The sequence below is a fragment of the Cajanus cajan genome, chromosome 10 (assembly GCF_000230855.2).
Source record: "Cajanus cajan strain Asha chromosome 10, NIPB_CcT2T_4, whole genome shotgun sequence".
In the NCBI taxonomy this organism is placed as follows: Eukaryota; Viridiplantae; Streptophyta; class Magnoliopsida; order Fabales; family Fabaceae; genus Cajanus; species Cajanus cajan.
Genome location: NC_138526.1, coordinates 9,599,760 through 9,671,848, shown reverse-complemented (window position 1 = coordinate 9,671,848; position 72,089 = coordinate 9,599,760). Strand labels below are relative to the sequence as shown.

Sequence of the window (72,089 nt, the reverse complement as noted above, 5' to 3'; positions counted from 1 at the left end):
GATGGAGATGAATATGCATGCATAGTGTTTATTTAACTAAGCATTATCATGTTTTTGGGATTTTCCTAACATGATGCATGATATTGCTTGGTTTGGGTAAATATCATTATTTTTTGATATTTTGTATCTTTTTGTATTTTTGGGTGAAAAGGGAAACTACCTATATGAATGCAATGAAGGTAGATGTTAACACCATGTACTTAGAAGATCCTTATTCCTATTTATTATTTTTTATTTAAAAAGAATGTTGTATGTTTAAAAGGTGCAATGTATGCTCATACAATGTCACATAAAAATGCACACACAATTCACTCATCCACGAACAGTCACGAGCGAATCACGAGGTAGGGGTCTCCTGCAGAAAAGTGCATATTCAAGGAGGATCTAACTGTTCTCACTTGGTCAAAGGCCCCCAAGGTGCCCCCATTATAGGGACCCAATTCCTCTCGTCGTAAGTCGATGGAAAGCTCCAACGCACTGTCGGACTCGAGTTCATGGTTATCACCTTGAGTGATGTTTTTCCGACAACGGTCTCGTAGGCTCCTATAGACCCATTCAACCGGCCGTACTAACATCCACTCCCTATGGATTACCACTCATGCCCCCGGGTATAGAGGGAACTGTTGTGTGCAAAGGTTTGTGTGCAATTTATTTCAAACAATTGCGGAAATTTAAACAAACAACAGTTATTTAAAGCCAAATATATAAAGCATGTTATCATACAAGCAAGGGGTAATGAAGTAATTTTAACTATTATTTGTTAAAAATAATCTGTCACTAAATGGGACTGACTCTCGAAGCTTCCCCAGTGAAGTCGCCATCTGTCGCCACCGGCCCGAAACGGGCTTTCGGCATTCGCGAAGGATGGTTGGACTCGTTTATTTGTTTAAAAATATGGATTGCTAGAATGACGTATTCTCAAACTGAGACCTTGTCAAACGAGCAATTTTATTAAATGTTTCACCAATCCATATTAATCCCAAGCGGGACCCTCCATGGATTAGTGGTTTTCGCAAAAGGAGGGGTTCGTGGAGTCGCCACCAATGTTTTACTCAAAACATTGGAAAAAGGGATAAGGCAATTGATTTTATAAATCAACTTTGGCCATTACAACCAGAGTTGGGTAAGGGAGTCGGTTACGCGTGGGGAAGGTGTTAGCACCCCACAGCGCCCCTTTCGGGTTCCCTATGACAGATTATTTTCTAAAATAACAGCGTAAAATTACTAAATTACCCCTATTTATTCTAAGCAATTATAAATTAACTATCTACATGATGACAGTTTAAATATGCACACAGAAAGCAGTAAAAGGAAGGATTTAAGAAGAAAACCTCTTGAAGCGTGCTTTTATATATTGAGTAAAACTGGGAAGCTTTTTGGCGTTCCCTCGCTCTACAAGCTCGCTCGCTCCTTCCTAAAAACTTTTAACTATGGAAATCTGGAGGATTTCCCTTCGACTAGGTTCGATCCTCAAGCAAAATGGCTCGGGGCTCAAGAACTTTGTCGGATCAACTCTCCGAGTGATTTCTAGGGCAGAACACTGCTCAAAAACCCCAGAATACTCAAGGAGAGGGTTAAAACTATCTCCCAAAAGTCTGGAATGACGTCCAATTGACGTCATATTTATAGGGAATAGGCGCAATACGGCCTACAGAAGCAATACGGCCGTATTGAAATTTTTGAACTTCAATACGGCCGTATTGAGTTCAATACGGCTGTATTGAAGCTTCAATACGGCCGTATTGATTTCAGTACGGCCGTATTGAAGTTTCTGAAACTTCAATACGCCGTATTGAGTTCACTGCGGCCGTATTGAAGCTTCAATACGGCCGTATTAAGTTCAGTACGGCCGTATTGGGCTTCATTCCCTCCACTTCCTTATTTTGAGCTATTCTAAGACCTCTAGACCTACAGAGAACCCTCCTAGGGCCTTCCAGGAGTCCTTCTGGCTGATCTTCCTTCAGTCTTCGAGAGTCTTCAAGCTTTATTTCCGACCCGGACAATTTTAGGGGTCTACAGTCTTAATTTAGAGATAAGAGACCAAGTGGAGCTACTACCCTACATGGACCTAAATGACTTGGTCCAACTTTGTGTAAGGGTAAAACAACAAAGAATGAGAAAATCTTCTTATAAAAGAGATAGCTCCCATTCTTCATCTCTAAAGAAAGATTTCAAGAGGGAGGGAAAACCTTTTGAGAAAAAGAAAAATTTTGAACCCTCCAAGAGTCTAGCTATAGAAAAAGACAAGGGAAAGGGAAAGGTCACTTCACACACTAGTTCTAGAACTAGTGATATAAAATGCTTTAAGTGTCTAGGAAGAGGCCACATTGCCTCCCAATGTCCCACCAAGAAAGTGATGATCATGAGGAGACATGACATTTATAGTAGTCAAGATGAGGCTACTACTTTCTCTAGTAATAGTGAGGAAGAAGCAAGTGAACAAGAAGGTGTGGAGTCTACTTTTCCTTATGAAGGGGAGCTCTTAATGATTAGGAGACTCCTCAACAACCAACCTAGTGGTAATCTATCACAAAGGGAGAACATTTTTCATACTAGATGCAAAGTTTTAAACAATGCATGTTCTCTCATTGTTGATAGTGGTTCATGGTGCAACTGTTGTAGCACTAGGCTGGTTGAAAAGTTGGGCTTAACTACTAGTCACCATCCTAAACCTTATCAACTACATTGGCTTAATGAGGATGGTGACTTGGTAGTTGACCAACAAGTAAAGGTCAAGCTTTCCATTGGAAACTATGATGATGAGGCTCTATGTGATGTAGTACCTATGGAAGCTTGTCATATTTTGTTAGGAAGACCATGACAATATGATAAGAAAACCATGCACAATGGTCTTACTAATGAAATAACCTTTACACATAAAGAAAAGAAATTTGTGCTTTATCCTCTTTCTTCTCAACAAGTAATTAAGGATCAAGCACAAATGAAACTCAAAAGAGAGAATGAAAGGAAATTACAAAAAAAAGAAGAAAAAAAAAGTCCATGAAAAATAAGGACAAAGAGAATTCTAGGGAGAAAGGAGTCCTCTCCCTAGAAGTTGTTAATCAAGAGCAAGAAATTTCAAAACCCACTCTTTTGATTAAACAACCCTCTTTTATCCTTCCATGTATAGGGACTCTAACTTGCACTGCCACAACTAGTGGACATGAAACTCTACCAAAAGGGGTTAAAATTCTTTTAAAGGAATTTGATGATCTATTTCCTCCCGAGGGTCCAATGGGCCTTCCTCCTTTGAGAGGTATAGAACATCAAATTGATTTGGTGCCTGGGGGCTAGCCTACCTAATAGGCCTGCCTATAGGACCAACCCCCAAGAGACTAAAGAAATAGAGTCTCAAGTCCAAGAGTTGTTGGAGAAGGGCTGGGTTCGAAAGAGCTTAAGTCCTTGTGTTGTTCCAGTGTTGTTGGTTCCCAAGAAAGATGGCAAGTGGAGAATGTGTTGTGACAGTAGAGCCATCAACAACATCACTGTGAAATATAGACATCCTATCCCTAGACTTGATGACATGTTAGATGAGCTTCATGGAGCCATTATATTTTCTAAGGTTGATCTTAAAAGTGGTTATAATCAAATAAGAATTAAAGAAGGTGATGAATGAAAAATCGCTTTCAAGACCAAGTTTGGATTGTATGAATGGTTGGTGATGCCTTTTGGACTCACCAATGCTCCTAGTACTTTTATGTGTCTCATGAATCATGTTCTAAGGGATTGTATAGGAAAGTTTGTTGTAGTTTATTTTGATGACATTCTTATATATAGTAGGTGCCTAAGTGATCACATAGGACACTTAAGGCAAGTTTTTAATATTCTTAGGAAAAATCATCTTTTTGGTAATCTAGAGAAATGTACATTTTGTGTTGATAGTGTTGTGTTCTTAGGTTTTATAATTAGTAAAAAAGGGGTTCATGTGGACCCCGAGAAAATCAAGGCCATCCAAGAATGGTCCACTCCTAAAAGTGTTGGAGATATTAGGAGCTTCCATGGTTTGGCAAGCTTCTATAGGAGATTTGTTCCTAATTTCTCCACACTTGCTTCCCCATTAAATGAGTTGGTCAAGAAAAATGTGGAGTTTATATGGGGAGAAAAACAAGAAAAAGCCTTTCTAACCTTAAAGGATAAGTTTACCCATGCACCACTTCTAGCTCTACCTGATTTTTCAAGAACTTTTGAGCTAGAATGTGATGCCTCTGGAGTTGGCATAGGGGCGGTTTTGTTACAGGGTGGGCACCCAATTGCTTATTTTAGTGAAAAACTCAAAGGTGCCTCCCTTAACTACCCTACCTATGACAAAGAGCTTTATGCTTTGGTTAGGGCCCTTCAAACTTGGGAACACTATCTTATTCCCAAAGAGTTTGTCATTCATAGTTGTCGCCACCGGCCCAAACGGGCCTCGGCGGTCGCGAAGACGGTCGAGCTCGCTTTTATTTTAGTTTTGAAAATGTATTGGATTATTAGAATGACTTGTTCTCAAACTGAGACCTTGTCGATCTTATCCAATTTATTTATTAAATGTCTCACCAATCCATGTTAATCCCAAGCGGGACCCTCCATGGATTAGTGGTTTTCGTAGTAAAAGGGTTCGTGGAGTCGCCACCAATGTTTTACTCAAAACATTGGAAAAAGGAATAAGGCAATTGATTTTATAAATCAACTTTGGCCATTACAACCAGAGTTGGGTAAGGGAGTCGGTTACGCGTGGGGAAGGTGTTAGCACCCCACAGCGCCCCTTTCGGGTTCCCTATGACAGATTATTTTCTAAAATAACAGCGTAAAATTACTAAATTACCCCTATTTATTATAAGCGATTATAAATTAACTATCTACATGATGACAGTTTAAATATGCACACAGAAAGCAGTAAAAGGAAGGATTTGAGAAGAAACCTTTGAAGCGTGCTTTTATATATTTCGTAAAACTGGGAAGTTTTTTGGCGTTCCCTCGCTCTACAAGCCCGCTCGCTCCCTCCTATAAAGTTTTGACTACGGAAATCCGGAGGATTTCCCTTCGACTAGGTTCGATCCTCAAGCAAAATGGCTCGGGGCTCAAGAACTTCGTCGGATCAACTCTTCGAGTGATTTCTAGGGCAGAACACTGCTCAAAAACCCCAGAATACTCAAGAAGAGGGTTAAAACTGTGTAAAAAAAAGTGTGGAATGACGTCCAATTGACGTCATATTTATAGGGAATAGGCGCAATACGGCCTACAGAAGCAATACGGCCGTATTGAAATTTTTGAACTTCAATACGGTCGTATTGAGTTCAATACGGCCGTATTGAAATTCAGAAATTTCAATGCGCCCGTATTGAGTTCACTACGGCTGTATTGAAGCTTCAATACGGCCGTATTAAGTTCAGTACGGCCGTATTGAAGTTTCAGAAACTTCAATACGCCGTATTGAGTTCACTGCGGCCGTATTGAAGCTTCAATACGGCCGTATTAAGTTCAGTACGGCCGTATTGGGCTTCATTCCCTCCACTTCCTTATTTTGAGCTATTCTAAGACCTCTAGACCTACAGAGAACCCTCCTAGGGCCTTCCAGGAGTCCTTCTGGCTGATCTTCCTTCAGTCTTCGAGAGTCTTCAAGCTTTATTTCCGACCCGGATAATTTTAGGGGTCTACAGCTGCCCCCCCTTTACTTAGTCGGACGGCCTTTTGGTGTACCGGCTGACAAGTAAAGGAGTTGACCCAATTGTCCGGGTGATGCGCCGACCTTCTGACTTGTAGCGTCTTCCGGTGGAAAATTGTCGAGTAGCCTCTCCAGGTTTTGCTTTGCTTGCTGCCCAGGCTGGAAGCTGTGAGTACCGCCTCTCCAGGCTTAGCTTCACTCTTTGTTCGAGCCGGAAGCTAAGTACCCTTGTGACAACGGTAGCAGTGTAAGTTTCGCCTCTCCAGGCTTAGTCTCGCTCTTTGTTCGAGCCGGAAACTAAGCACCTTTGTGACGACGGTGAGCAGTGTGAGTTTCGCCTCTCCAGGCTTAGTCTCGCTCTTTGTTCGAGCCGGAAACTAAGCACCTTTGTGACGACGGTGAGCAGTGTGAGTTTCGCCTCTCCAGGCTTTGCTTTGCTTGCTGCCCAAGCTGGAAGCTGTGAGTACCGCCTCTCCAGGCTTAGCTTCACTCTTTGTTCGAGCCGGAAGCTAAGTACCCTTGTGACAACGGTAAGCAGTGAGTACCTCCTTTCCAGAGATAGCTTCGCTCATTGCTCGAGCCGGAAGCTGCATACCTCCGTGTTTGTGACGACGGGGTAGCGTGAATATCTCCTTTCCAGGGATTTGTGATGATTTTGTCTCCACAGTCCACGATGCTGCTTCGACGGTTGTTTTTTAATTTTTGTGCCACTGAGGGCTGGATAACGCAGGGATCCGTCTAGGGGATGTGCAGTTACTCATAGGTTCTTGTGTCCCAACTTTCCATTGCGTAGTTGGTGCCCACTGGGGAATTTCTGATTCCTTTGGGGTGTAGACACAAAGATGCTCTTTCTGATGTGAGCGGTGCCTTATGATTGGCTGACGTCCTTTCGACGTTGGTGGAGTATCCCGGTTATCCTTGTTCGGGTGTCTCTTTTGGTTTTCTGATTTTACTGCCTCTGTGTAGGCTGTTATCCACTGGGGGATTTTGTCGTTGATTTTGATTAGCCTCTTCTGTTAGGCATATCAGCTTGACGTTCAATGATTGGCTGAGAGCCGGATTCCGCTTGGGGAATGATTATTGATTTTTTTTTTATGATTTTTCCTTTTGAAGGAGTGCCTCTTATGTAGGCGACTGGGGAATGGGGTTCAGTGTTCGGCTGAGTGCCGGATTCCGCTTGGGGAATATTTATTGATATTTTTTGATTTTTCTCCTTTTGCAGGGATGCCTCTTGAGTAGGCGACTGGGGATTTGGGGATCTTATGTATCCCAGAGTATTTTTTAGGAAGCCTCTGCAGGCTTAGCCTCACTCAACGCCTGAGTTGAAGAGCTATCTTCACTGAGGAAGTCTTAAAGTCCTTTGACTTGGATATTCTTCTTGGGCGATCGTGTTTCCATTAGGGACCTTGACGATCTTGATAGCTCTTGCTGGGGATTTTGAGTCCGTGAGCGTGAGTTGAGGTTTCTCTGGGGAGTATTATTTCTGCGAGCCTCTCCAGGCTCAATTATTCTGCATACTGTGGAGGATGTGGAGTATTATTTTGGTAAGCCTCTCCAGGCTTAGTTATTCTGTACAAACTGTTTGTTGGATTTTCTGTATCCTTGCCTTTTTTCATTTTCGGCTTTTCCTGTATTTTGCCTTTTCTTCTGATTTGGCTTTTTCTGTATTTTGCCTTTTTTTATGTTTTTGGCTTTTGTTGTACAGAATTTAAATTGCTAGAGAATTTAAAATTCAGTTATTATGAGAGAGTATTATTTCGGCAAGCCTCTCCAGACTCAGTTATTCTGAAGGAGTATTATTTCGACAAGCCTCTCCAGGCTCAGTTATTCTGAGAGTATTCTTTCGGCAAGCCTCTCCAGGCTCAGTTATTCTGAGAGTATTCTTTCGGCAAGCCTCTCCAGGCTCAGTTATTCTGTATGATGCTGTTGATTTTCTGAATCTTTGCATTTTGCTTGCTGCTGTCATACACAAGCAATTTTCTATTTTTCTATTTTATGCGGTTGCCTCATGATAAGGTCTTTGAATGTGCAACTAATGTGTGTGTGATGCACAAATGCAATAAATTTTTTTTTTTTTTTTTTTTTTTGAAGATAAACAGAGAATAAGTGATCTTCCAGTACACCTATCATCTGTATGCATGTATGCAGTATATGATGCACCTAATTCTATTTGATTCATTTTTTCAAAAGAATTAATCGATGCGTTCTTCTGTTTGGATTTTCGCCATTCCTCTAGACGGGCTGTGTGCTGCCGAATTTTGTAACCGAGGAATGATGCGTGTTATATTGGGATTTGGTGTCATCAACCAAATGATCCTTCCCTTCCTTTAAAAGATATGTCAACCCTCCTATTGACCACTATATCTCCATGTTTCCACTAGATTATTCAAAAACCGTTGGGACAAGAGAGAAAAGAAGGAAAGGATATATTTTCAAAAGTTTGTGTTTTAGAGGGGATTATTTATTTATTATTATTTTTTTTATTTTTTATTTTTTTTTTTTGAAAAATGGATTTTGTAAGAATGGCTGGCCAATGGTAGGCTTATTGTGTTTAGGTTTGTTCGATTAAACACTTATGAGATTAAGCACATCTTTGTTATTAATGATTGTGCTTTGACAACTTGGATAGCTTTTCTTGAGCCCCTTGTTGAATTCAATTGATGGTACCATCATGGATTTATTTTGTTTTTCGATTGCCCTAACTTTTGCCTAAAACACCCATTTGTGATGCTTTAGCGGGCTTTTGTCTTTGTTCATTATTTTGTAACCCTAATTTTTGCCTAGGTCACCCTTTTTGTGGGATTCCTAGCGGGTTTTTGTCTTCATTTTGTAACCCTAACTTTTGCCTAGGTCACCCTTTTATGGGATTCCTAGCGGGTCTTTTGCTCTTATTTTTGCGCAGCCCCCTTTTTGGGTTTCCTGCCGAGCTTATTATCTTTAGGATTTCTTTATCCATGATGGCACTTATTGAGGCCAAGAAAAGGTGCTCCAAGCTGTCATGCACATTTCCACATAAAAATGATGCGGGTTTATTGATTATTAAGACGATTTTAACCTCACTTATGTTTATTCAAACAGGGTTAAATAACGTGGTTTAGAATTTTATTGCAAGCAAGAAAAGAAGCAATAAAGAATTAATGAAGAATGATTTTATTATAATCATAATGGAAACATGTGCCCTATCGAGGCTCGGGGGTCGGGCTGTCCCCGAGGAGTGATCTCTAATAGTCACTGAATTTACACATCCCTATTAGAAGGAAAAGGACACTTGATGACGAGAGCTGGCCTTGACGTTTGTGAACCAACCTTCCTAAAGATCTGGCTTAAAGAACGTCGAGAAGGATCTTGATTCCTCTTCGTTCTTTGATCTTTAACAGGGTGTATCCTAACCCTTGTTTCCCCGGATTGTCCTTGATAATGGGTAGCTCCGGGATTCCTTGGGAGTTCTTGCCTAATCCTTGTCCTGGCAAGTATCCGTTCTTTGTGAGCATATGGGCTACCTTCTTCATTTCTCGGGGAAACGTTTCAACATTGGCGATTTCCAATGCTTGGAAGGCGGTTTCCAAAGCTTCCTCTGCTGCATCCACATAAGGTATGTTGGATGGCTTACTGATGAGTATGTCATCTTCAGCTTGCACGGTCACCAGTTTGTCACCCACGATGAACTTGATTTTCTGGTGGAGCGTAGAGGGTACAGCTTTCGCATCATGAATCCAAGGTCGGCCGAGGAGACAGCTGTATGCAGGAGTAATGTCCATTATTTGAAATTCGACGTTAAAGATAGTGGGTCCGATTTGGATTGGAAGACTGACTTCTCCCACCACTTCTCTTTTAGAGCCGTCGAAAGCTCGAACGATCATGTTGCTTGGGCGCATTTGGACTCCCTTGATTGCCATCTGATCGAACGTTCTTTTTGGCATCACGTTCAAGGAAGATCCATTATCCACCAAGACCTTCGCGATGTGATACTCCTTGCACTTTACAGAGATGTGCAAGGGCTTGTTATGGTGCGGTCCCTCGGTGGGGATCTCTTTATCTGTGAAGGTGAGGTGATCATTAGCCGTGATGTGACTAACAATCCCCTCAAATTTGTCTTGGGATATGGTGTGTGATACATACGCCTCGTTCAAGACTTTCAACAGAGCTTGCCGATGCGGTTCGGAGCTTAGGATCAACGACAACAAAGTGATCTTCGCTGGTGTCTTGTGAAGTTGATCCACAATGGAGTACTCGCTCTGTCTGATGAATTTTAACAGCTCATCAGTCTCCTCCTCGGATTCTTTTTCCTCGGTTTTATCTTTTCCTTTTTCTTTATTCTTGGGAGCTTTATCATGAAAATCTTCGGGAGTGTAGATCCTGCCACTCCTAGTCATGCCCCCAAGTCCAGCGATATTGGAGATATCACTGTCGGCAGAAGTATGGATGTCGTATATCCATGGCACAGCCTTATTCGATTCGTAAGGGAAAGGTCTTGGAGCGACAATCCTTAACGGCGAGGGACCTTCCCCTTTTTCTGTCTTGATTACCAACAACGGCGTCGTCGTGTGTTCGCTTTGCGCAGTTGTTGGTTTGCATTTTATCACAAATGGCGTGCGATCCATTCTGAACATACGCATCGATTAATTCTTTCTTTTTATTAATCTTTATTATTAATTACTAGGAGAGATAAATGCAAAATGAATGACTAATGAGATGCAAAGGCAATAAATCTCAAAAATACGATTTTATTCATTAAAGAAAGTGTACAACTTTTATACAATGCTTTGAAGCAATTTTTTACAATAAGAGAAAAGCCGGTAAAAACCCACAGGCGGGTTCATACTTCTTTGCCATTCATCTTCGGCTTCCTCGACATGACGACCCATTGCTTCAATCTGCGTATGGACCGCTTGGCTCATATCGTTACTGATTTTCTGAGCCTCCTTCGCTTTCTGAGTATAGTAGTTGATCATGGCCTGTAGCTCATTAAGCTCGTCTTCGGCTCGATCCTTCTCCTCTTGGAGTTTGGCCATTTGTGCCAATCCTTCCCTTTCTTTTCTGCGGAAATCGGAAAGGTTTGCGGCTTGTCGTTGAGCGACTTCCCGCCATTGCTGTGCATCGGATCGAGTCAGAAACAAATCATCTTGCATGTCCTTGATCAACTGTGCCTGCTTTGCATGCTCGGCTTCAAGGCGTGCTATCTTCACATTGACTTCTTGGAGTTGACTACTCGGTTCGACCTTTGGCATTTTGGGTGCCCGAGTAGTCTCCTCGTTGAGGTTAGCACACTCATCCTTGAGCCGCTCTATCTCATGGTCCTTCTTCTTGCATTGCCTTTGAAGACCATCAATGGTGAAACTGGATTCTTCGTTTTTCTCTTCAAGAACTCTCATCTGAGCTCCCATGATTTCCAGTTTCTTGGTCAAGGCGTCGACCTGTTCTTGCAACACCCTCCTTGTAGTCGTGGTTGGACAAGAGGTGGATGGTTGTGACACCCCCCTCTCATTCCTCCATTTCTCGTAATCAATGGAAACGGACACCCGAGGCTTTTCAAGCTCGAGATCTCCCTCATAGGTTGGTCTCTCCCACGCTCTTATAACAGTGTGCATATCTCTCTGATGATCGGGATCGAAAGAGAAACACAACCCTCCCAGCTCCTCTATGGTAGGAATGATTTGGGTCCTCATTAGTTGCCTCATAACCAATTTAGGTGAGTAGGTTATGCAACCTCTGAGGCCCATCAATGGTATGTTCGAATAACTGCCGCATCTTGTCAATACATGGCTCGGACGGAACCAAGGGCAAACCCACGTGAAGTGCTCGATACTCCACTGTTCCATCTCATCCTTCCACTCGGAAGCATATCGGCGGCAGACGGGGATCTTTGAGAAGCTTCTCAACGGATCGGGCAAAGTCCCCATGTGACTAGAGGCGTAGAAATGTGTGATGCCCCACACATATAACAAGGAGGTGCAGCATCGGATGATCTTCCCTTGCTTCTGTTGGGATAGATGAACAGATAGCAAGGTGTCAGCAAGAATAGCGGGCACGGGACTCTTCATATGTACGTCCCAAGCAAAGAAAGCGTCCATCGCAGCATGGTCCACTGTGTTAGCGTGAAAGGGGAATAGGATCGTCCCAAACACGGCTAACGCAAGAGTCTTGTTGAAAGCTAACCAATCTCCCTCACCAGCCAAGGAAGAAAGGTGGTCTTCGATCATAGCAAGCTTCCAACCCTTGATACTGCCGTTCCCTACTAAGGCAGCTGATCGTAGTGGTAGTTTGACCTGAGTGGCTACTCTCTCTACGGCCACATGGTTCCCCTGAAAAAGGTAGACCCCAGCTGATTTAGGCCACCGTAACATGAGCTCGTACTCCTCTAGAGTAGGAACCAGGTCAAACTGGGGGAACTCGAAACAGTGCAGATCGGGACTCCAGAAGTGAACCAATGCCCTCAGAAAAGCTGGATCCACACAAATCCTCATCAAATCGAGAACTCGCCCATAAGATTTCTCAAACTCGACGCGAGCCTCTCTTGGCATCAAGGTACAGAGGTGATCCAACCTCTCAGCACGGTATAATAGGAAGTCCACTTTCTTTAATGGCCTTTGCACCTCCCTAGACCTCTCCATAATCTACAATACAATGCATGATATGAGATGATGGCGATGAATATGCATGCATAGTGTTTATTCAACTAAGCATTATCATGTTTTCGGGATATTCCTAAGATGATGCATGATATTGCTTGGTTTGGATAAATACGTATTTTTTCTTTTTGTATATTTTGGGTGAAAAGGGAAACTACCTATATGAATGCAATGGAGGTAGATGTTAACACCATGTACTAGAAAATCTTTATTTCTATTTATTCTTATTTTTTTATTGTAAACAAGAATGTTGTATGTTTAAAAGGTGCAAATATATGCTCATACAATGTCACATAAAAAATGCACACACAATTCACTCATCCACGAACAGTCACGAGCGAATCACGAGGTAGGGGTATCCTGCAAAAATGGTGCATATTCAAGGTGGGTTCTAACTGTTCTCACCAGTCCAAGGCCCCCAAGGTGCCCCCATTATAGGGACCCAATTCCTCTCATCGTAGGTCGATGGAAAGCTCCAACGCACCGTCGGACTCAAGTTCATGGTTATCACCTTGAGTGATGTTTTCCGACAACGGTCTACGGGCACCTATAGACCCATTCGACAACCGGCCGTACTAACATCCACTCCCTATGGTTAATCACTCATGCCCCCGGGTATAGAGGGAACTGTTGTGTGCAAAGGTTTGTGTGCAGTTTTTATTTCAAACAATTGCGGAAATTTAAAAATACAACAGTTATTAAAAGCCATATAATAAATCATGTTATCATACAAGCAAGGGGTAACGAAGTAATTTTTAACTATTATTTGTTAAAAATAATCTGTCACTAAATGGGACTGACTCTCGAGGCTTCCCCAGTGAAGTCGCCATCTGTCGCCACCGGCCCAAACGGGCCTCGGCGGTCGCGAAGACGGTCGAGCTCGCTTTTATTTTAGTTTTGAAAATGTATTGGATTATTAGAATGACTTGTTCTCAAACTGAGACCTTGTCGATCTTATCCAATTTATTTATTAAATGTCTCACCAATCCATGTTAATCCCAAGCGGGACCCTCCATGGATTAGTGGTTTTCGTAGTAAAAGGGTTCGTGGAGTCGCCACCAATGTTTTACTCAAAACATTGGAAAAAGGGATAAGGCAATTGATTTTATAAATCAACTTTGGCCATTACAACCAGAGTTGGGTAAGGGAGTCGGTTACGCGTGGGGAAGGTGTTAGCACCCTACAGCGCCCCTTTCGGGTTCCCTATGACAGATTATTTTCTAAAATAACAGCGTAAAATTACTAAATTACCCCTATTTATTATAAGCGATTATAAATTAACTATCTACATGATGACAGTTTAAATATGCACACAGAAAGCAGTAAAAGGAAGGATTTGAGAAGAAACCTTTGAAGCGTGCTTTTATATATTTCGTAAAACTGGGAAGCTTTTTGGCGTTCCCTCGCTCTACAAGCCCGCTCGCTCCCTCCTATAAAGTTTTGACTACGGAAATCCGGAGGATTTCCCTTCGACTAGGTTCGATCCTCAAGCAAAATGGCTCGGGGCTCAAGAACTTCGTCGGATCAACTCTTCGAGTGATTTCTAGGGCAGAACACTGCTCAAAAACCCCAGAATACTCAAGAAGAGGGTTAAAACTGTGTAAAAAAAAGTGTGGAATGACGTCCAATTGACGTCATATTTATAGGGAATAGGCGCAATACGGCCTACAGAAGCAATACGGCCGTATTGAAATTTTTGAACTTCAATACGGTCGTATTGAGTTCAATACGGCCGTATTGAAATTCAGAAATTTCAATGCGCCCGTATTGAGTTCACTGCGGCTGTATTGAAGCTTCAATACGGCCGTATTAAGTTCAGTACGGCCGTATTGAAGTTTCAGAAACTTCAATACGCCGTATTGAGTTCACTGCGGCCGTATTGAAGCTTCAATACGGCCGTATTAAGTTCAGTACGGCCGTATTGGGCTTCATTCCCTCCACTTCCTTATTTTGAGCTATTCTAAGACCTCTAGACCTACAGAGAACCCTCCTAGGGCCTTCCAGGAGTCCTTCTGGCTGATCTTCCTTCAGTCTTCGAGAGTCTTCAAGCTTTATTTCCGACCCGGACAATTTTAGGGGTCTACAATAGTGACCATGAGTCACTTAAATATTTGAGGGGCCAAGGCAAACTAAATAAAAGGCATGCTAAATGGGTAGAGTTCTTAGAAAAATTCCCATATGTGATTAAATACAAGAAAGGGAAAAATAATGTTGTGGCTGATGCCCTTTCTAGGAGACACAATTTGCTAGTCTCCTTTGGATCTTAAATATTTGGATTTGATCACATTAAGGAATTGTATACTAATGATCTTGAGTTCAATGAAAATTATACCCAATGCTTAGCAAAGCCTCAAAGAGGTTTCTATATTTCTGAGGGGTACTTGTATAAAGAAGGAAGAATATGTATACCCCAAGGATCTATTAGAAAACTCCTTGTTAAAGAAAGTCATGAGGGTGGTCTCATGGGGAATTTTGGAGTTGAAAAGACTCTAAGTTTCTTAAAAGAAAAATTCTTTTGGCTCCATATGAGAAGGGATGTTGAGAGGTTTTGCTCTAGATGCATAGCTTGTTTACAAGCAAAGTCTAAAGTAATGCCTCGTGGCTCCTATACACCCTTGCCAGTTGCTAACTCTCCATGGATTGATATCAATATGGACTTTATTTTGGGCTTGCCCAAGACCTAGAGAGGCATGGATTCTATTTTTGTGATAGTGGACAAATTTAGTAAAATGGCCCATTTTATACCCTGTCACAAAATAGATGATGCAAGCAACATAGCAAGACTCTTCTTCAAGGAAGTGGTTAGACTTCATGGTCTTCCCAAAACTATTGTTTTAGATAGGGACACTAAGTTCCTTAGTCATTTTTGGAAAACTCTATGGAGTAGGCTAGGAACTAAACTACTTTTCTCAACTACTTTTCATTCCCAAACTGATGGACAAATAGAAGTAGTTAATAGATCCCTATCTACAATGTTAAGGGCAGTCCTTAAGGGTAACCATAAGTCTTGGGATGAGTACTTGCCCCATATTGAATTTGCTTATAATAGGGTAGTCCATAAGACTACCAAAATCTCACCTTTTGAGGTTGTATATGGTTTTAACCCTCTTATTCCTTTGGACCTAATACCCCTACCAGATTCTTCTCATTATTTTCATAAAGAAGGGGTATCTAGGGCTGAATTTGTAAAGAAACTACATGAGAAGGTTAAAACACATATACAACAACAAAATGATAAAACTGCTTTAGAAAGAAGCAAAGGAAAGAAAAACCTCATTTTTGAGGAAGGAGATTGGGTTTGGCTTTGTTTGAGAAAGGAAAGGTTTCCTTCTCAAAGGAAGTCTAAACTTAATCCAAGAGGAGATGGTCCCTTTCAGGTCCTCGAAAGAATCAATGATAATGCCTACAGGTTAGATCGTCCCAGTAATTATGGAGTAAGTAACACTTTTAGTATTAGTGATCTTACTCCCTTTGCAGGTTATGATGAGGAAGATGAACTTACAGATTTGAGGACAAATCCTTTTCAAGAGGGAGGGGATGATAGACCATGGGCCAAGGGCCCAGTCACTAGAGCTATGGCTAGAATAATACAAGAAGAGTTGGACCTCTTGAAGACTAGTGGGCTTCTCAAGCCCAAGGTATTCTTCACTGGACTACTCTATCATAAAGAGAAGGTCTAGTTCTACTTGTGTATATTGTATAGTTTGTACATAGTTCTCTTGTATAGGTTATTTTTGCCTTTGTATTTGTGAGGCACTTTACTTGCTTTTTCTAGTGATTGTATATTGATTTTAGGGTAGGCTACTTGGAGAGTTTAACTCCATTTAACCTCCCTAGTTGATACATTCATTTTATATTTTTTCAATAGGGAAGAAGGGGTGGCATTTATTAATGCTTGAGGGTGTGACTAGTAATTGGGCCAGGACTGAGGCTAGGCAAAATTTTACATATTAAACTCATTTTGCTCCTAATTTTTCATAGATTTGATTTAGCTAGGTCTCATCATCATATGATGAACCTAACTAAACCAAATCAAATATTTTTTAATTAAATCAAGTGAGCAAATTGAGTTTTTGGCCGCCTAGCTTCCTTATCCTTCTTGGGCCGGATTTCAAGTCATCTTCTTCAAGTTTAGTAGCTTGCCATCCAAGTTTCTAAAACTTGGAGGTTAGGCCGACCTTACCATGGTTCTTAAGTGAACCATGGTCAAGGTTACTTTCTCCTACAAGATTTACAAACCATGAACGGTCAAGCCTAATGATGGAAGAGATTAGGAGGAGAGATTGATGTTCTTCTCCTTAGCTCTCCTTATGCACGGATCTTCCTCAGGGAGATGAACTCCGAAACTCAAGTAAAGAAGATGAAGGATTCATGGATGAAGATAAGGCTCAAGCCTTGGATGGAAGTATCCAAGCTCAAGAACTCAAGGGATTGCACACTTCAAAGATAAGGAAACTAGGATTTCCTAAGGGTTTTGAAGGCATTCTCAATGGCTCTCTCTCTTGGAATTTTCGGTGACTCTTGATGGATGAAATCAATTCAGAATTATCATATATCAAAAGTGTTTTACAATGGAGGTAAGTGTTACATATATAGAAGGGAAACTAGGTTAAGATTGGCGGCAACTTAGACTAGCAAAGTTGGCGCCAAGTTTGAATTTCAAATTTGAATTTGAAATTCAAACTTTGGCATCCTACAAGCTTAATCCGGTTGCTACCTTCATTTAGGTGTCATTTAGGAGTGATTTGGAGTGAATTTGAAGCTCACATGGCCGGATCCACTCCATGCCATCCATGTGACTCAAATTCAAATCAAATTACTTCTAAATGATACTTAAATGAAACCTATTTCTCCTATTAATGTATACTTCATATAATCCTATGCTATTGACCGAAATACATTGGTCTAATGAATACAATGAATAGGAAAAAATATAAGAAGAAGAATGAGCCTAATATTGGGTATCAAAAACCCAAAGCCCATGAAGCCCAAATATAAGCCCAAAAAGCCTAAACCCTAATCTATGGTCAAAATACAAGACCAACATCAAAGTAACTTCCTATACTAAGAAAATGCAATAAAACATGGTGTTTAATCAATCAAGGTCCAAGTGATAAGCACCCTTGGCCCACCAAGCCCATTGGGCCCACTAAGCTCTGAAGCAGACAAGTCTTCAAGTAATCTCCTGGCCATAGCTCTAGTGGTTGGGCCTTTGGCCCATGCTCTTCCATCATTCCCTCCCTCTTGAGAAGGATTCGTCCTCGAATCTGAAGACTCCTCCTCATCATCACTAGCACCTACAAAAGGTTTAAGATCACTAACATTAAAAGTGGTGCTGACTCCATAATCAGAGGGTAAATCAAGTCTATAAGCGTTGTCATTGATACGCTGTAAGACCTGAAAGGGACCATCTCCTCTAGGACTGAGTTTGGACTTCCTTTGATTTGGAAAACGTTCTTTTCTTAAGTGAAGCCAAACCCAATCACCTTCCTCGAAGATCATAGATTTCTTGCCTTTACTTCCTTGTTTTGCATATTTCTCATTTTGATTTTGAATATGAATTTTAATCCTTTCATGAAGTTTCTTAACAAAATCAGCTCTTGAAGCCCGTTCCTTATGAATGAAATGTTCAACATTAGGAAGAGGTATCAAGTCCAAAGGGGTTAAAGGATTAAACCCATATACAGCCTCAAAAGGAGAAATATTGGTAGTTTTGTGAACTACCCTATTGTAGGCAAATTCAATGTGTGGCAAAAACTCATCCTAAGATTTGTGATTACCCTTTAGGACTGCCCTAAGCATAGTAGACAGAGATCTATTCACTACCTCAGTTTGGCCATCTGTTTGAGGATGACAAGTAGTTGAAAAGAGGAGTTTGGTTCCTAGTCTTGACCACAAGACACGCCAAAAGTGGCTTAGGAACTTTGTATCTCTATCTGAAACTATAGTCCTAGGAAGCCCATGGAGTTTAACCACATCTCTAAAGAAGAGTTTTGCAATGTTGCTTGCATCATCTACTTTGTGGCAAGGAATAAAATGAGCCATTTTACCGAAATGGTCCACTACCACAAAGATAGAATCCATTCCCCTTAGAGTTCTAGGCAAACCTAGCACAAAATCCATGCTAATATCAATCCAAGGAGAAGAAGCCAAACATCTAAAACAATGCCTTTGGACATCTTTTCGCATATGGGGCCAATAAAATTTTTCTTTTAGCAAACTAAGGGTTTTCTCAACACCAAAGTGCCCCATAAGCCCACCTTCATGACTCTCTTTAATTAATAATTTCCTAATGGATCCTTGAGGTATACATAACCTTCCTTCTTTATACAAGTACCCCTCAACTATATAGAAACCATCAAAAGCTTTTTGTTGACATTTTTTATAATTATCACCAAACTCAAGATCTTCCTCATACAACTCCCTAATATTATCAAATCAAGAATTTGAGTACCTAGAGACACAAGCAAAGTATGTCTCCTAGATAAAGCATCAGCTACAACATTTGATTTTCCTTTCTTGAATTTAATGATATATGGAAATTATTCAAGGAACTCTAACCATTTGGCATGCCTCTTATTTAACTTACCTTGACCTCTTAAATACTTAAGTGACTCATGGTCACTATGAATGACAAACTCTTTGGACACAAGGTAGTGTTCCCAAGTTTGTAAGGCTCTAACCAATGCATACAACTCCTTGTCATAGGTAGGGTAATTGAGGGAGGCACCTTTTAGTTTTTCACTAAAATATGCAATGGGGTGTCCTCCTTGCAATAACATAGCTCCTATACCTACTCCTGATGCATCACATTCTAGCTCAAAAGTCTTTTCAAAATTTGGTAGAGCTAAAATGGGTGCATTAGTAAGTTGATCCTTAAGAAGTTGAAATGCTTGGTCATGCTTTGAAGTCCAATCAAATAAAATATCTTTTTTGACAAGCTCATTTAAGGGTGAAGCAATGCTAGAGAAGTTAGGCACAAATCTTCTATAAAAACTTGCTAGTCCATGAAAACTCCTAACTTCACTAACATTTTTAGGCTTGGGCTACTCTTGAATGGCTTTGATTTTCTCGGGGTCCACTTGAACCCCATTTTTGCTTACAATGAACCCTAGGAAAACCACATGATCCACACAAAAAGTACATTTTTCAAGATTTGCAAATAATTGGTTTTCCCTAAGGATCATCATAACTTCTCTAAGATGTCCTAAATGGTCATCTTGAGATCTACTATAGATTAATATGTCATCAAAATAAACAACAACAAATTTTCCTATACACTCTCTCAAGACATGATTCATAAGCCTCATGAATGTACTTGGTGCATTAGTTAAACCAAAAGGCATGACTAACCACTCATACAATCCAAATTTGGTCTTAAAAGCAGTTTTCCACTCATCACCCTTTTTAATTCTTATTTGGTGATAACCACTTTTAAGATCAATTTTAGAAAATATAAAAGCACCATGTAATTCATCAAGCATATCATCAAGTCTAGGGATTGGGTGCCTGTACTTGATTGTGATATTGTTAATGGCCCTACAATCACAACACATTCTCCATTTTCCATCTTTCTTGGGCACTAACAATACAGGCACAGCACAGGGACTCAAACTCTTTTGCACCCACCCCTTATCTAAAAGGTCTTGGACTTGGTTCTCTATCTCCTTAGTTTCTTGCGGATTTGTCCTATAGGCTGGTCTATTGGGTAGACTAGCCCCAGGCACAAAATCAATTTGATGTTCTATACCCCTAAAAGGAGGAAGGCCCTTTGGACCATCAATAGGGAATACATCATCAGATTCTTTTAATAAATGAGAAACTTGAGGAGGTAAAGAACTAAGCTCAATGCTTAAATTATAACACTTAAGCACACCTCTACAAAGAAGAAGGTAAGAAGGTTTTCCAACAATTAGGGTTTGTTTTAAAGTTTCTTGTTGAATCCCTTCTATAGATTTCTCTTCCTTCTTCTTTGAAGCTTTATGCTTTTTCTCCTTTTTTTTTAATTAAGTTTTTTTTTTCTTCTTCTCTTTTCTTTTTCATTTGTACTTGATCCTCTATCACTTGTGAAGGAGACAAAGGATGAAGTACAAATTTCTTTTCTTTATGGGTAAAAGTGATTTCATTGGTAAGGCCATTATGCATGGTTTTCTTGTCAAATTGCCATGGCCTTCCCAACAAAATATGGCAAGCCTCCATTGGAACTATGTCACAAACCACTTGATCTTCATAGTTACCAATAGAGAACTTGAATTTCACTTGTTTATCAACATTGATATCCCCATCTTCATTAATCCAATGAAGTTGATATGGTTTCGGATGGGGAATAATAGTAAGACCAAGCTTCTCCACCAACCTTGATGGAATAACACTAAGACTAAGAAGACCAAGAGGTGATATATTGAAGGAGGCAAGAGGAATGGGTTAGTGTTGAAAAGCCATAGGATTTATTAGCATAGGATTTATTTTACTTGTATTTCCCATTTTACCCTTGTATTTTGGGGTATCTTAGTCATAGGATTTATTTTCTTTTGTATTTCCCCTTTTACCCTTGTATTATGGGGTGCTCTAGATGATTAGGGTTTTTAATTTTTGGGCTAGGGTGTTAATTAGAGGGTGACGCATTTTTGGTGCTTATTGGGTCTATTTTTGGTGTTAGAAAGGCTTAGGCTCAAGTGGAGGGCAAAGGTTGCATGGTTTTATCATGCACCTAGATATAGCCAATCTAAACCCAAAGATTCCATCCTTGGCCACCAAGTTGCATCTAGGGTTCATTTGCATTTCATTTGGAATGCATTTGCCTACTCTAAATGCAACCCTAGATGCCTCCCCTCCTATAAATACCCAACACCCCACACCTTGTAAATACTTTGGAATATATGAATTTGAGTGAGCATTTTTGCCTCAAATCCTCTCCTTAGTCACTAGGTCTACACGGCCTACCTCTCTTATCTCCTCCTTAGAGTGAGTTTAGGGATACCTTGAATGGCCTTCACCTCCACTTAGTGAAGAGAGCCAACTAGACCACCCAAAACACCATCCTCCCTTCATTTCTCAAATTCGCCCAAGCCATCACCATCTACGCCCACCTTCCTTTTTGCCTCACCCTTGAAGGACATCCACCCCCTAAGGTCACTATCTTGGCCTTGGCAAGGAGCTCCTCTTCACCATTGATGTTTGTTCATCCCCTTGGTGGAAGGAGTCCATCATTTGGTATCAAGAGCTTAGGTTATCTTCAAGGGTAACTAGCTTCCTTTCCATTTCTTTGAGTCTTTTCTTTTTTTAGTCTTGTTTTGTGTCATCTTTGAGTTCATTGTCATCCATGAAAACCTTGTTAAAAATGTCATCTTATGTTGTTCCATGGTTCATTGCTTATTCATGAGCCTCCTTTTGTGCTTTAGGGTTTTTCTTGAGTTTTAGGTTCTTGTGTGCCATTTTTGTTTTTACTCTTGTTGCTAGAAAAATATATTATGAACATCAAGAACATGTCTATCATCTCTTTTTGATCTTTTTACCTTTAAAGTTTTGTCAAAAGTTGTGTTTATCTCACCTTTCTCAAAAAGACAAAAAATAATATATGTATGATGCACCCATTTGATGTATGAAACCATGAAAATATGAAATGTATGTGTTTTTCCATGAGGTGGCCTAAATTTTGCTGCACCATCTAGAGTTCATTCATGCATGTTAACTAGTCCTTGGCATGCTCCAAATTTGTGTTGAAATCTATGTGTTATTTCCTTCCTACACATACATGATTGGCCACCTTTCCATGCACATCATTGCATGATTATTCTTTTGTCCTTTTATACACATGTGTGAGTGATAAGTTTTGTGTGTGAGTGCTGGAATCTTTGAAAAAAATCTGCACCAAAAAGAAAATAGTACAAGACACACTCCACTCACAAAATGCTTCTATACCCACTCATGTGTTGCCACTTGTCTCTCTATTTTTGACTCCTTATATGTGCTGAATTTTTAATCACCCACAAGTGTAAAAACCAAGCAACATTTAAAAAGAAAATAGAAGAAAAATCTGGACAAAAATATTGAAAAAAAAAACGTGACCAAAAAGGCCAAAAGAAAAGAAAAGAAAACAAAAGGATTTGTTGCTAGACTTGTGGACATTGACCTAATTACCCTTGCACATTGGAGTTGGACTTGGACTGAATTTTTGGACCTTATTGGACCATTTTGAGACACAAAACCGTGGCTGGACCTCTACCAAAAAGGACTTAAAAATTCACAAGTGAAAACCATTAAAGTTTTAACTCCATTCTAGTGCCATTCTAGGACTTTTCCTTTATGTGCTAGCCTTTTTAATGTGTCTTAATTTTTTTGCTTGTCTTTTTTGGAATTCTTATGTTTGTCTCATTAATCTCTCTTTGATTTTAGCCTTTTAATTGAGCATTTTCAGTTTTATTCCTTTGGCCTCCTTCTTGTTCTTGGTTGGTTTGTTATCTTTGGGTGTAAGTGAAGTACTACCTCCAAGAAACCCTTAGCAAAACTTCTTTGGAGGATTGAGTGGAGACTAAATCCGTGAGGTCCCAAGTGCTTTGGAGAAGGATATCATATCTCAAAGAGTGCAAACACCAAAGGAGAGGACTAACTTTGTTTGTTCCTTGTGAAGGGGAGCCAAATTGGAGGAGTTGAAGACCTTTAATTTCTTTTCTTTCTTACTTTCTCATTTTTCTCAATTTTTGGCCACTTGTAATTGGGCCTTGTTTCTTTATTTTGGTTTGTAATTGGCCATTTTAAACCTCTTCATTTTGGTGGTAGTTTCGTGTAGTTGAAGGTGATTTGAAAACCTTCACCTAGGCATTCGACTAGTATATGCTTTAAGTGCTTTCCTTATGCATGTTTTAAAGCTTTTAGTAGTATAATTGCTTAGGTCTTTTTTTTGCCTCAATTTTCGTTTAGAAGGCTTACAATTGCCTACTAAGGGTCCGTGCACACACACACCTTATTGTTGTGCCAACTTGTTTTGTGAGAAAAGTGGAAAAGGCTTAGTGATTCTTACTTGATAAGGCTTGGTTATTAAGTGATTCTTTGTAGTCCACCTCCCTTTGAAAGTTCACTTTGTACACTTAGGCCTTTTCTACCTATCTTGCACTTTAAAAACCTTTTGTGAAAACCTTTTTATCACTCACTCTTTGTGAAAACTTTTTCAAACCTTTTGAAAAAAAATAACTTTGTGAAAACCTTTTTTTGGATCAAAGATGAGTGATCATTCTAGTGTCCATGGTCATAACTCTTGTAGAACTAGGTCTAGTGTTAGGGATGAAATTAGGCAACTCAAAGAGTACCTAAGAAAAAAAGAAGAGGAAAATATAAAAAGAGAGGAAGAGTTGAGAAGAAAAGAAAAAGAGTTTGAAAAGAATAATAAGGAAATAAGAAATTTACTTGCAAAGTTGGTAGAAACTAGTGGATCCAAACCTAGGATTGTTCCAACTAGATCTCAAAAAGAAGTTAGAGTCCCTAGGAGCATGCATGAGGAAGAAAATACAAAAAGAGAGGAAGAACTTAGAAGGAAAGAAAAAGAAAAGAAAATAGAAAAGAAAGAAAAAATGAAGAAAAGTATAGAAAAAGTTCAAGAATGGTTAGAAAATGAAAAACAACAACCAACACTCTTAGAGAAGAGTAAGGAGGATAATTTTTCTTCCAAAGGGCTTATGCTTGAAGAGAGTCACTTTCCCATTGAAAATGATTTAACAAAGACTTTCTTCATTCATCAAGACCTTAACTCTTTCTCTCACGTTGCCACTAGTCATGAAGTGGAGATTCAAAAACAAATCCTTTTTAAAGAAAAAGAATCTCAACTTCAAGATTTAGTGAAGAAGAAGTGGACTTCACTTAGTTCCACTTCTTGTGCTACTTCCTTGGTGGTGCCCAAGGTAGATAGCCTTCCTTTGTGTAGGACTTTTCCTACCTTAGTTGTGTCAATAATGCACCCAATTTATGGAATATATTATTTGTTGGATATACCATATGAACCTTCAAGGTTCCTTGTGACAAATTCTTTTCATAACTATCCAACAAATAATATAATCCAAAATTGCTTAGGAAATTTTCTAGTTGTATTTCCTTTGTTTTCTAGGAAATGCCTAGGTTACCACATAGGGTACTTTAGGCAAGATGTTCTAGTTTTTAGGACTAATGCATTAGTGAGCTATAGTTTTAGTCTTTTTAACTTTTTAGGCTTTAGTCATACACCTAGACTTCATCATGGTGAGGATCCTATCCTTAGCATTAGGGAGCCTAGTCCTTTTAGCTTAGAAAATCTTTTTAGCATGTTTAGTGGAACTCTTCTTAGGATACACTTTCCATCTATATCATATACTATTGCTTCTCATGCTTATTTTTATGTTTTTGTTGGTCATGACGTCCACCATGAAGAACCTCTTGATTTGAGGTCAAATCCTTTTCAAGAGGGAGGGGATGATGGAATAACACTAAGACTAAGAAGACCAAGAGGTGATATATTGAAGGAGGCAAGAGGAATGGGTTAGTGTTGAAAAGCCATAGGATTTATTAGCATAGGATTTATTTTACTTGTATTTCCCATTTTACCCTTGTATTTTGGGGTATCTTAGTCATAGGATTTATTTTCTTTTGTATTTCCCCTTTTACCCTTGTATTATGGGGTGCTCTAGATGATTAGGGTTTTTAATTTTTGGGCTAGGGTGTTAATTAGAGGGTGACGCATTTTTGGTGCTTATTGGGTCTATTTTTGGTGTTAGAAAGGCTTAGGCTCAAGTGGAGGGCAAAGGTTGCATGGTTTTATCATGCACCTAGATATAGCCAATCTAAACCCAAAGATTCCATCCTTGGCCACCAAGTTGCATCTAGGGTTCATTTGCATTTCATTTGGAATGCATTTGCCTACTCTAAATGCAACCCTAGATGCCTCCCCTCCTATAAATACCCAACACCCCACACCTTGTAAATACTTTGGAATATATGAATTTGAGTGAGCATTTTTGCCTCAAATCCTCTCCTTAGTCACTAGGTCTACACGGCCTACCTCTCTTATCTCCTCCTTAGAGTGAGTTTAGGGATACCTTGAATGGCCTTCACCTCCACTTAGTGAAGAGAGCCAACTAGACCACCCAAAACACCATCCTCCCTTCATTTCTCAAATTCGTCCAAGCCATCACCATCTACGCCCACCTTCCTTTTTGCCTCACCCTTGAAGGACATCCACCCCCTAAGGTCACTATCTTGGCCTTGGCAAGGAGCTCCTCTTCACCATTGATGTTTGTTCATCCCCTTGGTGGAAGGAGTCCATCATACCTTGTACTACAACAATTACAACAAGACCCACTATCCACAATGAGAGAACAAGAATTATCAAGAATTTTACACCTTGTCTGAAAAATATTCTCTCTTTCTGAAAGGTGAGACTCATGAGGTTGGCTTCCTAGAAGCCTTCTAATCATAAGAAGTTGACCATCACAAGGATATGCACTTTCAATTGGATGGTCTTCCTCACTTGCTTCACTATCACTTGAAGTAGTGGAACTAGATTCATCAACACTACTATAAACATCTTGCCCTCTCAAAATCATTACCTTTTTAGTTGAGCATTGAGAAGCTATGTGGCCTCTCCCAAGACATTTAAAGCATTTGATGTCACTAGTCTTACTACTAGAAGTGACATTTTTATTTTTCTCCTTTTCATTTTCTTTTTCTTTTTCAAGACCTTTGCCAAATTTCTTAGAAGAATCATATTGACCCTCCCTCTTGTAGTCTTTCTTAACATAAGAACTAGATTGAGTTTTGCCTTTAAAAGAGCTTTTTCTCAAGTTTTGTTGTTCCACCCTTATACAAAGTTGGACCAAATCATCAAGGTCCCTATAAGAGAGTAACTCAACCTTATCTCTTATGTCAAAATTGAGACCACTTAAAAATCTAGCAATGGTCAATCTTTCTTCCTCCCTTATCCCAGCCCTCATGAGATACAACTCCATTTTTTGTCTATATTCCTCTACACTCATGTTCTTTTGTTGGAGTCTTTGGAGCTTATCCATAAGCTCCCTACTATAATAAGAAGGAATATGCCTTCTTCTCATAGCACTCCTCAATTCATTCCAATAAGTGATGGGAGGATCATTGTGAAGTCTTCTCTCTCTTTCCAAGGATGTCCACCAATACATGGCTTGTCCTTGAAAAGCTAGGGTGGCTAGAGGAACTCTTCTTTCCTCACCTACTTGATGACAAGTGAAGATTTGCTCCACTTTCATGTCCCAATCCAAGTAGGCATCCATATTTTCTTTGCCATGAAAGTAAGGGAGATCAACCCTTGATTCCCTCACTTTGTGTTCTTTAATGACTCTCCTAGGATGAGGTTGGTAGTATGCATCCATGTTCAAACTACCATCATTTTCTTGGCTTTGAGAGTCATTGGAACTCTTAGTGGAAGAACTTTTTTGGCTTTTATGTTTATGAATTTTTTTCAAAAGTTTTTCTTCTCTTAGCTTGATCTTGTTTATCTCTTCCTCCAAAGCAACAAGTTGTACTTCTCTTTCAATTTTCTCTTTTTCTTTTTGAAGTACCTCTTGTTGCTTCCAAAGTTTTAGTGCCTCAACCTCCTTAACAATTCTTCTAAAACTTTTAGGAGATTCAAAGTCACTACTACTTTGAGAAATATGACTCATGATTAAGCAAGAGAATTTATATGCTATGCAAAAAGATATAAAAGTTTTTGGGATTTTCTAGGAATGAAAATAGCACTTGGAAGTTTAAGTGTACAAATTGCACTATCAAGGGAGGTGAGCTACAAAGAGCCACTTAATAACCAAGCCTTTTCAAGTGGAAATCACTAAACTCCTTTGTGGTACTTCCAATTTCCCAAAACTTTTCACAAAAAATTTTGAATGCTTTTTCACAATTGGTTTGTTTTGACACTTAAACTAAGCGTGAACAAATAAAACTACACAATTCTAGACGTTTCAAGGCAGCAAAATTAAACAATTAAGGACAAGAAACTTAAAGGAAACAATGTAAGCAACTAGTCGGATATCCTAAGTGGAAGCTTGAAACATATGAAATTTCCAAGCCACTTCCACTAGCACTACACGTGAGGATGCTAACAAGGATTTAGATATACCTGACCAGCTTCTTAATACTCCCTCCAAGCTTTACAAATTGGTTTAAAATACAAAAGATTTGGCAAAAATGTAAACTAGCCTAGGAAAGCAATAAAGTGGCGGCTTTGGCAACCAATTAGTGACGGATTGATGTTCAAGTTTTCCAACACTTATTCAAGTGTTTAATCTGCCACTAATCCTTCAATATGATGCTCTTGGACCTGCAAAAGAAATACAACAAAGAGGTTAATGTGGCTGCCTCACAAGGTGAAGGAATTTGGTCACTCAAGTGAAGAAAATTTAGGAGGATTTTGGTCACAAAATTAGGTCAAATTTGGTGATTGTTGTGTCCAAAATTTTCCTACTCTTTGTTGAGCAATGCTTGATCCTTGAGCAAGGATTTAAGGCCACTTCCAGCACAGGAAAATTATTGAAAGAAAACTAGACAAGCAATAGAAGCACAATTTGAAAAGCTTATACCAAAAATTAAGAGTAATATGTGTAAGACAAGACTCAAAGAGGTTCAACAATTAAAACTGAAAATTAAGACTCCAAAATAAAGCTAGCACTCAGTTAGGAATATTCCTAGATAGGTACTAGAGTAGATGAACAAAACAAAACAAAAATTCAAAGCAATTGGATGAGTATAGAACAAGTAGTAGTCAAAACAATAACAAGGAATCAAGTGATTTTTTATCAATACACACCTCACTACTTTTTCAAATTAAAATGTCTTATATATATTTTTTTTAATTCGTTATTTTTCTAGTCTCAAATTAAGACTCCAGAGAAGGTGTTTGCCTTTTGTTTCAAATTTTTCTATGATTCCAAGCTATAGAAACCGAGACTACAAGTTAGCCAAAAATTAGGTCAAAATTCAAGTGAAAATGAGAAACTAGTGCACTAGTCTTTAGGTTTTGGTTTGGATTCCTTTTGAACTCTTTTCTTTTGAACTTTAGGTCTTTAGGCTCTGTTTTAAACTCTGTTTTCCAGCCTCTTAACTCACTTTTTTTTTTTTTTTAAATTTGAATCCACAAAATTAGTGCACTAGAAGTAGGAATACACTTGAAATTTTGAATCAAAATTTTTTTATAAGATTTTCAATGGAAGGTGATTTGAAAACTTAAGAACACAATGGAAACCTAACTCTAAAGAAACTTGCTAGGTCTAATAGCAAATTATGAACAGAATAAGGTAAAATAAAAAGCACATATAGGTAGGCACAAAATAGATCAAACCGAAAGCAACATGTAGACACACAAATCAAAATAAAACTAGGTTAAACATGCTATTCAAGGAATTTGCAACATATAAGGACTAAACATGAACTTCTAAGACAAAACAAAGATTCAAAAACAAAATCTAATGCATATGCATGGAGTCCAATCACGGACACATACTAGAATGGAGAGACTCAAAGAAATTCAAAAAAAAAATAGCACAAGCAAAAAGTTCCTAACAAGTTGATTGTGGAAGAAAAATCAAGAACAATCAACAATGGATCTATGAACACAATTATTTCAAAACATTTAGATCCGAATAGAAACTCAAAGAAGACAAGAAGAACACAAAGAAAACAAGACACGAACACACCAAAATTTAGGAAAACTTATCTCCATGAAGAACCTTGCTCTTGATACCTGTAGACCCCTAAAATTGTCCGGGTCGGAAATAAAGCTTGAAGACTCTTGAGGACTGAAGGAAAGTCAGCCAGAAGGACTCATGGAAGGCCCTAGGAGGATTCTCTGTAGGTCTAGAGGTCTTGTAATAGCTCAAAATAAGGAAGTGGAGGGAATGAAGCCCAATACGGCCTCCCAAAAGTTCAGTACGGCCGCATTGAACATTTTGAACTACAATACGGCCGCACTGAACTCAATACGGCCGCACTGAACTCAATACGGCCGTATTGAGGTTTCTTGAACTTCAATACGGCCGCACTGAACTCAATACGGCTGTATTGAGGTTTCTTGAACTTCAATACGGCCGTACTGAATTCAATACGGCCGTATTGTAGTTCAAAACTTCAATACGGGCCGTATTGACTCCAGGGCCCGTATTGCGCCTGTTCCCTATAAATAAGACGTCATTTGGACGTCATTCTACACTTTTACACTGAGTTTTAACCCTCTTCTTGAGTATTCTGGGTTTTTTTGAGCAGTGCTCTGCCTAGAAATCACTCGGAGAGTTGATCCGACAATGTTCTCGAGTTCTGAGCTTTTTGCTTGAGTCTCAAACTGAGTCGAAGGGAAATCCTCCGGATTTCCATAGTTAAAATTTTCTAGGAGGGAGCGAGCGGGCTTGTAGAGCGAGGGAACACCAAAAAGCTTCCCAGTTTTACTTGAATATAAAAGTACGCTTCAAAGGTTTCTTCTTAAGACCTTCCTTTTACTGCTTTCTGTGTGTATATTTAACTGTCATCATGTAGATAGTTAAGTTATAATTGTTTAGAATAAATAGGGGTAATTTAGTAATTTCGCACTATTATTTTTAGAAATAATCTGTCATAGGGAACCCGAAAGGGGCGCTGTGGGGTGCTAACACCTTCCCCACGCGTAACCGACTCCCTTACCCGACTCTGGTTGTCATGGCCGAAGTCGATTTTTGAATCGATTGCCTTAAACTTCTTTTTCCAATGTTTTGAGTAAAACATTGGTGGCGACTCCATGAACCCTTCCTTTTTATGAAAACCGCTAATCCATGGAGGGTCCCGCTTGGGATTAACATGGATTGGTGAGCCTTTTAATAAAATTGCTCATTTGACAAGGTCTCAGTTTGAGAATAAGTCATTCTAGCAATCCATATTTTTAAACAAATAAAAGAGTCCAACCATCCTTCGCAAATGCCGAAAGCCCGTTTCGGGCCGGTGGCGACAGATGGCGACTCCACTGGGGAAGCCTCGAGAGTCAGTCCCATTTAGTGATGGATTCTTTTTAAAATAATAGTTTAAAATTACTTTATTACCCCTCACTTGTATGATAACATGCTTTATTTATTTGGCTTTAATAACTGTTGTTTGTTTAATTTTCCGCAAATGTTTGAAATATAAATTGCACACAAACCTTTGCACACAACAGTTCCCTCTATACCCGGGGGCATGAGTGGTAAGCCATAGGGAGTGGATGTTAGTACGGCCGGTTGTCGAATGGGTCCATAGGTGCCCGTAGACCGTTGTCGGAAAGCATCACTCAAGGTGATAACCATGAACTCGAGTCCGACAGTGCGTTGGAGCTTTCCATCGGCTTACGATGAGAGGAATTGGGTCCCTATAATGGGGGCACCTTGGGGGCCTCAGACCGGTGAGAACAGTTAGAACCACCTTGAATATGCACTTTTCTGCAGGATACCCCTACCTCGTGATTCGCTCGTGACTGTTCGTGGATGAGTGAATTGTTTGTGTAAATGCTTATGTGCAATTGTTTGTGCATTAATAAATAACCTCGTGATAAGGTCTAAGAATAAATCCCCATGCATGAAAATGCCATGACATGAGGGAAAAGACCATGTGTGAAAATATAATAAAAAGCGAGGAGCATGTACATCATTGCCAATAAGACCTCATGCATCCTCATCAATTATTCATTTTAGGATCACCAATACCCTCTCGATGTGAGTAAAAGGGACCCATGACTATTGAGATTCTCCGTTGGGGAGAGATCATAGGCTAGGGAGGGTGATAAACCTTCATCTTAAAAAGGCAGCGCCTTAAAGATGGAGTCTTATCAAGCTCACATCGAGAGTGTATTCATACCATGAATAAACTAATTAGAATAAAACATTTATTTTAGAAAGTGGCTGGTCATCTCTCTGTCCTCACACGCGCGCAGAAAATCAAGAAAATGGAAGCATTGGAGGAGCAAAATAAGAAGCTCACAACCGAGCTTTCACAGCTTAAAGAGCAGATGGCGCAAATGATGGAACTCATGCGTCAACATAACTTCCATGGATCAAGCCACAGTGACCATGGGTCCCATCATGAGGAAGAGGAGGTGCATGAAGGAGAGCCTCCGCACGCCATACCTATTGGGGCTGGAATTATGATTAAAGAGCCCGAAGTTTCAAAGGAACAATTCCACGCCCTAGAGGATCGGCTAAGGGCTATGGAGGGGCATGATTTCGATATTAAAGATGCCGCCGACATGTGCTTAGTGAGGGATATTCAATTTCCTCCTAAATTTAAAGTGCCAGATTTCCCGAGATACGTGGGATCGACTTGCCCCAAGAGTCATCTCACCATGTACTGCCGAAAGATGGCTGCATATGCCACAAACGAAAAGCTCTTGATCCACTGCTTCCAAGAGAGCTTGGCTGATACCGCGCTCAACTGGTATATGCAGCTAGATGGAAATCTAGTACACACATGGAGGCAGTTGGCCGACGCCTTTCTCAAGCGCTACAAATACAACATCGACCTAACACCCGATAGGTCAGATCTTCAAGCCTTGAGTAAAAAGAACGATGAATCCTTCAAGGCGTATGCCCAACGATGGAGGGAGTTGGCGGCACAAATAGAGCCCCCGCTGTCAGATAAGGAGACGGTGTCCTTGTTCATAAACTCGTTGACCGGACCCTATTATGACAAGATGATAGGGAACACGACAACGCTCTTCTCGGACATCATCACCATTGGAGAAAGAGTGGAACAAGGGCTGAAAAGTGGGAAGTTAGCTAAGCCTCCCCAATCATTTGAAGCTAAGAAGACCTTCGGGAAGAAGAAGGAAGGAGGAGTCAACGCCGTAACTATCTCTTCGTCTTCTTCCACTTCGAAGTCAGGAAGATCGCAATTCACCCCTGTGAAGAAGTTTGATAAACTTCCGACCACTTATAGCGATCTCCTGCCGAAGCTAGTAGAAGCCAAACTTCTAGCTTATGTTCCACCAAGGAAGATCGACCCACCTTACCCCGATTGGTACAAGCCACAAGACAAATGTTTATACCATTCGGGGGCACCAGGGCATTCAACAGAGAACTGCCTAGCTCTCAAACACAAGGTCCAAAGCCTTATTGATGCTGGATGGGTCACTTTCGATTCGACAGCGCCCGACGTGAGCAAGAACCCTCTGCCAAAGCAGGAGTAGAAAGAAGGGCAAGCCACGATAGGGCCCCTCCTTAATTTTCTTTTTCTTTTTGGGACTCATGATCAGTACCCGAGATCATGAGGACCTTTCATATAAATAAGGGTTTTGTACATTTTACATATATCAATAAAGAGGCATTTTTCACATTACTCTCTTTTTTGTTCTTTTCTCTCTTTCCTCATTAACATTAATAATTCTAAACCTAAACAGAACCAATAAAATAATTATGTCTGTAATTGTTCGCTCTGACCGGGATCCGAAGGTGAATGGGTTGAGTTGGACAGTGATGAGGAGACCATCTCTCCGGATCTGCAAAGACTGCTAGATCAAGAAGCTCGTCTACTCCGACCGTGTCAAGAGAAATTAGAGACTGTGAATTTGGGGCATGGCCGAGAGATAAAAGAGGTCAACATTAGGACCCATACCAGTGATGAAATAAGGACACATGTTTCTGCTATGATTATAATAAAATCATTCTTCATTGCTTCTTTTCTTGCTTATAATAAAATTCTAAACCACATTATTTTTAACCCTGTTTGAATAAACATGAATGAGGTTAAAATCATCTTAATAATAATAAACCCGCATCATTTTTATGTGGAAGTGTGTGTGACAACTTGGAGCACCTTCCCTTGGCCTCGACAAGTGCCATCATGGATAAAAAGAAATCCTCTATAAAAGAAGCTCGGCAGGAAACCCAAAAAGGGGGCTGCGCAAAATAAGAGCAAAGAACCCGCTAGGAATCCCACGAAAGGGTGACCTAGGCAAAAGTTAGGGTTGCAAAAATGAACAAAAACAAAAGTCCGCTAAAACGCCACAAAAGGGTGTTTTAGGCAAAAATAAGGACAATCAAAAAACAAAAGAAATCCATGATGGTACCCCGAGCCGAATTCAAGAAAGGTTCAAGGGAAGCTATCCAAGTTGTCGAATCACAACACGACTTTTTAACTTCATAAGTGTTTAATCAAACAAGCCTAAACACATAAGCCTACCTTGGCCATCCATTCTTACAAAAACCATTTTTGAAAAATAAATCCTCTCTAAAACACAAACTTCAGAACAAAAATATCTTTCCTTTCTCTTCTCTCTTGTCCCAAAAGATTTTAGAATAATCTAGTGGAAGCATGGAGAAATAAATCATCACTGAAAATGGATCTAATCTGAATAATAAAATGGTGGAAGAACTGTGCCAAGAATTCAAGATCCAACACCGCAACTCTTCCCCATATCGGCCAAAGATGAATGGGGCAGTCGAGGCAACCAATAAGAACATCAAGAAAATAGGGCAAATGATGGTTGCCTCATTTAAAGACTGGCACGAGATGTTACCCTTCGCTCTTCATGGTTATAGGACTTCAGTACGCACATCTACAGGAGCTACTCCATTCTCCCTCGTCTATGGGATGGAGGCAGTTCTACCCGTCGAAGTCAAGATACCTTCTCTAAGGGTAATTATGGAAGCAAAACTTTCCGAGGCAGAGTGGGTTCAAAGCCGATATGATCAATTGAACCTCATCGAAGAAAAACGGCTGAACGCCATATGCCATGGTCAAGCCTATCAGAGGAAGATCAAAAAGGCTTTTGACAAGAAAGTCCACCCTCGAGTCTACCATGAGGGAGAGCTGGTAATGAAGAAATTGCTACCAGCTCAAAAGGACAAAATCGGAAAGTGGGCCCCAAATTACTAAGGACCATAAGTGATAAAACGAGCCTTCTCAGGAGGAGCATTAACCCTCACAGACATGGATGGAGAAGAACTTCGATACCCAGTCAATGCTGACGTGGTAAAGAAGTATTATGCTTGAAGACGTTGCTTGCATAAGCCCGCTAGGATGAAAACCCGAAAAGGGCGTCCTAGGCAAAAATTAGGGAAAAATAAAAGCCCGCCAGTACAAGGGTACTAGGCAAAACAAAGGCGAATCTATCCCCGCTAGGATACGTCCTAGGCAAAAGTTAGGGGCAAAAGAATAAGATACAAAAACAAAGCAAGTAACGATCACTTGAGTCGAAAACCGAAAGGCGGTTCAAGTGATTATCTTCTAGAAGCAAGCGTCTTGCAGCATCTACGCTCCTGGCTCAGACATCTCACCCGAAGCAATTAGGGGAGCGTAAAGAGCAACAATTACAGATATAATTGTTTAAGCCAAAAATGTATAGCCTACCTTGGCCAGCCATTCTTCAGAAAATCCCTTTGTAAATCTTTCTGTAAAAAAACATTTGAATATCAATAAAATATCCATTTGTTTCTTTTCTCTCTTGACCATGTGATTATGCCTTTAAATTGATGATTCAAAAATTGTACGAAACTCTGTTAATAATCGGTCAAATAAAGAAAATTGGAGGGGTTCCTATAAAAATCAGTAATCTCCTGCATTAAAAGGCTCACGAAAATACTCCCTCGCGTTAATAACAGGAGTTCCTCTAAAAGAAGAAGATAGGGAGAGCCATTCACTTTTCTAAATAAAAGAACAAAAATAAAAACTTGCATCGCGTGCATCACACACATTAGTTGCACATTCAAAGACCTTATCATGAGGCAATCGCATAAAATAAAAAAATAGAAAAATTGCTTGTGTATGACAGCAGTCAACAAAAAGTCAAAATTCGACAAAAAAGGCAAAGATTCCGCATCATACAGAATAACTGAGCCTGGAGAGGCTTGCCGAAACAATACTCATACAGAATAACTGAGCCTGGAGAGGCTCGCCGAAATAATACTCTCTCAGAATAATTGAGCCTGGAGAGGCTTGCCGAAACAATACTCCCTCTCAGAATAATTGAGCCTGGAGAGGCTTGCCGAAATAATACTCCTTCAGAATAACTGAGCCTGGAGAGGCTCGCCGAAATAATACTCTCTCAGAATAACTGAGCCTGGAGAGGCTCGCCGAAATAATACTCTCTCAGAATAACTGAGCCTGGAGAGGCTTGCCGAAATAATACTCTCTCAGAATAATTGAGCCTGGAGAGGCTCGCCAAAATAATACTCCCCAGAGATATCTCAGCTTCCACTCACGGGCCAAATTTCCCAGAGAAAGCTATCCAAACCAGATCATCGAAATTCCCCAACGGAAGCATGATCCAAACAAAATATCCAAGTCAAAGGATTTAAACTTCCTCAGTGGTAGATAGCTTTCCAACTCAAACGAAGAGTGAAGCTAAGCCTGAAGAGGCTTTCCAAATAATACTCTGGGATACATAAGAACTTCAAATCCCCAGTCGCCTACACAAGAGGCACTCCTTCAAAAAGGAAAACCCAAAAAAAAAAGAGATCAATAACAATTCCCCAAGCGGAATTTGGCTTTTCAGCCAATCATTGAACATCAAGATGATATGCCTAACAGAAGAGGCTAATCAAAATCAACATCCAGAATCCCCAGCGGATAACAGCCTACACAGAGGCAACAAAAATCAGAAAATCCAAAAGAGATACCCGAATAAGGATAACCGGGATACTCCACCAACGTCAAAGGACGTCAGCCAAACATAAGGCATCGCTCAATTCAAGAAGAGCATCTGTGTCTACACCCCAAGGAGTCAGAAATTCCCCATGGGTACCAACTATGCAAATGCAAGTTGGGGCACAAGAACCTATGAATGACTGCACATCCCCTAGACGGATCCCTGCGTTATCCAGCCCTCAGTGGCACAAAATCAGAAAAAACCATCGAAGCAGCATAGTGGACTGTGGAGACAAAAAATCATCTCAGATCCCTGGAGAGGGTAAACTCGCATTGCCGAAGTGATCAGAAGACACGGACGCAGACCCTGGAGAGGGCAAACTCAGTTGCCTAGGTCGTCAGAGACAATCGAAGCAAAGTCTGGAGAGACGGTACTCAAAGTCTGGAGAGACGGTACTCAAAGTCTGGAGAGACGGTACTCAGAGTCTGGAGAGACGGTACTCAGAGTCTGGAGAGACGGTACTCAGAGTCTGGAGAGACGGTACTCAGAGTCTGGAGAGACGGTACTCAGAGTCTGGAGAGACGGTACTCAGAGTCTGGAGAGACGGTACTCAGAGTCTGGAGAGACGGTACTCAGAGTCTGGAGAGACGGTACTCAGAGTCTGGAGAGACGGTACTCAGAGTCTGGAGAGACGGTACTCAGAGTCTGGAGAGACGGTACTCAGAGTCTGGAGAGACGGTACTCAAAGTCTGGAGAGACGGTACTCAAAGTCTGGAGAGACAGTACTCAAAGTCTGGAGAGACGGTACTCAAAGTCTGGAGAGACGGTACTCAAAGTCTGGAGAGACGGTACTCAAAGTCTGGAGAGACGGTACTCAAAGTCTGGAGAGACGGTACTCAAAGTCTGGAGAGACGGTACTCAGAGTCTGGAGAGACGGTACTCAAAGTCTGGAGAGACGGTACTCAAAGTCTGGAGAGACGGTACTCAGAGTCTGGAGAGACGGTACTCAAGGTCTGGAGAGACGGTACTCAAAGTCTGGAGAGACGGTACTCAAGGTCTGGAGAGACAGTACTCAACCATCAGCGTCGTCAGAGGCACGTTGGTGTTCAACTTCCGGCTCGGGCGTCGAGTGAAGTTGACCCTGGAGAGGGTAAACTTAGCTACCGAGGTTGTCAGAAGCGCCGAGGTATGCAACAACCTGGAGAGGCTACTCAACAATTTTCCACCGGAAGACGCTACAAGTCCGAAGGTTGGCACATCACCCGGACAATTGGGTCAACTCCTTTACTTGTCAGCCGGTACACCAAAAGGCCGTCCGACTAAGTAAAGGGGGGGCAGCTGTAGACCCCTAAAATTGTCCGGGTCGGAAATAAAGCTTGAAGACTCTTGAGGACTGAAGGAAAGTCAGCCAGAAGGACTCATGGAAGGCCCTAGGAGGATTCTCTGTAGGTCTAGAGGTCTTGTAATAGCTCAAAATAAGGAAGTGGAGGGAATGAAGCCCAATACGGCCTCCCAAAAGTTCAGTACGGCTGTATTGAACATTTTGAACTACAATACGGCCGCACTGAACTCAATACGGCCGTATTGAGGTTTCTTGAACTTCAATACGGCCGCACTGAACTCAATACGGCTGTATTGAGGTTTCTTGAACTTCAATACGGCCGTACTGAATTCATTACGGCCGTATTGTAGTTCAAAACTTCAATACGGGCCGTATTGACTCCAGGGCCCGTATTGCGCCTGTTCCCTATAAATAAGACGTCATTTGGACGTCATTCTACACTTTTACACTGAGTTTTAACCCTCTTCTTGAGTATTCTGGGTTTTTTTGAGCAGTGCTCTGCCTAGAAATCACTCGGAGAGTTGATCCGACAATGTTCTCGAGTTCTGAGCTTTTTGCTTGAGTCTCGAACTGAGTCGAAGGGAAATCCTCCGGATTTCCATAGTTAAAATTTTCTAGGAGGGAGCGAGCGGGCTTGTAGAGCGAGGGAACGCCAAAAAGCTTCCCAGTTTTACTTGAATATAAAAGCACGCTTCAAAGGTTTCTTCTTAAGACCTTCCTTTTACTGCTTTCTGTGTGTATATTTAACTGTCATCATGTAGATAGTTAAGTTATAATTGTTTAGAATAAATAGGGGTAATTTAGTAATTTCGCACTATTATTTTTAGAAATAATCTGTCATAGGGAACCCGAAAGGGGCGCTGTGGGGTGCTAACACCTTCCCCACGCGTAACCGACTCCCTTACCCGACTCTGGTTGTCATGGCCGAAGTCGATTTTTGAATCGATTGCCTTAAACTTCTTTTTCCAATGTTTTGAGTAAAACATTGGTGGCGACTCCATGAACCCTTCCTTTTTATGAAAACTGCTAATCCATGGAGGGTCCCGCTTGGGATTAACATGGATTGGTGAGCCTTTTAATAAAATTGCTCGTTTGACAAGGTCTCAGTTTGAGAATAAGTCATTCTAGCAATCCATATTTTTAAACAAATAAAAGAGTCCAACCATCCTTCGCGAATGCCGAAAGCCCGTTTCGGGCCGGTGGCGACAATACCAAAATTGATGGAAAAGATTAGGAAGAGAGATTGATGTTCTTCTCCTTAACTCTCCTTATGCACGGATCTTCCTCAAGGAGATGAACTCCAAAACTCAAGTAAAGAAGATGAAGGATTCACGGATGAAGATAAGGCTCAAGCCTTGGATGGAAGTATCCAAGCTCAAGAACTCAAGGGATTGCACACTTCAAAGATAAGGAAACTAGGATTTCCTAAGGGTTTTGAAGGCATTCTCAATGGCTCTCTCTCTTGGAATTTTCGGTGACTCTTGATGGCTGAAATCAATTCAGAATTATCATATATCAAAAGTGTTTTACAATGGAGGGAAGTGTTACATATATAGGAGGGAAACTAGGTTAAGATTGGCGGCAACTTAGACTAGCAAAGTTGGCGCCAAGTTTGAATTTCAAATTTGAATTTGAAATTCAAACTTTGGCATCCTACAAGCTTAATCCGGTTGCTACCTTCATTTAGGTGTCATTTAGGAGTGATTTGGAGTGAATTTGAAGCTCACATGGCCGGATCCACTCCATGCCATCCATGTGACTCAAATTCAAATCAAATTACTTCTAAATGATACTTAAATGAAACCTATTTCTCCTATTAATGTATACTTCATATAATCCTATGCTATTGACCGAAATACATTGGTCTAATGAATACAATGAATAGGAAAAAATATAAGAAGAAGAATGAGCCTAATATTGGGTATCAAAAACCCAAAGCCCATGAAGCCCAAATATAAGCCCAAAGAGCCTAAACCCTAATCTATGGTCAAAATACAAGACCAACTAAGAAAATGCAATAAAACATGGTGTTTAATCAATCAAGTTCCAAGTGATAAGCACCCTAGGCCCACCAAGCCCATTGGGCCCACTAAGCTCTGAAGCAGACAAGTCTTCAAGTAATCTCCTGGCCATAGCTCTAGTGGTTGGGCCTTTGGCCCATGTTCTTCCATCACCTAACCTCACCATGGTTCCTAGTGAACCATGGTTAAGGTTAGCTTGCTTCCTAAGCTACCTCTCCCTATATATTTGTAATCTCTTCTCTTGTATTCACTTTTAAACATTTTGAGAAATAAAACTTCAGATTTCTCTCACTCAAGAGTCTCTCAAAACCGTAGGGAATTTTCTCTCTAAGGTCATTCAACCTCTGCCTTGGTTCCTCAAGCTTCTACAACAAGCTAGGAGTAATCGAACCTCTTCATTGCTTCTCCTCCTTTGAAGATTGCTTCAAGGAGATTCAAGCTTCATTGCAAGGAACCCTCAAGAGTTATTCGGTCTTGGAATGGAGAACTTGAAGATTCAACAATCTTCTCCAAGTTGCTCCATCAAGAAGGATGTACCATTCCTTTGGGGTGAAGCCCAAGAAAAAGCTTTTAAAACCTTAAAAGAGAAACTCACCAAGCACCCATTCTAGCTCTCCCAAATTTTGACCAAACCTTTGAGCTAGAATGTGATGCATCCGGTCTAGGCATAGGTGTTGTGTTACTTCAAGGAGGCCACCCCATTGCTTACTTTAGTGAAAAACTCCATGGGGCCACCTTGAATTACCCCACCTATGACAAGAAACTCTATGCCCTCATAAGAGCTCTACAAGTATGGGAGCACTACTTAGTGACTAAAGAATTTGTTATACACACCGACCATGAGTCACTCAAGTATCTTAGAGGGCAAGGGAAGTTGAATAAAAGGCATGCAAAGTCGGTGGAATATCTTGAACAATTCCCCTACATCATCAAATATAAGAAGGGAAAGAGCAATGTGGTAGCCGACGCTCTATCAAGGAGGCATACCTTGCTCTCCACCTTAGGAACACAAATACTTGGCTTTGATGATGTAAAGAAATTGTCTGAGCTTGATTTAGAATTCCAAGCCACTTATGCCAAATGTCTCCAAAAGCCTTTTGATGGATTCTATCTTCTTGAGGGGTATCTTTTTAGAATGGGCAAACTTTGCATACCCCAAGGATCCATTAGAAAGATTTTGGTCAAGGAAAGTCATGAAGGAGGTCTCATGGTCCATTTTGGGGTTGACAAAACCCTAAGTTTCTTAAAGGCTAAATTTTATTGGCCACACATGAGAATAGATGTCCAAAGGCATTGCTCCAAGTGCATTACTTGTCTCAAAGCTAAATCAAGAATAATTCCTCATGGACTCTATAGCCCCCTTCCTATAGCTAGCTCCCCTTGGGTAGATTTTAGTATGGACTTTGTGCTTGGACTTCCAAGGACTCAAAGGGGATTTGACTCCATCTTTGTGGTAGTGGATCGTTTTAGTAAAATGACTCATTTTATACCATGCCACAAAGTGGATGATGCTAGCTATATAGCTAAAATTTTCTTTAGGGAAGTGGTCCGCTTGCATGGTCTACCCAAGACAATTGTGTCTGATAGGAATGCTAAGTTCCTTAGTCACTTTTGGAAAGTACTATGGGAAAAACTAGGAACAAAGCTTCTCTATTCTACTACTTGTCATCCTCAAACCGATGGCCAAACCAAAGTAGTAAATAGATCCTTGTCCATTTTGTTAAGGGTATTCCTAAAAGGGAATAAGAAAACTTGGGATGATTGTCTTCCCCACCTAGAATTTTCATATAATAGAGTAGTCCATAAGACTACTAATCTTTCACCCTTTGAAGTTGTATATGGCTTTAACCCAATAACTCCTCTTAATCTATTACCCCTTCCTTGTTTCACAAAGAAGGCGTATCTAAGGCAGATTTTATTAAGAAATATAATGAGAAGATCAAGAGCCAAATCGAAAAGCAAACACAAAAATATGCCAAATACAACAACAAAGGAAGAAAGAAAATCACTTTTGAGGTTGGGGATTGGGTTTGGCTTCATTTGAGGTAGGATAGATTTCCCACTCAAAGGATGTCAAAACTAAACCTTAGGGGAGATGAACCATTCCAAGTCCTTCACAAAATAAATGACAATGCATATAAATTAGACCTTACTTCTGAGTATGACATTAGCTCATCTTTTAATGTATGTGATCTCACACCATTTTTAGGAGCAGAGGATATGGATGAAGATTCTAATCTGAGGATAAATGCTTCTCAAGAAGGAGGGGATGATGGAGGACCATCCTTGAGGACACATGTGGGCCCCATCACTAGGTCCATGGCTAGGAGAGTGGAAGAGGAGGAGGGAGCTCACACACCAAGGGACACTCTCCTCATGATCATAGAGTATTAATTCTCTCCTAAGCTTCATTAGTATAAGGTTTATTTTAATTGCCAATTTTAACCTTGTATTTTGGGGTACTTTAGTCATAGGATTTATTTTCTTTTGTATTTCCCATTTTACCCTTGTATTATGGGGTGCTTTAGATCATAGGATTTTATTTTTGGGCTAAGGTATTTGATTAGGGTGGGAACAAAAACCTAGACGTATTTTTGTAGCTATTGGACCTATTTTTGGTGTTAGAAAGGCTTAGGCTCAATTGGAAGGCAAAGGTTTCATAGTCTTATCATGCACTTAGATGTAGCCTAACTAATCCCAAAGATTCCATCATTGGCCACCAAGTTGCATCTAGGGTTAATTTGCATTTCATTTGGTGTGCATTTGGCTTGTGAATTTCGGCCATGCACTCTCCAAATGCAACCCTAGATGCCTCCTACTCCTATAAATACCCTAGGCTATACATCATGTAAATACTTTGGATTATATGAATTTGAGAGAACATTTCTTTGCCTCAAATCCTATCCTTAGTCCCTAGGTTAACTTCGGCTAACCACCTTCATTCTCCACCCTTGGAGAGTGAAACCCTAGAGTGGCCTCTATCTACACTTGGAGTGAGCCAACCACCTTTGAGCACCATACACTTCCGCCACCCTTCACTATCTCATGCCTATCATCCTTTGTCCACCTTAAACATTCCATTCCTTAACCTTTGGTGAGCATAGTCTTGGGCAAGGTGACCTTTCTTCAAAATGCCATTATCAACCATGGGAAGGAGGTATCCATCAATTGACAAGCTCTACAATTGATATTTGATAAAAAAAATCTTTATTTCTTCAAGAGAAGAGATTTTGGATTCAAACCTGATGGAAGAGCATGGGCTAAAGGCCCAACCACTAGAGCTATGGCCAGAAGGTTACTTGAAGATTTGACTGCTTCAGAGCTTAGTGGGCCCAATGGGCTTGGTGGGCCTAGGGTGCTTCTCACTTGGGCTTGATTGATTATACACCATGTCTAATTGTACTTTCTTAGTATAGGAATCTATTTTCATGTTGGTCTTGTATTTTGACCATAGATTAGGGTTTAGGTGTTTTGGGCTTAATTTTGGGCTTCTTGGGCTTTGGGCTTTTGATACCCAATATTGGGCTCATTCTTCTTCTTATATTTTTCTCTATTCATTGTATTCATTAGACCAATGTATTTCGGTCATTAGAATAGGATTATATGAAGAAAACATTAATAGGAGAATTAGGTCTCATTTAGACATCATTTAGAAGTAATTTGAGTTGAATTTGAGTCACATGGTTTGCATGGGATGGATCCGGCCATGTGAGCTCCAAATTCACCTCAAATCACTTCTAAATGACTCCTAAATGAGGGTAGCATCTGAATTAGTCACGTTGGAAGCCAAAGTTTGAATTTCAAATTCAAACTTGAAATTCAAACTAGGCGCCAATTTGGTTGATTTGAAATTGCCGCCCAAAGTTAACCTAATTGCTTCCTATAAGTGTATCTTTTCCCACCTTTTGTAAACACTTTTGAATATATGAGATATCTGAATTGAATTCAGCCATTCAAGAGTCACCGAAATTCCAAGAGAGAGAGCTTTAGAGAGTGCCTTCAAAATTCCTTAGGAAAACCTAGTTTCCTTCCCTTTGAAGTGTGCAATCCCTTGTAGCTTGAGCTTGGATACTTCCTTCTATGGATTAGGTCTTCTAATCCGCAATTTCTCATCCATTTTGAGCTTCCATCCATTCGGTCTACATCTCCTTTGAAGAAGATCCGTGCCTAGAAGAAGCTTGAAGGAGTTCACATCTTCATTTCTCCTAATTCTTCTATCAAAACCTCTTTGAAAGACTCACCAAGATTTTCTCCACAACATGTCGATCACTGAGTTTTTCACCAAGTAATTTGATTTGGGTAACAATATTCAAAAGTCTATCAGTACAATCTTTGACAAATTCACTTTCTTTCATTTTTACAACTTATTCAAACTCTCCTTAGGTTCAACACCTACATTTATTTCGTTCTTTCATTCCCTTGGAAATCCTCTTGTAGCTTATCTCATGTCTCTTTTACTGTCTTAAGAGTCAGAATCTTAATAAATACATCATCATGAAGTGTTGCTTGTATAATGGCAAAAGCTCTTCCTTATTTTGCCACTTCATCATTGTGACTTCTCATTTGAGTTACTGTTGGACTTTTTAGTAATGGAGGTGGATTACTTCCATTTTCTACTATAACCCACAAACTTTGAGCTTTAAGATAAGTCCTCATTTTTGTAGCTTACAAGTGATAGTTTTTACTATCAAATATAGGGGGTGGAGGTAAAGTAGTCTATCAAAATTAATTTTTGTGTTTGAAGGTTTTTTTTGTGTGTGGATTTCTTTTGCTTATTTTCTCTCTCTCTCTTTTTCTTTCTCACAGACTTTTAAAGTTTAATGAAGCTCTTGATACCATGTTGAAAATAGAACATGAAAACATAGATGTATAACTAAACAAAATATAGAGATTCAGATTAGAAAATCTGTAATATCACAAAAAAAAAGAGCAAAATCTGCTACGATATATTTGAATTATAAACTCAATTTTTGATACTTGCAAAGTATTTACAGTAAATACTGAAATACTAAAGACAATAAACTTCTAATTAGATAAAACAAATAGTTAAATATAACTAAACCAACAAATATACACAATTTACTTTTTCTGAATATAAACAATCTTTAATCAAACTTATAAGGAAAACATAAACCGCGCCACAATTTTCATTATAATCATCCACTGTACACCCTGAGACGACTAGTGATTCTCTCTCGGCACATGGGGCAATTGGTTAACTTGTATCCACACTCTCTGCAAGTCTGTGTTCCAAATAATTTTAAGTACAATAAAAACTAAGAACAATATGAGAAATATATGATTCAACGATAGATGCTAGCTAACTCACCATGTGCCCACATCCAAAGGCCAAATCTCTTGCATTGGTCAAACAAACAGCGCAGGCCTATATATATTTCACCATTAGTACACCAAATAAACCATCAAGCAACTTCAAAGTTAAATAAAATAAAAAATAAAAAAAAAGCAAATCTTAATAACTATTTAATTTAAGATATTTAATTTCTTAATTTTATAAATAATTATAAAAATATAAAATTATTTTTTACAAAAAAAAAAACTAGAAAGTTTTTTCGCCTCATTTCATGTACAAATGTTTAAAAATAGAAAACGAAGTAAAATGGAATAACATCTTGTAATTAAATAAAATTCTCGTCTCAAATCTAAACAAGTCCTTTTTTTCTTCTCTTATATCATATAAAATTTAACCTTATTTGTTTATATACATGACAATCAACTATAATCTTACGGCCATTTATCTAATTCTGCCCGGAGACCTTAGCAGGAAATATCTAATTAAATCATATTTGAATTTGAGTTTTTCTCAAGTTATAAGGATAAGAAGCATGGATGAGTTTTAGTTAAAAATAAGATTAGTATTTCTTCTTTTTTTTTTGGTATAACTAGTAACTAAAGTGTCCTAAAATAAAATAAAACAAAAATATTAAAGCTAACCTGATGGTGAAATATTAAGATAGTATACATAATTTCATAGGTTTTATCCTCCAGTGTGACCATTGTAAGTAAAATATATTTTCAGTTATATATTCATTAATAAGTAAAATGATAATTTCAGTTATATATTAATTGAATTAGAATATATTTTATATAAAAAAAAAAAGTGGTTGAATTAAAAATATAAGAAGAATATTTTTTTTAGTTTAAATATATTTTTAGTTCTTCAAAATTAAGATAAATTTATTTTTGGTCCCTCAAATTTAAAATTATTTTTTTAAACTCATGTAATTTTCAAAAATCTTGTTTTAATTCTTCAAGTCACCAATAATATATCTATAATACATTGAGAAAGTTGTGCAACATCATCCGAATTTAATGTGATGTTTTCATTAAGTATATTTTATGCGACAATATTTAACAGATTTCTTAACAAAATTTGAATATGAAGACTAAAACAAGATTTTTAAAAATTATATGGATTAAAAAAATCAATTTTAAATTTAAGGAACTAAAAATAAATTTACCTTAAATTTGAAAGATTAAAAACATATTTAAACCATTTATTTTTCAGGTATGTCACCAAAGAATATATTGAATTGGGATCTATTTGGATATAAACTTAAAAACACTTTTAAGTATTTTTTACTAAAAAAAATACTCTTTATTTTCAATAGAAAAAACTTTAAACGTTTTTAATTTATATCCAAACAAACTTTTTTTAATTTTTTTTCATTTCAGTATAGAGAAAGTGAAATTGGGTGCTTGGTTGAGTTATACATACCGATTGGTTTTGGTCATCTGCAGTGGATGCTGTTGTATTGCTGGGTACACGAGCTAGTGATGGTGGTGTTGGTGCAACCCTAGAATAAGGAACAGGAGGAGGTTTTGCAACTATTCTCTTTGCTCTCCCTGTTACACGTCTGTTCTCCAAAAAACAAACACACATGTATCAAGTTAATCATAAACAAGCCAATTCTATGTATCACTTCAAAGAAATTAAACTACATTAATTGTTCCAAAGAAATTAAATTGAAGTTTTGTGTCACCCTGAGCATGTTATTATAACTATCTTTAACTTTTCTAGTGAAGCTTTGGATCATACATACCCCAGTATTCCAAATTCTATGGTTGCTTTATATTGGAAGGGGATCTCCATGAGAGCTGCAAGAGCAAATGCAGCTTCTTTCTCAGAGGGGCTCGTGTTTCTCGACATAATCTCTGTGAAATTAACAAACTGCACAAAACACCAAATATTGTGCTTCAATATATAAAAGCTCAAGTCCCTCAACTATTTACAAATTATTAAATATATGGCTCTCTGCTACCTTTAAAAATCATTCCATTTAATTACAATTTTAAATTTTTACATCCAAAGTTTTATGATTTCGCAAATTTTGCAACCTAATTTTTTAAAATACATTTTATCATTCAACTTTCACATTTTTTTTTAATATTTTTAATATTAGTTGATGATGTGACACATTAATTATTAATATAATCAATTAATTGGTGATGTATTATTTTAAATATTGATATGATACATATGATATCATCATTTATATGTCATATCAACACTTTATATCAATAGTTAATATATTATGTCAACGATTAATATATCATATAAATAATTAATGTATCACATCAATAATTAATTAATAATTAATTTTAAAAAGTGATAAAATGTATGAGAATTTAAAAATTAGTAACAAAATATACAATCTCAAATACTTGGTGACTAAATTCATGAAATTGTAAAATAAGATGGATAAGCGAAATTATTAGATCTTTCAATTTATAAATTATTTTTAATTGAATCTCTGTTAAGGGTTCTGTTAAGATTGTATACCTGAAAATTATCATAATCACGTGCCGGTATCTTGTCATCAAACTTTCTCATGTCTTCCCAAGGTCCATCACCAACTCCAACCAGAACTATCGCAAGCGGATAGGCACTGGTATCAGAAATTTAAAAAGAAAAACTGATCATACATAAATGTTAATAAGACAATAAGATGCATCTTCTTTGTTTTAAGGGTGAAAAAATAAAAGACATTGTAAAAAAGACAATGTTACTTTTGTTGTAGCTGAGACTAGCTAACTTCCTCTCTTTCCATAATGCCATGTTTTATTTTGGCATGGAGTGTTCTTTTCACATTAATTATTAGAAACAATCTTGATAAGCATTAAGCTATATATGATATCTACCTTGCATCAACAATTGCTTTAATTGTCTTCTCTTCTTGAGGACTGAGTTCTCCATCTGCTGTGTTGACACTTCTTGTAACCTTAAAAGCAAACAAATTTATAAGAATAATAAGATTTGAGAGACATGCATTCACACACACGTGAAGGTAATTAACATTTTATACCTGGCCATCTGCAACTATAACCAACACATGGAATTGGCCTCGATTTTTCTCAACTATGTCTATAGCAGCCTCAATCACCGGAGCATAAGAAGTTGGTCCTTCAAACAAAATGCAACTATTCTTTCAGCCATAAATCTTAAGCCATTAAAATGAAGAATAAAATAAGTTTTTAATCATTCAAAATATCTTAAAATCAAAAGTTGATGATACAAATGGTTCAACACTTATATTTGTTAACCAATGATCAAAATTGATCCATGACTTAGACATGGAGTCATGATCGGAAACACCATATTGTTCCCACAGTGAAAAGAAGTTATACTTCCTTAGTAAAAAAATATCCTGAAATTCAATTTTAATGCTTACATTTAATAGAAATACATATTAAATTTTAGTAAATGTAAGGACCAAAACATTAAATTTTCAAGAGGACTAAAACCGAATTTCATGATAATTTGATGGACCAAACACATATTTTACCCCATAATCAATTGTTACTAGTCACAGAAATTATGCTGCGCAAAAGCAGTTACAGCAAATTGAACTAACTGATTGCAATAAGAACACTATTACACAAAAAGTAAGGATGATCGTGACCTGAAAGTTTCAAGTTTGGAACTATTTTCTGGTAGCAAGCTAAAACTTCCTCAAAGCCATGGCAAGGAGAATGATCACTGTGAAAGCTAAACACTTCTTGATCATGGGTGGTAGCTGCATAATGATAAAAGTTGAACCAGATGTTAAACTTGAAAAACTAAAACTTTCTTTTATAAATGTTTTGCTTTAAGGAGCTTTACCATCTCCAAAGCCAAAGCATGGAATCAAGTTGTCATCATCAAAGGGAGCCAAAGTCTTGCCAATAATGGAGATGGCCTTCTCATAAGGGTTAGGTGTACTTCCAATAGCATGCAGGCTTCTATTATTGAATGAGATTCTTCCTTCAATAAAAACACATAGGTGAACAGTCAGAAAGAAATCATTTCATAAATTGAAGGAATTATAACCAAAACTTAAATTCATATTTTATGATCAAAGAAACCATCTTCTAAGGAGTTTAGCTCAGTTGATTAAGCAGTGTGCGAGAGTTGTTGTAATCCCTTGTAGTTTGATTCTTACATAAACCATCAAACCATTAACCATCTACAAAAGGAGTTTGATTCTTGTAAAAAAAAAATTGAAACCATCTTTGGCCAACTTTAGTCTTTAGCTCTCAATTATGCTTTATAACAGCTTAATCTTATGTGGTTTACAATGGACCATGGAATCACTTGTTCATGTACTACCACTTACCAGTCCATTCATTGCTCTTTGTAAAATCAATTCCAAGGATGAGATTTGATGATTCTAATCCTTCTTTCCTCAGGGCCGTTGTGACCTACATAAGTCAAAAATGGCACGAAAATTTTAGGAAATTCCTTTCACAATGAGCATTGCCAATGACACTGTAGTTGACAATTCATAATTGAATAATAGCTATTACATTTATGACTCTTATTTGCTTAGTGGGATAAAACAATTCATATCATTCCATGATTAATTTGAAGAATAAGTTTCAGTTTCAGAAATTTAAAATATAAAGTGGAAGGGCCAACTTTTAATGTGGCTTGACTTCTTTTACTTCTCTTAATTTAACTTTTACCTAGTTCCAACCAGGATTATTCTTGTTTCCACACACTTTAAAACTATGCTTCAACTAAAGTTAATAAGAGGAATGTACATCCATTCTTCCACAGATTTAAAAGCCTAATATGCCATTAGGCTTTTTCAAAGATAGCCTTTAAGAATATATTATTGAGATAAATTACTCATTAGTTATATCAAGTCAATATAATATATAAAAGAAAAAGCTATAAAGTTTTTCATTGCAGAGCTTTCAAGTAAAAATTTTACGTGAGAGAATTCATATCCTGGATGGAGGGTATTTGAAAAAAAAAAAAAAGAATTCCAGTGACCGATACTCTTTTAACATTCTTTTTTATTGTTGATTGAAGTTTATTAAAAAATAATATATTTTAATGAGTCTTTCTCCTAATTACTCATAAAATTTATAATTTTTAATAAATTTTAGCCGATATTAAGATTAAAGAGTATCATTAGAATTCTTCTTTGAAAAAAAAAATGTTGAAGGTTCTGCTCATTCAACAGTATCAACAATTATCAGGTTCCTCCTTCAACACAATTGCCAACAAACTCAATGACACCCCCTTTAGTTGTTTTATTTCAGAGTCCTCTCTGTTTCTGACTCTGCCTTCTTGATGTGATTTTGGGACAATGGAGGCCATTAAGGTACAAGAGAGTGTGATAACTTAGTGGAGTTGAAACCCTTGATAGTGTGTTTGGACGAGGAATTTTACAAATTCAAAGAATTTTAAATTCTTGGTATTTGAATTACATTGATTTCAATTTCTATTATTCTTAAAATATTTTGTTTGGATGAGTCAATTCAAATTTCTTAAATTTTAAATTGTTAGGTTGAATATGATAATTTTACTCCATCATAGTAAAATTGATTTTAAAAATATATTTATACGTTGAGATTTTTAAATTAAATTTTATAAAAATAAATATTAATCCATTTTTAAATATTTATTAATTTTAAAAATTAATATTAGATAATATTTAATAATTTTAACAATTAATATTAGATAATGTTTAACAATTTTAAAAATATTTTTGAATATCTAATAATTAAAAAAATGAAGAGATAAGATAAAATATATAGGTAAAATAGGAAAAACAAATATGAAGAATTTCAAATTCTCCCATTTTTGGGAGAATTTGAAATTCTACTATTTTAAGGAATTTCACAAATGATTGGATTTCAAATTCTTTGTAAATTTCTCATCCAAACAAAGCATTTAACCTCAAAGAATTTGAAATTCTTCAAATAAATGAATTACCCCATATAAATTCTTCATCCAAACACACCATGATATTAATTGATTTTGCATCATTTCTCCAAAGATTTTGTTTCACCAACTCTGCATGTTATGACTGTAGCTAAAAAAAGTTGTTTGGGATCATTAAATAATGAAAGCAAGGTCCACTTAGCATTTCTTTTTCTCTTTTGGCATAGGACATTTTGTAATTAACCCTACATGGTGATTTAACAGAAACGGAAAACATTGCCTCAGTTATATGTTTATGCTAAGGTTGATTCTTGACCTGCACATGTGTACCATGCTGTGAGAAGCATAATGGAGGATGACTGTGTGGTCCATTGAGGTTCATGTTTGCCATTATTCACAACATGAGTTTGAATCAATTTGATGATTTAATGAATTTGAACTAAACTAAAAGAAATTCTTTTGGTTTAGTTTGGATTAAAAAATTGCAAATTCAGCCCGTTCAAATTTTATTTTCAGAAAATAAATCAAATTGATCCACTTAATTAAAAAATATCTCATTGTTTTTTACTAGGTTTGATTTAAGGCACAAAATTTAGATTTTTAGTGATTCAAATATGTATTAAGTAAGTTATTTTATAATGTCAATAAATATATTCGTAATATTAAATTTTATCAATTAGACTTGATGACTTGACAAGTATATTTTACAAGTTATTTAATGTAATTTTTTAAATTTTATTATTTTAATAATAAATTTAATGATTAATGTAAATCAAATTGGAAACAATTATGGATTCAAATTAAAAAGTGAAAAGTGAAAAACTCAAATCAAGTAAAGTTAATCGAATCAAATAAAAACATTTCAAATATGGTTCAATTCAATATGTACCCATCCTTAATTCACACCGAATAATATCCTAATAAAATATGCTTTTTTTCCTTGAGAGGACCTTAAGAAGATTTTAAACAATGAAATTCTTAAAAAATTATTTCATGCTTAAAAAGGGTGATCACTACTTTTACATCACTAATGTCCATTAAATCCAACATATTCATCTTAAGAAATAACAATAGGGAAGGATTTTAATAGAATTTTCTTTTTCGTGCATATAGGATCTTAATAGATAACAATAGGGAAGGGTGATCACTACTTAATAGGATTTTACATCACTACTTTTAATAGGATTTTAGTATCAATCCTTAATATAAGAAATAAGTTATAGTGTATTTTACACTATAACTTGCTTAATATAAAAAGGACAAAAAAAATATATAACACAAAAAAATCTTCACAAAGATAAATCAATTCTTCCTTACGAACATTACAAATAAAATTCTTTAACTTAACAAAAATATTTTAAAAAAACGTTTAAATTTTAACTACAAAATATAATAAGTATTATAAGAGTTTTTTATTTATAACAATTATAAGTGTATAGACACATTTTGATAATATATAAAAGACTATTTTATAGGAGAAAAAAATAAAGAAAAACCAACTATTCTAATACAATACTTATTCATAATCAAGTTTAACCATTATGAGATAAGTTACAATTTGTTAAACTACTTTTACTTTACTGTCATTAATGAGTTAGTCACATTTAGCAGTCAAGAAATTACAGCTTCACCTCAAAAAGAGAAACGTCAGAAAACGCGTACACGTACCTTACTCTGTAAAAAAGTTTGAGGTAATAAATTTTTGGAAAAAAAATATTACTATTACTAGCCCATCACATTTTAGAGTATTTCGAAAGAAAAAAAAAACAACGAATTTAAATTAAATAAATCTATTTTTTTAATTCAATTAATTAATATTAAAATTAAACACCTTTTACATTAGAAAATATTTGTTCGTTTTGGTCACCACCAGAAAGGGGAAAAAATATTTACACGGATTACTGTAGTAATTGGTTTTAATTAAAAATTGATAATAAAATAAATTTTTGTTTATTAATAGAACAGAGATAAGCAATAGGGTAGAATTACATCTATTTTGAAATTATTTAATTAATCTTAATTATATTTAAAGTATGTTGCTCTAATTATTTTTAAGTATAAATAAATATATATATATATATATATATATATATATATATATTAAAATTATTGTTTAGTATAAATATATTATATTATTCTTTAATATTGATATATATCTTTAAAAAAATTATTTTTATTTTTCTTCTCTTTGTATTTGATATAAATGATTAAATTAATATTTTCAAAACAAAATAATTAAATTTCCATCATCGATTAAGGAATATAAGTAACAATTTGATCTAACAATTTTTGGTTTAGTTTATTAATTAGTTAATTTCATCAAAATAAAATTATTTGGTACAATAGTTTATTTTAAATTAATTTATGACTTATTTCTGGGTTAATTAGAGTAGTTTATAAGTTATAATTTATGTGTTCATAATTATTTTTCTAATATATTATTCTTCCACTCTCATTATTAAATAAATAAATATCATTTTATATTATAATAAAATAAATTATCTACTAATTTTATTAAATACTTTCAATTCAATTAATTAAACTAATAAATTCCTAGTTTTTCAAATCCTAATATATAAGCTTTTAGGTAATTATAAGTTTTTATCAATTTATAAACTAGTTTATTGAATATACCCCTTAATTATTTCAATCACATTGTTAAATTGGTCCAATAATTCCGATTAAATGCATGTGCTACATAATTAGAATTTTGTTAAAACTTTAATAAAAAAGTACAACTTATTCTCGTTATGTAAAAATAAAATAGAAAATTCTTTATTCCTTCCTCAAATGCCGCCACCTTGTACACTTTCTTATCAAATCAATTACATTTTTTTTCTTAAATTATGAATATTAAAAAAATAAACTAATTAATAATGAGTTGGGGAAGACGTTAAAGGTCACGAAGCAAAATAATGTTGTTTATATTAGAATAACATAGATTAAGTACCAATCGTACTAGTAATAAGAATTTAACTTATTTTAAGTTGTCTTTCAAACAAAAAACAAAAACTTCTTTAAGGTGGGAAACTGTATAAAAATAAAATAAAATAATGATGTATTCATCTTTAATTAAATTAAAATTTCTTTTATAAAGTTAACTCACTTTAAATTAAAAATAACATATTTTCACTTTATTCACAATTTTAAAAGAATAAAATTCGAACAAACATTATGAAATAAACTAACTATAATATATGCAATTCTTAAACTGTTTATTTATTCATATGCCAATTAGTTTATAAATAAATTAGTTTTATCTTTTTCCAAAATATAATAAAATTAAACACGGAGTACGACAATTAAATCGACAACAATTGATGACCACGTGAGTTGAGTTTTTCCCGTGACGTTTGGGGCTAGACTTCCATACTTTGCTACAATAGAAATAATATTTATATATTTTTTATGCATTAAAATGTAGAATAAAAAATCTAGAAAGAGAAATAAGTGTAAAATAAAATAATCAATATCATAGAAAAATGATATCATAAAATATGTTTTTATAGATAATATAACTCCGGAAAATTCCAAGAAGTTGTATCAATGGAAAATAAAAGCAGCAGTTGAATAAAATAAAGAAAATGACTAGTGTCCAACCCATCTAATTCAATACCCATTAACACATTTTTGGAAAAGCTTCGACTACACGTTATTAGCTTTATTTGAGATTGAAAAAAAAAATTCGTATTTGAAAATAATATTCGATCTTAATTTTGATGAAAAAAATTTGATTTGATATATATATTAACATAATATACATCAAATAAGATCGAAGACAAGAAAACTCGTACATATTCTTTATTGATGCTGTATTAGCTTTTTAAATATTTTTTCTTTACAATAATTATATTAAATTTGTGTTTGATTTGAATTTTGAAATGCATAAACATGTCAAATTAGAAGCATCTCTTCGAAATTTTTTACAACATGTTTGGATATACGTCTTTTTTAAAAATCCATGTTTAAAAATCCTTCCAATCATACACTACATCCACAATCAAATTGACATGAAAAATGGAGATACCCATTTTTCTTTAATGCAAATCCAAACACATGCACTATGAATTCTTTTGAATCTATTCCATTTCCTACCGGATCAATTCTAGTGATTAATTTTTTAAATATTCAAAACATCATGTTAGCCTTTTAAAAAAGATAAAAATCATTATGTTTGTTATGCTAATCTTAACTTTTTAGAATTTTCTTTTTCACCGAAAAAGTTATTCGTTATTAAATTAACTTCGAAATATTTTGTGCGATTATGTTATTTCTTTCAAGAGTAAATATGATGGAAATTTAATTTGTTAAAAAGTTAATTCAATTATAAAACTTATGAATAATTAATAATAATAAAAAAAAGATTTTGTTACTGTTATCTATACATCCAAAGTTCAATGAATTCAGAAATATCGGTAGAGAAATTTGATTCTATAATTTTTATTTTAAATTTTTGAGTTGGATGTGATAGATTAACTTAAATATTTAGTTTGGAATAATATTTTCAATAGTGCATAATACAAATATCATATATAATATTTTTGTAATGGATCAGAATACATCTTATCCTTCCATTAATTTTAATTATTTATATTATAAATAAAAAAATATCGGTAGAGACAAAACAATAATCACCAACCCTTAACGTTTAAGTTTAAAAGATATATTATAAAATTATAGAATTTCTCTAGTACGAGTTTTTATATAACTTAATTCTATAATAAGGTTATATTTTTCTTATAAACTCTTTATTTATTTTATCCGTAATTGATGTAAAATTAAATTTTTTTTTTTCATATTCTCTAATTAAAATTTTGAGAAATTAATCTGAAAATAAAATTTAAAAAAAAAATGAATGAATACCTGTTCAAGGGTGGTGAAGTTATCAGTAATCAAAGCATACTTCTTGGCAGGTTGTTTTGTATTCATTACTGATGAGCTCTGTTTGGAGTTAACTCTTCCAAAACTTGGTTTCCTGGGCATTGACGGCGGTGGTAGCGGCGGCGGCGGTTCTAGAGTTGGATACAATAGCGGTTGTCGCTGAGGCAATTGGGTTGAGATATTGGAAGGTAAGCCTCTGGTATTGACGGTGGTGGTGTAGATTCTTCTTCCTTTATCACTTCTAGAACTTTGAGTTCCTTGCTTTTTATTTTTGCCAAAGAGGTTGCCCATGGCATCTTCAACTACCTTTCTCAAAAAATGAAACACCTATGTGTATATATATATATATATGTCGTGTTAGTGATAAGAGGAAAATAATATATAGTTTTTGTAAAAGGAAACGCAGAAGAAGGTGCTGCTGATTCTTCATGGAAAATTGTAAACAAAACTAAAGGTGATGGATGCGTGGATTTGAAAGGAATAAAGAAGAAAAAAGAAAAAAATATTACGGGTATCGGATTCTGGGCACTTTATTTTGCTTGGGAGATTTGTAGAAATTGTATTATTCGTGTTGTGGCTGAAGAACCAAGTGCTAAAGCAAGAGTGGGCTTTCTGTTTTAGGTGGAATGATTAACCTTGCGTGTGAGATGGGGTTATAAAATCAATCAAGTATGACGTTAAGTGAATAACTACTTTGAAAATTATCTAAACTTATTTTGACTTTAAGGAAAAATATTTATTTTAATTGTGATATTCGATTTATTAAATTAAATATAAAAATAAAAGTGAAAAGTTAAAAGTAGATATATATTTATGTGTTTTTTTTATAAAAATAAAAAAAATTATAGAGATGATCATAATAAAAATTAAATTTATCATATATTTATTTTAAAATTTTAAAACTTAACTTTTTTATAAAAATTTATATTTATATAATTTTTACTTTATTTTATATTTATGTTAAATAAAACTTAATTAATATAATATTTTAATTATTATTTTATATTAAAATTATTTTTTTAAATACTTTTGTAAAAAGATTGATTAATTTATATCTAATATTCATATCATGTATGGAAAAACTACTAGGATTAGTCTAGTGATTGGGTAGAAAGAGTTAGGGTAGTTAGAAACATGAGGATTTATGTTTAATTCTTATTACGACCATCTTTGTAACTTTTCTTATCTTTACCAAAAAAACAAATATTTATGTATGGGAAAATTACTAGGGTTAGTCTAGTGGTTGGGTAGAAAGTGGTTGGGTAAAGAGAGGTTGGAATAGTTAGAAGCACGAGGATCTAGGTCCAATCTTCACTGCGATCATTTTTGTAATCTATTTCTATCTTAAAAAAAAAAAATTCCATGTATGGAGGAAAAAATTGTATAAAAAGTACAAAAATGAGAACAGAATAACAAGATAGTGATGTATCTGCTTTTACATGTTGCCATCCATATAATCAAGTATAAAAGTAATAAAACTGTTTTTTTTTTTTTTTTTAAAGTAGAAACAGCTGCGCCCATTTATTTTCTATAAAAGGGTCTGGTCTATGGGTATAAATAAAGAATAAAGATTTTCCTTTTTTAGCATAATGAAATAATTTTAATGTTATATTTTTATTAATAAATATTTTTGTAAGTATATTTTGTGCAATAATATTTGAATTTTTTTTAAAAAAAATATTTGATTACAAGAATTAAAATAAAATTTTTTAAAGTTATAGAACAAAAAAATCAATTTTAAATTAGAGTGACTAAAATAATTTTACCTTAAATTTAAGACATTAATATAGTTTCACTTACTTTACCTATTTGTCCTATAATTTAAAATAGATTTTACCTCTATATTTATCTTTTGCAAATTTTTTTAGTCTTTAGTTTTTAAGATTGATTATTTTAGTTCTTATACTTGTACTTCTTTTATTCATTTAGTCTCTATTGTTAATTTTTAGTAAGGTTGTCTCGTTCGTCATAACATGACAAAGATATATGTTCGATATTGAATTTATTTTGTCAAAGTTATTCTATATTAAGTCTCTCAACACTTTCTCTCTCTTTTGTATTCGTACTTGTAATTCCTATTTTTAAAACATATATCATTTCTTTATCTTCACAAAATTGAAGACATGTACTACATCAACACAAAACAAATAACATTATAAGAAAATTAAAAAATCTTAAACTATAGTGTTCTCACCTAAGATCGGTCTAGGGACAACTTCTCTAGTGAGATTGGTGAGCCTCTTCTGCCTGGTGCGTCCATTGTTTCGAGATGGGGGTGGTACATGCAAAAGACTCTCTGATGTTTAAGTTAGTCCTTGATAGTGTAGATGTCTCATATATATAGTAGACGTACCTTGATGATTTTAGGATTTTTTTCCTTAGGCGAGAACGGGGTTGGAGTCAGCCCAAAGTTGGTTGCAGCCCAACTAGTTATGGGCTCGCACACATGACTCATGTCATAGTATGATTAGGGCCGACTTGGAACTCGATACTGGATGTGGACAATACATATAGTAATTAAAAAAAATTGAAAAAAATAAATATAAAATTTTTTAAAAATTATTTTAAACTATAAAGACTAAATAATAAAATAAGTAAAAGTATAAAAACTAAAAAATATTTTAACCTAAATTATTTTAAAACTTGATGAAATTAAACATAATTTGATTAAGGTGGGTTAACTTTGTTATTATTTTTTTTTTCAAGTGATCCAACAAACAAGATTGTAATATTAATAAAATCTAATTTATTTTTGAAAGTATATATAAGTAGTTCAAATTTTAGAACATGTTTCAAATAATTAAAAATACAATAATATTTTAAATAAGTAACACTAAGTCATTACCAATTATAAAATGACATTATTTTCTTATAATTGGATTATTAACTCAAACTTTATCTGCTGGGTCCTATATGTATTTGATTTTATGTTTTGTATCTCTTATATGTCGATTTTTTTTTTTGGAATATAATTTTTTTAAAATATATATACAGAAATGGACCCACATTCAATTTATTTACACAAGTAAATTTACTTGTGTGAATAAATTGATTGTGGATGCATTTCTGTAATTATTTTTCAAAAAATAATATTTTGAAAAAAAATTCCGTATATATCAGATAACATTAATTTGTCATATATCCACACTGTGTCTCGTGTCACAATCAGCACTCAGCGCGTTGCCACTGCTGCGTTGCAGACGTACTCATACGCCTCCACCACATTAAACACTATAACCTACAAAAGTTTAAAAAAAAAAAAAACCACTCTCACAAATTAGTTAAAGAAAAAATTTGGCATATCACTGGGCTAAATGAAATTGTATGCTTAATTTATATATATATATATATATATATATATATATATAGAGGAGAATTCTTTTATATGTATATATATTATATGAGTTCATGTTGTTTAAATCATAGTTTTAAAAATCGGACCGGTCATCGAACTGGTTAAGGTACTGGGTCAGTGGGTTAAAGGTTGAACCGGTGGGTCACTAGTTGAACCGCATGACTCGGTTTTTATTTATTTTTATTAAAAAAATATTCATATTAAATATATTTTATACTTATAAATTTTAATAAATTTATATCTTATTTTAAATTTCAATTTTTCTATCTTATTTAAAATTATTTTTATTTTTATTTTGTAAAAAATATATAAAAAATTACATATTAAACTGTATATTAATACAAATTAAAAATATAAATAATATGTACATATATAATATGCTTGCAATTGATATCACAAAATAATATATGTAATATTTACATATATATTATATTATTAAATATATAATATAAAATTAATAATATACTATAAAAGTTATTTAAGTTGTATATTATATAAACAAATACATTAGAACAAGTAGTTATTGTTATATTTAATAAGAATCTTTGTTCTTCTATTAAAATATTCAATTTTCATTATTATTTTTGTGGTTTATGGTCTCTTAAAAAATAAAAAAATAAAAAAAATAAAATAAAAAAGTGGTTGAACCGGTTTGACCCACCGGTTGAACCGGAAAATTGACCGGTTCAATCCGGTTTGAAACGGGTCGACTGCATAACCGATCCAACTTAAGGTTCGGACCGGCTGGACCACCGGTTCCCGGTCCAACCGGTCAGACCGGCCGGTTCGGTCCGGTTTTTTAAACACTGGTTTAAATAAAGGAAATTTTATATGAGAATAGGTGAATGTAACTATTTAATTTCTTAATTCATATAGTTTAATTATTTTATAATTTAGTTGTTCCGTGAACTTCTCATTGACTACAATTTTTTAAGGTTTTTTTAATGGTATGATATAAATTTTATTGAAATTTATAAATATAAAATATAAATGATGTGAATATTTTTTAAAAACTTATAGAAATCAAGTCTTGTAGTTCAATTACTAATTTACTAATTCAACTCCTGGAGTGCTTCTAGCATGGAATATTTTATTATATTTTTCATCCATATCCTACTAAATTAGTCTATTATTGATAGTTAAAATCAGAAGAAAAAAAATAAAAATCACCTCCTTCGGCAGTCACGTCGCCATGGTCCTCGCCACCTAAAAATTCACCACCCCCAGAAACTCTACTCGGTTGTCGTCGCCACCGGTTAATTCACCTGTATTGTTGACAAGGTCATCGTCGCCACCGGCGTCGTGCAAGGTCATGGGCAGCGAGGACGTCGACACGGGCGAGCTACGCGGTGGTCCGGTTCTTGGAAGATCTTGGATCTGCAATCCTTGAGGAGAGAGAAGCGATCATCGCTGCCACCGGTACCAGCCCCATCCACCCCTCCTACATTGCCTCCATGGGTGGCGAGGATGTCGACGCACGCGAGCTGTGGTGGAGGACGGTGGCGCGGTTCTTGGAGGATCTCGAATCTACAAGCCTTGAGGAGAGAGAAGCGATCATCACCGTCACCGGCACTAGTCCCATCCACCCCTCCTACATCGCCGCCATCAGTGTCGCGCAAGGCCATCGGTGACGAGGACGTCGACACACGTGAGCTGCAACGAAGGATGGTGGCGCGGTTCTTGGAGTATCTCAGATCTGCCAGCCTTGAGGAGAAAGAAGCGATCATCGCCGCCACCGGCACCAGCCCCATCCACCCCTCCTACTCCTCCACCTAGGTTTAGGTCATGGAAGCTCTGCATCTCACTGTTGCAGATTGAAGGATTTGGGAGTTAGGTTTGGAAGAAAACCAAACCTTTCGATTTTCGGTCACAAATCTCAGTCATTCAATTTTTAAATAATATATCCAATGGTGAAAATTACTGCGTCATTCATGTACCACATTTCTTAGTACTTCATATTAGAATTTTCCCAACTCCTAACCAACTGACTTAGTATCTTAATTAGTTTAATAATTCATACTTTTAAACTTTAAACTATTGAATAAAGGTACACTGTAACGCCATGGAAATATTGAGCTATTTGGTAGATATACTTTATATATATATATATATGTGTGTGTATGTATGTATGTGTGTGTATATTTATAAATATGTTGTTTATATGGATTTGGGTTGGATTCTAGATGTGTTGATTTGAGGTGTACTTATCTTTGTGCATGTTGAATATTTATGTGGTTTTGATTAGTTGTTTGGGCACAGAAGTGATTTTGTAGTATGAGATGAGATATTGTTTTTTTGAGGTGTTTATACATTCATGTGTATCATGAATGTGGTGAATGATGCATTGTACACCATTATACTGAATTGGTACTAAGAGGGAAGAATAATGATCACCTTCCTTCTCATCTTAGTTAAGTGAAGTATTATGGCATGCAACTCATTATTCCAAGAGTATGTATATGAATGTGATGTTTGATTGTATGTCGATACATGTTGCATTCCATATGGTGGTGAGTTGTGAGTATTGCGTAGAAAGGAGTAGGAATGGTGGGGCATTGGAGGATAGGAACATAAGATAAATATGATCTTTCTGAGTGAATTTGAGGTTGTTTTAGAGCTTAGGAAGTTGAAATATTGCAAGGAGTAGGATATTTGAGGTGAATAGGTGCTAAGGGTGAAATTTATAAATTTTGGAAAATGACTATATATATATATAGGGACTTAGGGTCGGAGAGTTTCATTTGTCAAACAGAAATAGTTTCTAGAGAGAGAAGTTCTGGTCCGGAAGGAAGCTGAGGACACATTTGTGAAGCTTATGAAGCCAGGATCAATCTTCACAACTAGAGTTTCAAGAGATTTAGCCTCTAAAGCTTTGAAAAGGGAGATTGAAGTTTGAGTCGGGATTTGAGGATCTAGTTTGAATCTTGCATTTTGAGGTTTCTAAGGTGAGGGTAGTACTTACAAGACTTAATCTAGTATGTATGGGTTTGAAATATCACATTGATTCCATGTTTTATGCCTGATTAAGGCTGGATTGAGTGCAAAGGGTTTGGTTGTGTTTCTTCATGATTTTCATGGATTAATGGTTAAGACTTGATTTTATCGCTTAAAATGTTGTTTTTGGATAGTGTTCATGCTTTGTAGTGGTTCGAAATCGTGTAATTTGGATTGGGGTTCATGTTGGGAAGGAATTTTTGAGGTTTTTGGAGGTTTCTGGTTAAACATGCGCCAGGCGCAATTCTTGGCCTCGGGAATGCATTCATTAGGGACCACCATTGTTAAATCACGCTGGGCGCGAGGCTGGTTGAGTAGGGCGCAATTTGAAGTGGGAAGTCTCTGGATGGACCATGTTGGGCGTAAATGGAACCATGTTGGGCGTGCTAGCAGACGTGGGCCTGGTGTTTTTGGTTACTGATATGGCATCGAGCGTGATCTGAGCACGTCGGATGTGGAAACTTATTGGGAGTCTCTGTCTGGGGTTGCGCCAGGCGTAGGATAAGTGTACTGGGCACTGAGACCTCTGTAGGTCTTTGTTGAGACTCTTATGAGTCTCTGTTTGAGTTTGCACCGAGCGTGATCTGAATGCGCTGGGCGTGTGGTCTATTTGAGGAAAACCTTTTATAATTAAGTTTTTATGAAACTTTTAAATGTTGAATTATATCATCTTTTGATGTTATATATTTGGAATGGAATGTGGCATGGTTATGGAAAAAATTGCATGTAATTATGGAATGTGCTTATGTGTGTTTGGTTTGGAAAGCTAATAGGACTTAGAGGAGTAAGATTATGGTATGGATTGGGAGATCTCTTAGTGAGATCTGAATATAATCTTTAGGAAAATATGGAATTTGGGAGTCCCATGGTGAGGATTCCAATATGGAACTTTTCCAAAGATTATATAATAAACCATTTCAGATGTTAGGTGGATTCTGAAGTAATCTTCTAAGCATTCTATTTGCTAGCGGTATGGGGGCATGGCCGAGTCATACCGATGGATGAAGTGACCAGGATCACCAGGGTTACATGACGATGTAATCCAACTTTATATTTTCCATGAGAGGTTAGGTGTGTGACATGGGCAGGTGACATGTTCACAAATTAAACACTTGGTTTGGATGTGTTGAGGCAAACATTTGGTTTGGATGTGTTAGCTACTTCATGGGATTATACAGTGATGTGACGTTGGTTTGGATATGGAATATGTATGCATTTGGTATGGATTGTATAAATTGGTTATGGATTCTTTATTATTATAAATAATGTATGCATTGGTATGGATGTGTATACATTGGATTTTGGATTTTGTTTATATTGGCATGGAGATGGACATGTAATAATGTTGTCATTCCCTTAGTATGGATAAATGTTGATGATGAATATCTAGTTTGATGATATTTCATTTATATTGTACTATGGTTGGTTTTATACGTGCTAACCCTTATATTTCCATGATGTGGACTGTGATGATCTCACTATGTGGGGAACAGATCAGGTGTGAGGCTTTGGGATGACAAAGAGTCTTTTGGTAGCTGCTTTGAGAAGTGGCTAGACTTAGAACTTGACTAGCACCTAGGGTGTCTTATTTTGATGTTTTCCTGATGTTGTCTCTATATTATCTTTTGGATGACTGTATAACTCTATTGGTGATATCTCTCTTATAAAGTTATGTTTTATATGATGAAAACAATTTACACGTTTTAAAATATTTTCACTCTAGTATAGCTGGCATTTGCTCTCTTTTCTTTATTCATTCTTTTATTTCTTATGTATTGTTCGGTTGGTTGTTAATGTGGCGACCTAAGGTGGGTCGTTACATACACCATAAGTTATGTACATCTCATATTAATCTAACATATAGAAATATTTAGGTACAAGGTAAATTGTAAAAGTGGTCCTCATAACTTCCTTCATATTAAATATTAAATTAATTAAGGATTGAAAGTTGATGTAATTTTTTTAAAAATAAAATGCATAGGATTCTTTTCTTAGTTTAGTATATGTAAATAAAAATAAATTTGTTTTTAATTTTTAAAATAATTGTGACTTTTTATCTTTTATTTTCTTGAAATGTATTTTCTGTTGTGTGTGTTTTATTTTAAAAAGACAAATGTCACAATTTATTTTATTTTTAAGACTCAAATTAGTGCTAACAAGTTGCAACAATTCAAAAATACTATATAATTAACAAAGTTAGACCTCTTAATTTATGAAACAATTTAAAATTATAAAATTGCGATGATAATGAAGTTAGCGGGAAAACACATAGAAGGGGGGTTGAATATGTGTGTGTATGAACAAAGGTATTTTAAAACTTTTTTGCAAGAGTAGTACTCCCCATCCACTGCACTTTTGAATATCAGACGATTGTGTAGAGCTTGCTTAACTTACGATCAATGCGTTTGAAAGGTTTATCGTCCACTAGGGAATATGTCTCGTAAAAATATTAATTAAAGTTCTTACATTTTCCTTTTCAAGATAGTTTCGTTTAAGGATAAGTAGCAGATGAACTTTCAGTATAATAAATTTGTCAAGAAAATTTAGCGTCTTTGTCTAAAAGTTGTTTTAAATATATCTTAACATTGGACGAAGTCTTTCGCAAAGAATTAATCAATAAGAAGGATTTGCGTCTAAGTAAAAGAATGTAACCATTTTATACTAGTTCACTCAACAGAGCTACGTCTAGTCTCCTTCAACTTGAAGGGTTCCACTAGATATGAAATGAAGTACATGAGTATTGTTGACCACTTCTGGCCCGTTGACTTCACTCATCAACGCTAGTATATTCTTCTCAGCCTATTCAGGCTAACAGTGAGTATTATGAACCACCCAGGTTAGAACCACTCCTGGTCCAAGTATTCTCGACCACTCCTGGCCCAGGTATTCTCGACCATTCCTAGCCCGCCAACTTCACTCACTAGCGCTAGTATTCTTACACCACTTCTAGTTCAACTATTCTCGACCACTCTTGGCCCGCCAGCTTCTTTCACCAGCGCTAGTATTCTTAAACCACTTCTGGTTCTCCAAGTATTCTCGACCACTCCTGGCCCGCCATCATCACTCTCCAGCGCTAGTATTCTTAAACCACTTCTGGTTCTCCAAGTATTCTCGACCACTCTTGGCCCGTCGGCTTCACTCACCATCGCTAGTATTCTTAAACCACTTCTGGTTCTCCAAGTATTCTTGACCACTCCTGGCCTGTCGGCTTCACTCACCAACGCTAGTATTTTCTTATCAGCCACTTTTGGCTAGCAGTGAGTATTCTTTGTCAATCCCCTCCGGGCTTTACAAGTATTCTTTTCCTAGCCTCTTCAGGCTTTACAACTAATAAATGTGTAGTCGGGTTTGAGTGTTTTGGGTTACTCTCATTGAGAGGATATATATATGATCTACACTCACTAAGGTTTTGCTCTCTAAGATATACACATTTAGATTTCCTTAGTTTATGGAGAGAATTACACTAAGGTACATTTGACTCTATTTGCTTTGTCTCTGATTTTGTTACTATATGGGTTGAATATAGCTCTACTTCATGCTTGCACCATTTTTGGACAACAACAACCAACATCTAAGGTTTAAAGTTGATGCTTATATAGTCTTATGATTTCTTCCCGTTTCTATTTCCTGTTAAAGTAAATATAGTCGTTCACGACTAGTTTGATCTTCGCATTTTATGCTCTTATTCTTTCATTAAATGTGGCTTCCTATTCATCGATAATGCGTAAATTTTTCATGCTCAATTAGTAGCTATATCTGAATGTAGCAGAGTCCTAGGAAACTTCTGTCCTTTTTTGACCCTATAGCTGTGGAGCTTTTGTCCTTATCTGAAAAAGTGATGTACTTTTTCTAACATATGCATGATTTAACGTTTGAGTATGCTCTTCTTCTTTTTTCTTCTCTTCTCATAAGTCGACTGACTTCATGTGTTCTTCTATGAGTGTAGACAATATTCAAATTGTCTTTTGAAGCTTGATTTCTCAGATGATTGCATGTCATTCTTCGTTTGCGTCTAGTAATCATCTTTTAGTTCAATACTTTGACCTTTCATCTGGTCAACTCATATATGATCAGACTTTCAAATGATCTTTGACTAGCCTTCGTCTGAATCTTTATGTTTTGTTTTTAGGTTGTGTTAGACGCGCTTCTATCTTGTTCTTGATCTAGCTTGTTGGATGCTTGAGTTAGCCTTTCGACTGACGTCTTGTATCATTTGATGCTTATGCCTCTTCATCATTCTACCTGTTCTTAAGTTTTTCTGAAACACTAACTCACTTGTTAGAGATAACAACATATATTATATTTTTCTCACTCAAAACCTTTTTGGGAATGTCTTCGTCTGACTTAACAATCTCCCCTTTTTTGATGATGACAAATATAATTAATCAAGTTTGTTTCGAATAAGATTATTCTAAATTAAGGCAAATAGAATAAATCGTATGTTCGTTGTGCAAGTTGAGTATTGTATTCAATTCTCCCCCTTAGTGTATGCTCTCCCCCTTACTCGATTATCCCTTGGAAGATTATTAGTTGTACATTTATCGATTAGTTGATTAATTGTTCTTCTATTTCTCCCCTTTGTGATCATAAAAAAAATGGAGACAAATGATATTGAAGAAAAATAAATGTGTATTGAATTGCAATGACTGTGTACAATAAAAACTTCAAACGAGAGAAAAATACACATTGTATGCTACTTTCTAACATGACTAATCATATACTAGCTATCCTAGCTTCCTTGACTATGATCATTAGGACGGAGGAGGATCTTTCGAAAGGTTAGAGGCAATCAAATTAAAAAAGTTGTCAAACTTGTTGTCTAGGTCAGTTCTGAACCTGTTGAATTCCTTAACCAAGACATACTGCTGTGCTGGTTCAGAAGTTGATGGGAGTGCCTCCATAGGAGCAGATGATGAGATTGGCTCAACAGAGATAGGTTTAGACGATTCAATTCTTGGCTCTTCAGAAGGAGTATCCCAGGGCATAGGCATACCTGGTTTCCATGACAGAATATCCTTGCACCACTTATACTCAACCTTATGTCATGTGTCTGTGACTGCCTTCCACTCATCTTTGTAATAGTCGAGATTGAAAATAGAGGAATGGATAAAGTATCTCTTGCTAAGAGCATCAAGGTCCGACCATCATCGTCGATTAAGAAAGGCAACAGATGTGCGCTGGAGTGTATTATTTTGCATGGTGTCATCCAGCGATACCCACACAGTATGAGTGTCTTTGTCTTTTCATCATCTAAGAGACCAGACGAGCTTGCCTCTTGCCCACACTTATACATAAAGTTCTGATAGAGCTTTTCAACATCGTCTTCAGTATATATTAAAGACCTGGCAGGATCTTATTGCGAATTTAAGCTTACTCATTTGTATTGGCGAACTTCAACTTTCAATGGTTTGGGCATCGGTCCTAAATGTAAAGCAGGTTCTTTCATCTTTTTTTGATCAATCGGAGGAAGAGGAGGACAGATCCGGTCAGGATAAACGTAAATTTGTGTTTCTGTTGGAGTGTATAGAGAGGGAGGTATGTATAGTTGCAAAGGTATTTCTACACATGGACGCATGTGACCTATCGCTGCTCGGTCCGATGTTGAGAGTGATCGGTAGTGATTTATATGTACAGGAACAAATTCTGTTGGAGAATTGAAGAATTCTACCTTTGGCAGAGGAGATATAAACCTTTTTAGACGATTGGAGGATGATGTTTTCCTTTTTGGGGATGAAGATGACGATGGTTGTTGAAGTAAAGGACGAATGAGTTGAGGTGTTCCTTGTGGTGGAGTCTATACGATTTTGTACTTGATCACTCCTCTTGGATATATCCTCCTTTTGAAGGTTGGTGGAGGAATAACAGTTATGGCATCTGGAGGAAGAACCAGATAGACCTCAGATGGAGAAAAAGGTTTGTCTGGGCAGTAAGGTCTGCACATGTATACCCTTTCCTCATATACGTTTATGGGTATAGGTAGATCATGTTGTCCTACTAGGATAAAGTTAGCAACTGTTTAACCGTGTGGGTCAGAGACAGTCAGTGTAGGGTAGTGTTTCAATAGAAAATACATGGATGGAGGGTGTCTAGGTAGTTCGTCCATTAGTTGAGAAGAGGACGGGGAGGATGAAGAAGATTCTTATTTAAGCCCAAATGCAGGTGGGTGAACAAGGATAGAAAATGGTGCCAGAGGGGGAGATTGTTCGAGATAGTAGTACTCTAGCCCATATGTAGGCTTGTTAGGCAGAATGGCTTCATACTTGTGAGTGTTTCCTTGCGAGTCACGTAGAGGGTTCCTTGAAGCATCCAGTATGATTGAGCCTTCTTTGAGCCACGAGTACACAAGTTTGTAGTATCCTAGAGCATGTACGTTGGGCTTTTGTAAGACATAACGTCTAGGCCAGTTGATAGGATAATGCTTACAAAGCACACTAATTGTCCTGTCAACAATGTAAGGTCGTGGCTTTGTTCTCAAACCAACCCTATTTCTCTTACTGATGTTCCTATCATTAGTGAGATGGTCAGTTTTGAGCAGCTCTGCCCTCTTATAGAATCGACAGTTCCAGGAAAGATGATGGATTAAATGTCTATCCCCTTATCCATTCCTTCTGGTATCCTTGAGACAGGTGGTTCTTTAAGGGAGAATGTTGGAAAGAATGAAGGCATTGGAGGTAGGATCATAAGATCAGCCTTGATTTCCAACTTCCTCCTCCTCAATGCTATAGTATCTACAGTAACCACCTATAGGACAATTCAGAATTAAATAAAGATTACGAGTAGTTTGACAGGAGAAGAGAAAAATATGAGAATGCCACTTACAAATGGTGAATGTTCAGTGACAGGAGAGGGAGGAACATTCACAAGTACTTCCATCTGATTTGAACAAATGAGATTCTTAGATGCAGGTTTATCCACTATCTTTGATCTGAGCTTTATGACCCTTTTCTTTGTGAACAGAGGTGCATGTGGTGGTAGTAAGGCTTTTCTTTTCACAATTTCCCCGATGGGTTGGGTGTCCTCATCATTAGACGTGAGTTCTTCGTCCTCTTGAAGGACCATTCTTCGTTTGGATGTTGGTACTACAACAACCAGAGGTTCAATGTTTATGGAGGGTGTATATGTTTTACGCTTCCTTGACCGTGTCTCACGCTGCCCTTCTCCAATCTCCTTCTTTATTTCAATTGCTTCAGTGGGATTAGGAATGATGTAGCTCACAGGCATTTTTTCTAGGTTAGCCTTTCCGAACACAATAGGTTGCAGCCGTTTGTTTAACCCCATATCCATGATCTTCTGTTTCTCCTCTTTGTCTTCAAGGTTGTGAAATTTGTGATAGACGCCTTCATCCCAGAGGATCTTATTTAAGAGCATGGTGTGAACTATGAAGTTCTCGCAATCCTTCAGACATCCTTTCTAGTGCTGAAACAGCATTTGGGGTAAATCAAAGGCAGCCCCTATCATCATATGGAAAAGACAGAACTTAGGCATTTCTGATATGCTGTCTTTGCCACCTATTTTGTGGAGGATTGATTTGTCCAAAATTTGTTGACAAACTTTGGCCTTGTCTTTAAGTTTGTTGTAGACTACTGGCATTTTCTCACATTCGTTGTGAAGGGTTTTGGTAACTTTTGTTAGCCCTCCCGCGTCGGAAATCCACCTTTCTTGGTAAGTGTTCCTAGCCTTTTCACATCCAATGGCTTGAGCGATGACAAAGGGGGATATGTTGATTCTTATTCTGAGGACATTCCCTTCAAATGATTCTTGATGGATTCTTAAGGATTCGTAGAATAGTTTTATCAAACTAGGGTAGACTACCTCCTTAATATAGAAGTACCCAAGGATGTCGCATTTGGCGAAGTCTTCATAGATAGATATCCCTCCATTCTTTCATTTTGTTAATGTCGAAGCGATGTTCTAGGTATACGACTGGCTTTTCCTCTATAGTGAAGGTGTGGACACAGTCAGTATCTTCTCGCATCTCTGCTGGAATGTTCGTGTTAGCATCGTTTCTAGCTTGTGCAACCATTACAATGAAGAAGAAACGTTTCAGAGATGGGAGATTAGGGTTTAGAGACTTGAGGCGGAGGTGAAGGGTTTTGAATTTCAAAGTTGTAAAACGTAGGGTGTACGTTTTCTAATAAGAGGGAATATATAAAGTTTTGTTTTGAAACTGAAGAACATTTTTTTTTTTTTAAATTTATGTGACGTGGCGTCCTTTGGTTTACTCCACTTAATCTATCATACAACATGCATTAATATTAGAAGCAAGATTTCCTTTCAAGATAGTGATTCCAAACGACGATTTTTTCGTTTATCATTTAAGTATTTTATCTTTTAAATGCAGAGAATGTTTGTCTCCTACTGCACTTTGTTCATAAATGAAATTTTTTACACATTAAATTTTCCAGACGCAAGAGAAGTGTTTTGCACACTTCATTAGACGAGAAATGCCAGACGCTACAATTTCTTGCAGTGCCCTTAGGCTTATACAAACGCAACAATTCACAATGTCTCTGTCTGTATGGACACTAGACGTATAGAACTATTCTAGCATGTCCGACAATATCTATCCTAATATAGTGTAGGTTATGCTTTATTTGAGTGAGTGATATGATACCTGTTTTGCCTATATCAGTTGCTCGTCTTTCTTGCATTTCAGCTTCCTTTGTCCTTTGTCCCTCAATGGATCGTCATATCCCCTGCATTGTTAGATGCTCAACCCAAGGAGTCAAGCTCTGGTACCAATTGAAATTAGCGGAAAAAACACATAGAAGGGGGGTTGAATATGTGTGTGTATGAACAAAGGTATTTTAAAACTTTTTCACAAGAGTAGTACTCTTCGTCCACTATGTCGCCACCCGAAAATTTCCGATCTCGCGACGTATGGTTTAGACATCCTTTGAAAAGTCTCATCAATTAAGGAATGCCCGGACACCAGACTAATCCTTAATTAATGATTTTGAAAATAGGTTCTTGGATTCGCCACAAATATTTTACTCAAAACATTGGAAAAAGAAAAGGTTTTTAAAAGTCTAATAATAGCCTTGATAACCAGAATTGGGTTCGGGGGTCGGTTACGTGTAGGGAAGGTATTAAGCACCCCTACAACGCCCTTAATCGGTACCCTATGACGAAGTTAACATTATAAATAATAATAATATAAATATTAAATCCCCTTTTATTCATGACTATTTACATGCTTGAAATTTAAATTAAACAATTGACTCTAAAATATCTACATGATTATTTTTATTATAACAATGTAAAATAAAAGAAGAGAAAGATAAAACAAGAGATTGATGAGTAATACCTCGTAACAAGCTTTATTGGATCTTCAACTATGGAGGTTTTAGGTGCTTTGTGGCAACCTTTCACACTACAATAAGCCTCACAAAACTCAAGAAGTACGATAAGAGAGAGAGAGAGAAAAAATGGAGAAATTTCAAGCTCTATGGAGCTTTGGACGAAATTTTGGAGGTCCCTGAACTGTTGGCCGAGATTTTCTATTTATAGGCATCAGATGTGGGCCGGAACGGCCCGTTCTGAATTCGGAACGGCCCGTTCTGAATTCGGAACGGCCCGTTCCGGATCCGAACGTTATGCTGTATATTTTTACCCTAGAACGGTCCATTCTGAAATCAGAACGGCCCGTTCCGGTGAACCAAAATGGCCCGTTCTGATTTCAGAACGGCCCGTTCCAGGATACAGATTTTAGGCCATTTGTTTAGTTTGGAACGGCCCGTTTTGGTCTAGAACGGCCCGTTCCAGCTAAACATTTTTAGGCCATTGAGAAGCCTCGGAACGGCCCGTTCCAATTCGAGAACAGCCCGTTCCGGACTTGGGAATGGCCCGTTCCGATTTTGGAATGGCCCGTTCCGGGCCACTAAAAAAAGTTAATTTGGGTTTTTGGGCCCTCTGATGTCCTATCTTATTTGTATGCCCCCCGGATGAAATTGAGTGTCTACAGCTGCCCCTCTTTACTTGTCCTTTGGAATAGTTGTGTTGCTTTTCCAAAGGCAAGTAAAGACGTAGACATTTCGTCCGGGTCTTCTTCTCGTCTCTGTGTTGATGCTTCTACGTTGCTTCCCTTGGACAAATGTATTTACTTGTATCCTCACCCTTTAGAGAAGTTGAGCATTGATTGCATACTCTATTGGGTAACAAGGTTGACAAACTGTACACCTGATCTTCAGTCTTCGAGTAGAAGCTCCATTGTTTCTCTTGTGATAGTGAGGTGGAGATCCGGTTCTTCAACCTGCTGATGTTGAGTATTGTTGTGCCGACCTCTCCAAGCCGCCTACTGATATTGTGAGTATTATTGTGCCGGCCTCTTCAGGCCGCCTGCTGATATTATGAGTATTATTGTGCCGACTGTCGCCACCAGCCCGAAACGGGCCTCGGCGGTCGCGAAGACGGTCGAGCTCGCTTTTATTTTAGTTTTGAAAATGTATTGGATTATTAGAACGACTTGTTCTCAAACTGAGACC

General features: G+C 36.8%; 1 protein-coding gene across 1 annotated transcript; it reads right to left on the bottom strand.

Moving 5' to 3' along the window:
- Positions 1–44,126: 44,126 nt before the first annotated feature.
- Positions 44,127–55,915, bottom strand: LOC109791755 (E3 ubiquitin-protein ligase RGLG4). Its single transcript, XM_020351098.3, has 12 exons — positions 55,766–55,915; positions 55,239–55,583; positions 48,817–48,901; positions 48,324–48,464; positions 48,124–48,237; positions 47,527–47,624; positions 47,363–47,442; positions 47,004–47,109; positions 46,264–46,391; positions 45,939–46,077; positions 44,529–44,585; positions 44,127–44,442 (listed from the first exon to the last, which is right to left on the bottom strand). The coding sequence occupies exons 2-12, from the start codon at positions 55,545–55,547 to the stop codon at positions 44,356–44,358; spliced, it is 1,344 nt and encodes a 447-aa protein (XP_020206687.1). The 5' UTR covers positions 55,548–55,583; positions 55,766–55,915; the 3' UTR covers positions 44,127–44,355.
- Positions 55,916–72,089: the final 16,174 nt, after the last annotated feature.

Bases quoted from the DNA above. Each gene is read 5' to 3' on its own strand.
- LOC109791755 (XM_020351098.3), bottom strand. From the start codon at position 55,547: ATGGGCAACCTCTTTGGCAAAAATAAAAAGCAAGGAACTCAAAGTTCT. The intron at 46,078-46,263 runs GTATGTATGATC...TTTGGAGAACAG, and splicing joins ATAGAATTTGGAATACTGGG to ACGTGTAACAGGGAGAGCAA. The intron at 44,443-44,528 runs GTGAGTTAGCTA...TTTGGAACACAG, and splicing joins CCTTTGGATGTGGGCACATG to ACTTGCAGAGAGTGTGGATA.